We start from the raw sequence: 72,089 nt of genomic DNA, 5'->3' as shown, positions 1-72,089 counted from the left end.
AGACACTCCAGCCTGCTGTACTCCATTTCTGAGTCCAGTTCATTGTCCATCATTGTCTGCCTAAGGCATTTATTGATGGACTATCTTAAGCCTAGAGGTTGTCTTTGCGACTGCATATCACAGTCAGAAGATAGATATTTTTCATTCATTTGCTTTTGTTGCTTGTTTTGTTTATTATTTTACCATTTTATGACCTCTCTAATAATTAATTTCAATTGATGCGTTAAACAAGCTATGTGCTCATCAAATGTGTTTGCCACCATCGTGAAGGTCAAGAAGCACAGAGACCAAATGTAAGAGGAATTCCTAATAAATAGGGATTTATTCCATTTTGCAAATTATATTATGCTTGGTCCGGAATCTAGCTCTGAATATTGCAGCACTTCCAAAATCATATGCATACTTACATAAATCACTTTGACCTAACTATCCAAATAGGGGAAAACAAGTAAGTGAAGAATGATTCATTTAATACAATGCCTCTGCCTAGTTTACAGAGATTCAAGATGATAAAATTAGTACATCTATGCAAATTACTTTGTAACCATAAATGCTAAACAAATATGTGGTTATTATCCTTGATTAATGAGTCAAATAATGTGTCTAAAACTCTAGTGATTAGCTTATATAGGTTTACCTCTAAAAGATCTGGCATTGTTTCCATTAAGCTGTTAAACTGAGGCATATATAGTAAGACATCTCTAGCAGACATTTTACAGTTAGCCAAAGGACCATGAGCCAAGTGGACGATTTGGATATTTAAACAGCCACATTTAAATATGAGGTCTAAAGGTTTTTAATCAGGTTTTATTAACGTATTGCTATTACACTGGAAATGAAAACAAGATAACAGTGATATTTTTGTCTTTATCACAAGTTCAATATGTTTTTGATACAGAAAAGATGCCTCAGGTGAATTCATCTAGCTGCCCTTAACCTTTTATCAGCTCTGTGTATTTGAAGACATAAATGAAGGCCTATAGTGACAAGGAATATAGTTTAGAAGGTCAGTAGCATAAAACTAAGTGTTATCCTCTAACACACTTTCATATGTTGTATATTCTGTAAATTTTAAGAGGATCATGAAAATCATATTGTTCTGCCAATTGGCAGTAAACTAAATCAGGATTACGGACATATTTTTAAAAGAACTAGAAAGTCTTCCATTATGGAGTGGTGAGATTTTTTTTGATTGCCACAAAGCAACTTCAAATATGCAAACCAATTAACATGTATAAAATTAAATTAGTATGTATAAGACTCTAGTTAATAACTCAATAATTCTAATTTAATTACTATTAAATGATAGTTTTGACAATTCAATATATTTGGCTTGGTTTATGTTTTTTTTAATTGAAGTTATAATGGCTCTCTCCCTGCCACTAACTTAATAAAATGTGTATGTTCACACTGGATATCAACTGCCCATTAATATAAATAAATAAGTAAAACATTGCAAGACCTGAAGTGTGCTAACACATAAAGATCACAATGTTTCAATTGTGATCATAGCCCAAGGGATTGAATGCAGTCATCAGAAGAGGCCACTAGATCCTTCAATTTTTTCCTCTCTACTTTCCTCTCTCTTTCCCCTTCCCCCTCCCCAAGACAGCAAGCAATCTGATAATAGGTGACACAAATATAATCATATTAAACATATTTACATATTAGTCATGTTGTGAAAGAAGAATCAGAATAAAAGGGAAAAACCATGAGAAAGAAAAAAAAGTGAAAAACAGTGTGCTTTGATTTGCATTCAGACTCTGTAGTTCTTTCTCTGCACATGCATAACATTTTTCAACATGAATCTTTTGGAACTGTCTTAGATGATTGTATTTCTGAGAAAAGTTAAGTTTATCATAGTCATTCATTGAACAATGTTGCTGTTATAATGTACAATGATCTCCTGGTTCTGCTCACTTCACACAGCTTCAATTCATTTAAGCCTTTCAGGTTTTTCTGAAATCAGCCTGCTCATTATTTCTTATAGAAAAATATAGTATACCACTGCATTCATATATCAAAATTGGTTCAGCTATTCCCCAATTTATAATCATCCCTCCAATTTTCAATTCTTTCCGGTTCAATTTTTTAGGCAAAAACACTTGTTTACTCTATAGTAGATTTTTTTCTTTCCTTTTATTTAAATACCTTCCATCTTAAGGTTAATCCTAGCCTTCTCTTCAAGATACACATTCCCTATCACATTTTTCAATGCTGGCTTATGGCTTCTGCATACTTTTTTGCCACCTCTCTGTTATTTCAAGACCATTCTTACAACAACTTTTTTTTTCTCCTTTAGAAATTTACTCCACTTACACTCTCATATACAGTCTTCAATCTACTAAATCCTTCAACAATGCTCCAGTTTAACCTATCCTTCTAAATTTGTCCCTTGATCCTGCCTTCTCCCCCCAGCTATTCCTCTGTATCTATGTTTTCTGTTACTGTAGAATTCAGAAGAATAGTAATGTATATTCACTTCCTCCAATTCTTCATCACTTACTCACATTTCAACTCATTGAAATTTGGATTCTCCTCTACTTCTACTGAAATTGTTCCTTCAAAAATTAACAGGGACTTATTAATTTCTTAAATTCAATGAGATTTTCTCATTTCTCATTTATATTGACTTTAATGTATCCTTTCCTCCCATGTGATATCCTGGAAACTGCACTGCACTTTAAATCCCCAATATGACACTTCTTAATTGGATGAACTTGGAAAGTCAATTCTAAAGAGTTTCACTTCCCATGCCTATAAAATAGGGATAATTGTACTTAAAGATACATATCTTATGGTTTTTTTGTGAGGATACAATAAAAAATATGTATTGCTATTATTATTCTCTCTTTTCTTGGTTTCCATACTGTGGCTTTCTCTTCATCTATCAGACCAACTCTTCTGTTTTAAATCACCCTTTCCTAATCTTAATTGTAAATGTCTCCTAAGACTTGTCTTGACTTCCTCATCTATTTCTGCATAGTTTTACTTGGTGTTACTCCTGTGGATTTAATAATAAGCTCTGGTCTATGGGATCCTTAGCATCCTTTAACTCCATCACCTCTAAGAATTATCATTGGCATTTCAACATCATTCTGTCCACAATGAATTTATTGTCTTAATATTGGTTCATAGCTAAGCTCTGCTACTTGCTCTGCTACTTTTTATCTTTGTGGATTTGGATGAGAGAAAACCTATCTGCTATTCATTTTCTTTTTGATGTGTATGTTCACTAAGTTTATCCCTAACTTTAAAACATCTGATCTTAGCCTCCCCTCAATTTCATATTTCCCTTTTGTTCTTTTTCAATAGCCAGTCCTAAAGAATCAAAATCTCAGTCTCAACTCCCTCCCTCCCTCCATCTCTCTCTCTCTCTCTCTCTCTCTCTCTCTCTCTCTCTCTCTGTCTCTGTCTCTCTCTCTCTCTCTCTCTCTCTCTCTCTCTCTCTCTCTCTCTCTCTCTCCCTTCCTCCTTCCTTCCCTCCTTCCCTCCCTCCTTCCCTCCCTCCCCCTCTCATTTTATGGGTAAATTCTCTTCTTATATCCTATTAATTGTACCTCCACAACCTTTCTAACAACTGTCCCCTTACCCTCACTAATATAACCACCATCTCATCAACCTCTCACATGAACTATAATTACTCCCCTGCCTTATTTTCTGCCTCTAATTTATTCCCTTTTTATCCAGACTGATTATATCCTTCACAGAGCTTCCAAAATCATTTTCCTAATGAAAAAATTTGATCATGTAGCTCCTTTGCTCAAAAACCTTAAGTGGCTCCCTTCTGCTTATAGAATAGAATGCAAATTCTTGAGTTTGGCATTTAATGGTCATGATAGTCAGACTCTAACCTACTTTCCAGTTTTATTTCATATTACTATATTTCAGTATTTATTCCATGACTTTAACCTTCCTGATGTCTAGAATTTATTCTTTCTGCGTCTTTACATTTCAGATGCATTCATTTCTCTTAATGTTCAATTTAGGTGTCCCATCCTTTATAACTTCCCAGTACTCTCAGATGAAAGTTATCTCTATGCGTATAAAATTTTTATAGATACCTTTAAATGCATCATTCCTTTGTTTAGATGCCAATCATTGTATTTTGTATTTTTAGTGTTCAAAAAGACTTACTGTATTGGCAACCAAAAATGGGCTCCTTAGCACTTAGTCAACAAGTGCCCTTGACTAGTTTGGCTTTTTCCCCTGAACTGAATGCTGTTTGTATGTTGGACTGGAGTAAGCTTGTCAGCCCCTTCACCTTGCTTCCCTTGCTTAAGCTGATGGAAAGAACCTGTGCTTTCCTGGTCAACCCCTTCACCTTGCTTAAGCAGATTGAAAGAACCTGTGCTTTCCCCGGCGTACCTTACACCCCCGCAGAAGCTGGATGGTTAAAAGCAGCTCCTGTTGGAGCCAGAGGCTGCTATAGCTACAGCCACAGCCACAGCTGAAGCAGGAGCTGCCAGTAGCAGAGCTGACCTACGGGAGGAAGCTGAACAAAGACTTCAGGCCAGTGGGTAATCTTTTTACCATAGAGGGGGAAGCATGATTTTGCTTTATGCAATCATGCTTCTCTGTAGCCTCCTGGTTACTCTTTCAAGGCGTACTTATTGGGCCTGGAAGCTTTTGATCAATATATCAAAGTGGGGTTGCTGGTTCATGGGTTGGTTACTGTGGAGCCTAAATATATGTTTTGATTCTTCTGCCTTCTACTTTGAGAGTTTCTTATATCTGGCGGTTCCAAACCTTTCAGACATGTTTATGATCCTCTTTGAGATTATAAACTCTGCCCTCCTACTACACTTACTTATTACTTCTGTCATACTATCAGTCATATAGAGCTCATCTGGTCCATTTATCTTACTTGACAGATGTGGAAAGAGAGGCCTAGAGAGACTGTGATTTGACCACTCACACTAGTGAAGGACTTACTATCCAAAACCTCTGACTCCAAATCATTATTTTGTAAGTCCTCATTTTTCTCATATGTCAAATGAAGAAGTTAGATTAGATAATCTCTAAAGTCTTTTTGGACTTGGGCATTCTACAATTATATAATTTAACAATCTGTTTGGCTAGGTTTCATTATTTTTTTAAACTCTGTGACTTTTATTAATTTGTGTAGGTAGAATTTATTATATGTTGCACATGATACATTTATAAATAATGTTTGTTGAGTTTAATTAGAGATCATTTAATACAAACTTCTTTTTTAACTTGGGAGGAAAAAGAAGCCCCAAAATAGTAAAAGAACTTATTTAATTTATTATCAAAGATGTTGAACATCTTGTCTTTTAGTACCTGGAAAGGAATACTGTGTGTATCTTTTGGTTAACTTTGAGAATCATAGGCATTTGTATGCATTTTAAACTAGTCAACCAAACCAGGTTTAATAATTTTGTAAAGCTCACCTTTTATTTAGTCAACATATTTACAATGAACTAGCTATATAAGGTGGAAGGACTGTCTTTCACTATGGGCTATACTTCCTTTTTTATTTATAAACATTTGAGAATTAAAGAAAGATTGGAATAAGATAGAAAAAAAACCTAGAAAATGTGAGAAGTTATTTAATGTATAGCACAGGCACTACCTTACAGATATTGACCTTGGGGTTGTAATTTCCATCTGTTTGATGGATAGCATTGTAATTTAAAGATGGTGAATTTTTAAGGCCTCAGTGCTGTATCATTCCCTAACTTAGAGAAAACTCTAATTTCCTCTGGACTCAATTGATTTGTAGATGTTTTGACTTCACAAAGTGACTGAATTCAGATTTTCATCATCAATCCAAGTTGTTATCCTTGATGAAATGAGTGGCTATGAAAAGAGAGACTCTAATGTCAATTTTATAAGACTGGAAGCACTGTCACTTCTTGTTAAGCCCATGGAGATTTCCCTGAATCTCCTGTTTTCACTTGTCCCTTAAGTTTTTCCCTTTCTGGTTCTAGTGGTAGAGAAGAATAAGTTGGGTCCTTTTATCACAATAACAGCTGCAAAATTCTTTTTGTGGTGCCAAAGTATTGGAAATTGAGGGGATGCACTTTAATTAGGGTATGGCTGAACAAGCTGTGCTGTACAATTGAAATAGAAAAGTATTACTGCATAAGAAATGATAAGGGGAGATGGTTTCAGAAAAAAACTGAAAAACATTTGAACTGATGCAAAGTGAAGTGAGAAGAATGAAGAGAATGTACACAGCAACTTAGTAATGATGTGTAACTGTGAACGAATTAGCTATTCTGGTCAACACAGTTATCTAAGACATTTTTCAAAGACATCTCTCAAAAGAACTGAGGAAATCTGAGTGCAGATTAAAGCATATAGTTTTCAATTTGTCTTGTTTTTTTGGCAATGTGGCTAATATATAAATATATTTTGCATAAAATAATAGTTGTATCCGGGATGATATAGGTACTAATTTAAATAAAATACTCTAGATCCTAGAAGATAAGAAATTTGAGGGTATTTGGAGGTAAATCAATACTAGATTCAGAACTAGAAGAGATCTTAAAGGTCTTCTACTCCAACTCCCTGGTTTCATAGATGAAAAAAACCAGATGCAGAGAAGTAAAGCATTTTAGTTAAAATTACAAAGTAGTAAGTAGCTGATCTGTGTTTTTACCCAGGGCTTTTGATAACAACTTTGTATTATCAAGTTCATCAGTATAGAGTATAGGAAGTGTAGAGTAAAGAATTGACGTGTTCATTTTTTGAATTTCATAATGTATAAATGAGGCAGAGCTCACCACTTGAATTCTCCTATATCTCTTATTGTGAAATTATTTAATATCCAATGACTTTGCAGACAAAATTTTTGCTTCGTATTTGTACATAATAGGTAATAAAGAAGAATCAGAATCAATCAGTTTTTATAAGTGCAATAAGTAACTATAAATATAGTATTAATTTTATTACCTATGAGTCTCAGGGCATATCTTTATGAGTTTTATCAGAAAGTCAGGTTAGTTCTAACCTATCAGTTTAAATATATTTTGTATTTTCCATTGGATGGACTTCTAAAATGCCAGGAGTAGTAGAAAATAATTAAGGATATGAACAGGAGGGGTGGGGGGCAAGAATTACATTCTTAATTGCACATTTTCCTCATTCAAAGAGAAGAAAGTTTTACTAAAGTGCAAAAGTTCAAATGATTCTTGAGTTCCATACAACACATAAACTTAAATATTGACTGGAGGTTATAACCATGACATGACACTCCATATAAGTTTCAAGTAGTGCACTACTAGCAAGTACAACATCATCATCTAGACATGGTTTTTTTCATTTCTGCATGTTCACGTTGGCAAATGAGTTAACTCAACACATCAAAAAATGCCATTGATTTTAACTGTTGACATATACTCTATCTCACTTTTCTTACACTTCTACTGCTGCTGGCTAGATGACAGTGAGTAAAGGAGACACATGGAAGAAAGGAAAATGCAATGATAGGTCTTGTATGAAATTTCCCATTATAGTGATTTCTATTTATCATTCCAGTGATGGAACAGGAAAGAAAAAACATAATATTGGAGTTGAAATTGACATAAGTGACTATTTAGTACACTATTTTTCTTTTTGCTAAGTTAGTTTCCAAAGTGTATTCTTCAAATCTATATATGGAGAGTACACATGATCACAAATCTCACTATGATAAATTAGGTTCTGAAATCTCTTAAACATGCAATAAAGCAATATGAATAATAAGGCATTTTAGCAATAGGACTAACCAGAAAACCTTTATATCAACCCTCAAAAAATCTGCTTCTGCAATTTCCTTTTTCTTCATTCTGGATCTTTTCCAGTGGTTTGATTCAGAGGCTCTACTGTGATAGTTGTCATTGTTAGCATACTGTTAATATTCCTTTTAAGTCATGGGACTACTTAATTTCACAGCAAGTTCTCTTTCCAAAATGAATTGTCTCTGTGAAAGGGTCTTTAGTGTATTTCTATAGAAATTCATAACAGAAACTATAAAAATATAAAATTCAATTTCAAGATCTAATTTACATGTGGAAAATGAGAATTAATGGTTAAAATTTAATTGTTCTTTTTTCTACTGGAAATTGTACATAGTAAGTGTGAATAAATACTTAAGATTACAAAAGAAATATATATGAGTAGATGGTGTTGGAACTATGTGACATGACTTGAATGGTATTGGCTTTAAAGCATCTCTACCTCCTACCAATAATCTCTATGCTGTTTAGGATTAATTCTTTTTATCTATTTCTTCTCCCAAAATTTTTACTGGAAGGGCAGTTCTTTTTGTCCTTATTACCTGACATCTCACCAAAGGTTCGTTTAGTATATTACTAAGAGCAAACTTTAACAGGATAAGAGACGATGAGGAAATCACCAGGAATTGTGAGAGAACTCTGAAGATAGACTTTAGCCAGAAGACAGATTTACTTAGAAGAGTACAAGCAGCTCTTAAATCTCTATGTACAAATGTCTTAAATCTCCTTGTTGGAAACATTAGCTTCAGCTTTTGAAATGATGATATAAAATTGATCATTTAAGACTAACTTTATGTTAAGAAGATGCTATGAAAGTTTATAAAGGAATCCAACTCTCCCTCAGATACTCCCACACAGGTCTAAAAAATTCACTGGATCAAATAATGTTTAAAAAAATTCAGAAAGAAACTATAGTAAGCTAATTCCTTCAGCTTGACCTGAATGCAAAAAAAAGGACTGCACAGAGAAGACAACCAGAAATTTTCAGGTGCTAAAAAAAGGAGCTCAACATAAACTTAAGTAAACAGGCTGAAAGTCAGCTAGCCCTATAAACAAAGATGATATTGAAGGACCTGAAGCTACCAGCACTCAGACCACTGATAGCCTAAAGGGACCAGTGACCTTCTTTAAATAATAGTGCTGAGAGGTCAAGAAATCTTCAGTGATCATATCAGGATATCCCTCAGAAACTTGAAGCCTGCCAGTGTCTTGAGTCCATATCCTTGAGTCCAGGGGAGATGGAGGCCAGAAGGAATGATCCAAGAAATTGGGAAAAGCATCAAACACGGTTTGATTTCCCCATATTATAAGGTGGAGAATGGGAGGTGCCATACTCAGAGACAAAGTCCCAAATCAGAAACTGAGGATACGAATATGAGTAAACAAGTAGAAATATTCAGGCATACACAGACACACACACACAGACACAGACACACACACAGACACACACACACACACACACACACACACACACACACTTTGTCTCCATCTCACTCTCTCCCCCTCCCTACTCTGGGAGTTCTGTCACTCACAATTGAGTTCTGGGTCATAGATACAGGATAAACTGAGGAGATGAAATGCATATAGGGCTAGTATTCCTGACTGAATAACAGTGGCCAGTCTTAGGATATATAATCGAAAAAGGTTCAGGTTCAGAAGGATGTCACTGTTTGGCTGAGTCTTTAGGAACAGAGGAAGTAGAATCTCAGTTTTTGATTCCAACTGCACCTCAAGCCTGCAGAGGGATTACCAAAACAAGGATCCCAGACCAAAGAGAAGTCTATAGTTCAGTCACTCTGAACCAGCAGAGCTTTCCAGCTAGTTGATAGTAACTGAGTCTAACAGCAGACCACTGAAACTTACAAGGGCAAAAACTTAGTGGTCTGTTGCTGAGATTTAGACACAGGTCAAGAAACTGCATAGCTTCAAAAATGTATGTGGTTATAAACTTTTAAACTAGAGAAAGACAATGAATATTGATCTAAACATATTAAACCAAATGTCAGCAAATAGGCTGCTACAACAAACATATCAAATTATATTCTGTCTACAATTTGGATTATTTTCCAGGAATAAAAAAGTTAGTTAAGTATTAGGACATCAATAATTACAATTGATTGCACTGACAGAAATTAAAAACTCGTATGATAATATGAATACATGTAGAAAAACCCAACAGTTCTATGCTTCTATCACATAGCTATCAAATAGGTAAAGATGACCCAAAGAAAGAAAATGACACTTGTTAAAGGGGACTTGGGAAGACACGCACAGTAATACATTGTTGGCAGAGCTCAGAGTTGATTCATTCATTCTTGAAAGAGATTTGGATTCATACTTCAAAAAATGACTAAATTGTATTCTTATTGTCCTCACAATTTCAATCTAGGTCCAACTTCCACAAAGATAAAAAGGGATGGGTTGTTCCTCATGTGTATAAACACACATATATACATATATACACATGTATACATGTGTATGTACATGTGTACATATATAATGTTTATAAAATAACTTTTTTAGTAGTGAAAAAATAAACACAGTAGAAACAAAAGGCCAGAAAATGTGCCAAAATGAAGTCTGATCAGGAAAGCCAATGGAAAAAAGTGAGTCATTTTCCATTCTAAGCTAAATTAGAGAGACAGGAAGACAGATCTGCAGACAGTGGGTGGGGTCTGGCCAGTAGCAAAGTGAAGCAGACAAGGCAAGGAATGATGGCAGAACCGTTAGTATCAGTAGGGGTGAGCAGAACCTCAGCACACAGGGTTGGAAAAAAGACTGATAACCTAGGCAAACCAGAGGACCCCTGCAATACTACTGGACACATCAGGGTCTGTTTGGCAACTCTGTCATCATTCATTCAGTTCAGGCTGACAGTTCCAGGGCAGTTCAAGCAGTCTTGGTCTACTAACTTTGCCAGTTATTAAAAAAACATAGAACATACGAAATGTCTTATCATAAAAACAATATATCTAGAAAATAGTTTGAGTAGAGATGATTTAAGAATTATTTGATTACCTGAAAGACATGAAAAGAAATAAAAGAGAACCTAGATATCATATTTTAAGAAATCATGAAGAAAAACTGCTTTTGTGACTTAGAACCAAAGGATGAAATAAAAATTAAAAGAATCCTCTGTGCTGATACTCCCAAATGAAAACTATCAAGACAATTATAGCCAAAATCCAAAGCTCCACATTAAAGATAAAATGATGTAAGAAGCCAAAAAGAAAGAATTCAAATGGTATGGAGACAATGTTGACATCACTGAAGACCTAGAAGTGGTATTGTGAGGTCAAAATGTATGCACAGTTTATAGCCCTTTGGGCATAATTCCAAACTGCTCTATAGAATGGTTAGATTGGTTCACAATTCCACCAACAATGCATTAGTGTTTCAATTTTCCCACATCGCCAACAATTATCATTTTCCTATTTTGTCATATTAACCAGTCTGATAGGAGTGAGGTGATAATTCACAGTTGTTTTAATTTGCATTTTACTAATCAACAGTGATTTAGAACATTTTTTCATATGACAGTAGTTTTAATTTCTTCATCCAAAAACTGATTATTCATATCCTTTGAACATTTATCAGTTGGGAAATCATTTTTATTCTTTTAGATTTAACTCAGTTTGCAATATATTTTCTAAATGAGGCCTTTATCAGAGACATTGGCTATAAAAATTGTTCCCTAGCTTTCTGATTACCTTCTAATCTTGGTTGCATTGGCTTTCTCTGTGCAAAAACTTCAATTTAATGTAATCATAATCATTCATTGTGTATTTCATGATGTTCCCTATCTCTTGTTTGGTCATAAATGGTTCTGTTCTCCATAACTCAGAGAGGTAAAGTATTCCTTGCTCTCTGATTTTGCTTATTGCATTAGCCTTTATATCTAAGTCATATGTTCATTTTGACTTTATCTTGGAATATGATGTTAGATGGTAATTTATGTCTAGTTTCTGTGATACTGTTTTCAAGTTTTCCCAGCAGTATTTGTTAAACAGTGAGTTATTATGCCAGATGCTCTAGTCTTTGAGTTTGTCAAACTGTAGATTACTGTTTTCATTGACTATTGTGTCTTGAGTACATCTCATAAGTTTTGGTATGTTGTTTCATTATTGTCATTCTCTTGGTTGAAGTTATTGATTCAGTGATTTGTTGTTTGACCCACTCATTCTTTAGGATTAGATTATTTAGTTTCCAATTCAGTTTTAGTCTCTCTTTCCATGGCCCTTCATTACATGTATTTTTTTATTGTATCATAATCTGATAAGAGTGCATTTAATATTTCTACTTTTCTGCATTGGATTGGGGGGTTGTACACCATAATTCATGGTCACTTTTTTGTGTAGGTGTCATGTAGCACCAACAAAAAAGTTATGTTCCTTTCTATCCTCATTAAATTTTCTCCAGAAGGCTACCATAGCTAACTTTTCTAAAATTATAATCACCTCCTTAATTTTTTTCTTGTTTGTTTTGTGGTTAGATTTATCTAGTTTAGAGAGTGGGAGATTGAGGTTCTCCACTAGTATTTATTTGTTTTCTATTATTTTTCCTGTAATTCCCTTAACTTCTTTAAGAATCTGGATGTTATGTCAACTGGTGTATATTTGTTTAGTAATGATGATGATACCTTTTGATTCTTGCTTTTGCTTTACCTAAGGTCAGGATTGCAACCCCTGCTTTTTTTTTTACTTCAGCTGAAGCATAATGCATTTTACTCCAGCCTTTTACCTTTATTCTGTGTATATCTTTTTGCTTCAAATGTGTTTCAAGTAAATGATGTATTGTGGGATTATGGTTTTTAACCCATTCTGCTATCCATTTTAATCCATTCTGCTATCTGATTCTGTTTTATGGGAAAGATCCTATTCACATTCACAGTTATGAATACTATCTGTGTCTTTCTCTCCATCCTATTCTCCAACCCTATTTTCTCTCTCCTTTCTCCCTTTCCCTCCTCACTATATTTTTTCTTTTGACCACTGCAACTCAGTCTGCCCTCCCTTCTGCCTCCTTTTTCTCACCCCTGTCCCTTACTGCTTCTTCCCTCTCTTCTATCTATACCCTCCCCCCCCTTTCCCTTCCTAATTCCTATAGGTTATGTTATATACCTATCTGCATATACTTAACTGAGTATGATACTCCCTCTTTGAGCCAAGTCTAATGACAGTAAGGTTCAAACAATGCCCATCTCCCTTCTTTCTTTCCTCCTACTGTAATAGGTCTTTGTGCCTCTTCATGGGCTGTAATTTACCTTTTATTGCCTCCTCCTTTCCTCTTCTCCCAGTACAATCCTTCTTCACCACTTAATTAGATTTTTGATCATCACATCAAAGTCAATTTATACTTCTCCCCATGTCTATGTTTACCCCTTATGAGTATCTGTAACAATGCTGTTTGCTGCTACTGTGGCTGTGTAAGACCAACAACACCAGCACACAGGAAGACTCTAGCACAGGTCCTTTGATCTGTTTTTCTTTTTCTTTTTTTGTTTTTTTTTTGTTTGTTGGTTTTTGGCTTGGCAATTGGGGTTAAGTGACTTGCCCAAGGTCACACAGTACATGTGTCAAGTGTCTTAGGCTGGATTTGAACTCAGGTCCTTCTGACTCCAGGACCAGTGCTCTACTCACTGTGCCACCTAGCTGCCCCATTGATCTGCTTTTCTAAGGAAAACAACTTTAAGGGGATGATAACATTACCTTAATTAAACATAAATATTCCATTTACTTAGTTCAGGGGGAAAAGCCAGCTCTCTGAACTTCAGAGCAAATAAAACAGAAGTTACAGATGGAGACAATATAAACAGATCAACATTTCTGTCTAACCAAATCACAGTACATAATTAACAGAGAAGCACCAACATCTGAGTTTTTGGGTACCATGTTTCAACGGCTTACACAGATTCTCATCACCAGCACTCTTTCAATGAGTGTACCCCAAAAGGCAAAATGCCAATCTCAGATCTTACATATACTTTTGAGATTCAAGGGGAATCACAACCATGGAACTCAAGCCCACATAAACTAAATGCTCTTTCAGGGTCAAGGGACACCACAACCATACAATTCAAACATGTATCCACTAGGCATTCTGTTGACATAAGCAGGTCATCAACCACTCCAATTTCAATCAAAAATTCATTAGTGCTGAGAAGCACTTCCAAAACAAACATAACAAAAAGCTCACTTTGCTTGCCATTACATTTGAAAGGCAAGACTCATCAAAGGTACTTGATTACTTCAGCATTTCAAAAGAGAAAACAGTAAAATAAAATCCCACAATAATTATAACGGTGTCATAATAAAGATACAGTTCTGAGGACTTAAAAGTATCATTTTCCTTTGTAGGTACATAAACAGTTGGCTATTATGGAACAGCATGTTGGTTTTTTTTTTCTGTTTATCTTTTTTCTGTCTCTCTTGAGCTTGTATTTGAAGATCACATTTTCTGTTGAGCTCTGGTCTTTTCATCAGGAAAGTTTAGAAGTCTTTTATTTCATTGAATATCCACCTTTTCCCCTCAAAAATTATACTGAATTTTGCTAGGCTATTTGGATTTAACCCAAGTTCCTTTGCTTACAGAATATGGTATTCCAAGCCTTTTGTTCTTTTATTTTTTAAAATTTATTTATTCAATATTTTTAATTTTCAGCATTTATTTTCACAAGAGTTTGAATAACAAATTTTCTCCCATTTCTACCCTGACCCCATTTCAAAATGGCATATATTCTGGTTGCCCCATTCCCCAGGCAGCCCTCCTTTCTGTCAACCCACTCCCCCCCCCCCAAGTCCCTTTTCCTTTACTTTCTTGTAGGAAAAGATAGCTTTCTATGCCCCATTGTCTGTATAAATCATTTCGTAGTTGCATGCAAAAACGTTTTTTGAACATCTGTTTTTAAAACTTTGAGATTCAAATTCTCTCCCCTCTACCCTCCCCACACACCCTCCCCAAGAAGGCAAGCAATTCAACATAAGCCACATGGGCATCCACAATACTCACATTGTCAAAGACTAACTATATTTTGCTCCTTCCTATCCTATTCCCCTTCATTCAATTTTCTCCCTAGACCCTGTCCCTTTACAAAAGTGTTTGTTTTTGATTCCCTCCTCCCCCTATCTGCCCTCCCTTCTATTCCCCACCCCCTTTTTATCTCAGTGCCTGTGTTATTCCCTCCTCAGGCCAAATCTGATGAGAGCAAGATTCACTCATTCCCCCTCACCTGCCCCCTCTTCCTTTCCAATGAAAAGCTTTTCCTTGCCACTTTTATGTGAGACAATTTACCCCATTCTATCACTCCCTTTCTCTCTCCCTCAATATATTCTTCTCTCACCCCTTAATTTGATTTTATTTTTTAGATATCATCACTTCATATTCAACTCACCCTGTGTCATGTCTCTCTCTCTCTCTCTCTCTCTCTCTCTCTCTCTCTCTATATATATATATATATATATATATATATATATATATATATATATGAATGTTATATATGTACATATATATGTATGAATGTATGTTCCCTTCAGCTACCCTAATACTGACATTGCATGAATTAAACACATCATCTTTCCATGTAGGAATGTAAACAAAACAGTTCAACTTTAGTAAGTCCCTTGGGATTTCGCTTTTTTGTTTACCTTTTCATGCTTCTCTTGATTCTTGTGTTTGAAAGTCAAATTTTCTATTCAGCTCTGGTCTTTTCACTGAGAAAGCTTGAACGTTTTCTACTTTATTGAAAATCCATACTTTTCCTTAGAGCATGATTCTCAGTTTTTCTGTGTAGGTGATTCTTGGTTTGAATCCTAGCTCCATTGACCTTTGGAATCTCATATTCTATGCCCTTCAATCCCTTAATGTAGAAGCTGCTAGAACTTCTGTTATCCTGAATGTGTTTCCACAATACTCAAATTGTTTCTTTCTGGCTGCTTGCCATATTTTCTCCTTGATCTGGGAGCTCTGGAATTTGGTGACAATAATCCTAGGAGTTTTCTTTTTGGCATCTTTTTCAGGAGGCGATTGGTGCATTCTTTCAATTTCTATTTTACCCTCTGGCTCTTGAATACTAAGGCAGTTCTCCTTGATAATTTCTTGAAAGATTATATCTAGGCTCTTTTTTTGATCATGGCTGTCAGGTAGTTCAATAATTTTGGAATTATCTCTTCTGGATCTATTTTCAAGGTCAGTGGTTTTTCCAATGAGATATTTCTCATTGTCTTCTACTTTTTCATTCCTTTGGTTCTATTTTATATTATCTTGATTTCTCATAAATTCCCTAGCTTCCACTTGCTCCAATCTAATTTTTAAGGTAGTATATTCTTCAGTGGTCTTTTGGACCTCCTTTTCCATTTGGCTAATTCCTACTTTCAAGGAATTCTTTTCCTCATTGGCTTTTTGGAGCTCTTTTGCCATTTGAGTTAGCCTATTATTTAAAGTTTTATTTTCTTCGGTATTTTTTGGGTCTCCTTTAGCCAGTCATTGACTTGTTATTCATGGTTCTTGCATCACTCTCATTTCTCTTCCCAATTTTTCCTCTACTCCCTAAGTTGATATTCCAAATCCTTTTTGAGCTCTTCCATGGGCTGAGACCCATTCATGTTTTTCTTGGAGGCTTTTGATATAGGCTCTTTGGCTTTGTTGACTTCTTTTGGCCGTATGTTTTGGTTTTCTTTGTTACCAAAGAAAGACTCCAAAGTCTGAGATTGAATCTGAGTCCATTTTTGCTGCCTGGCCATGTTCCTGCCAACTATTTGATGCTTGAATTTTTCATTGGGGTATGGTGGCTTGTAGAGTAGGGAGTAATTTTTCCCAAGCTTGAGGGGCTGTGCTGTTGTTTTCAGAACTGTTTCTACTCACCAAGCTCTGTCACACCAGTGCTCTCCTCCCCCAGGATCCACCAACCTGGACTGCAACTCAGATATGAGCAGGCTCTTCACTCCTGCTCAGATCTGCCACTTAATTCCTCCTACCATGTGGGCCTGGGGCCAGAAGCAACTGCAGCTGTAGTTCTGTAGCTGCACCTCTTCCACTCTCCCTGGGGTGGTGGACAAACTGCAAACTTCTTTCACTCTGCCCCTGCAGTTTTTTTTCCACTAGCCTTCTCTGTCGTCTTTGGTGTTTGGGTGTTCAGAAGTCTGGTATCTGTCACAGCTCAATGATTCAGGGTGCTAGGGCCTTTTCTGCCTGGCTCCTGTTCTGGTTGGTCTGGGTGCTCCTCACTCTGGCCTCTGCTCCATCCTGCTCCCAGCTCAGAGTGATATACCTTACCCAGTGACCACCCAGGCTGTCCTGGGCTTTAGCCCTGCTTCCCTCTGCTATTTTGTGGGTGCTGCAGTTCTAGAATTTGTTCAGAGCCATTTTTATAGGTGTTTGGAGGGTCCTGGGGGAGAACTTTAGGCAAATCCCTGCTTTCCAGCCACCATCTTGGCTCAGCCCATTATACCAATTATTCTTAAATTATTTCTTCTGGATCCATTTTCTAGGTCTGTTGTTTTTTTCCAATGTCTTTTACTATTTCTAACACTTTTTTATTCCATTTATTTTGTAGTACTGTTCCTTGATGTCTCATAGATTCATTAGCCTCCTCTTGCCAAATTCTAATTTTTAATGAATTGTTTTCTTCACTTAACTTTTGTACCTCCTTTTCCACTTGGCCCATTTTACTTTTTAAGAAGTTTTTTCTCTTCAGTGAGTTTTTGTGCCTCCTTTTTCATTTGAACAATTCTATTTTGTAAGTAGTTGTTTTCTTTAATGTACTATCTTTTTTTGCATTTGTCAATTATATTTTTAAGCACTTGTTTTCTACAGTTATTTTTTGTACTTCCTTTTCCAAGCTATTGATTCTCTTTTATCTCACATGTCTTTTCCCAAATTTTTTTTTTCTTCTAACTCTCTTGTTTGACTTTAAAAATCCTTCTTGAGCCATTCCAAGAATGCTTTGGGGGGCTTGAAATCATTTCATATTCCCCTTTGGGGTTTCAGATGTGGGTATATTGAGAATTCTGTCCTCTTCTGTATTTGTAATTTGACCTTCCATGTCCCCATAGATCATTTATGATCATTGTCCATTTTGGCATTTTTGCTCATGACATTCGCCTATTTCCTGGCTTTGTAATTTTAGCTTTCCTGCTGGAACACAGGGGGCCCTTGTAATAACAATGCTACTACTGTGGTTATGTAAGACCAGCATGCCAGAACACAGGAGGCCTGATAGCACAGGTTCTTTGATCTGCCTTTCTAAGGAAAGTACCTTTAAGGGGTTTACAATCTCACTTTAATTAAGCATACATATGTCATTCACTTAGTTCAGGGGAAAAAGTCCGCACCCTGAACTTCAAAGAAAATACAAACAGAAATTATATAACCAGGGCAAAATAAAACAAATCAGCAGACAGGCTTCTAGCTGTCTGTCCAAGGCATTACATGCATAGTTACCAGGGAGAGAAGCACCAACATTTTACAACCTGGGTGGCTCCAATGGCTACCCAGAATCTTGTCTGGTCAAATCACATGCCATTCTTCCAGTGAGTGAGCACCAAACAAAATGCTAACCTCAGAATATATATACAACTCTACAGTGTCAGAGGGCATCACAATTATGCTACTCAAACCCTTGTGACTTAAGTCTTCCCATTACTTAAGCGGGTCATCAAAGACTCTTGATTGAAAGTAAGACCCAAATGCACTTTATTGCTTCAGTGCTGAGAAGCACTCCAAAAAAAAGACAACAAAAAGTCCCCCTTTACTTCCTTGATTCAAAGAAAGGCAAGACAAGGGCATTTGATTGCCTTAGTGCTGAGAAGCACTGCAGAAAAAAGACAATAAAAAGTCCCACTTTATTTCCCTTTATATCATTGACCTAAGCTTCTTGTGCTGGGAACCAGGGACCTGGTCACTGGCTTGGTTGGGGCCTCAGGTGCTGACAGCTGGAGGCTATAGGTGTCTGCCAGCTCACCTGGTACTAAGCAGGTGTCAGCAATACTGAAGCTCTTGGGGGTGGGGAAGGTCTGGCTCCTGGAGGATGCCTTCCCACCAGGGCTGCTTTCAAGTACCAGAAGGTTTGGCTGCTGGAGGATTCCTGCCCACCTTGAGTTGTGATTCCTGGCATTGTGATAAAGCAAGGGGACGTATGGCTGCTGGAGAATGTCCACCTGCCTGGAGTTTTGCTTGCTGGAGTTGTGATGAAAGATGGGGAGATTTGACTGCTGGAGTCTACCTGTCTGTGCTAAGGCACTTTGGAGGTCCTGGTGTTGGCACTTGCCTCTTCCACCACCCCTGGGGTTCAGGATTTTGAATTGGCTTCCTGAGGTGGGGCTTGCTGCTCACTTTCTGGGATGCTTCTCATTGTGTACTTCTCCCATTCCACCATAGTGAGGGGCACCTTTCCTGTTATTCTCCAAGCTTCCTGCTGTATAAGACTGCTGCTCCCTGTCTTTCAGCTGGCTTAGCTATGCTATGGTTATTCCTTGGATGATATTTTTTAGCTTTTTAGAGGTCAGTGAGCGAGAGTGAGGGTGGCTTGATGCTTAGTCTGCCATCTTGGTTCCTGGAAGTCGTTCTACAAAACTGTTTTTCAGATGATATGATGGTATCCTTACTAAACCCTAGAGAGTCATCTAATATAATTAGTTGAAAAAATTAACAATTTTAGCAATATTGCAGGATATAAAATAAAAACACACTGATCATCATTTTTATATATTATAAACCAAACAAAGTAGGAAGAGAAAGAGAAAATATATTTAAAATAAGAGCAGAAAATATTATATAACTTAGATTTTACTTCACAAAACACATACACCAGAACTACATAAAAACAATTACAAATGCTTTACAAAAATAAAATAAGAAATATTTACATAACTAAGAAAAAATACTTGGTTATACATAGGTCAAGTGAATATAATGAAAATCATAATACTATTTAAATTAATTTACTTATTCGGTACCTTATTAATCAAACGACCAAAGAATTACATGATAAAATTAGCAAAAATTATAACAAAATTAATCTGAAGGAAGTTCAAGAAGAGCAAAGGTATTGATGAAAAATGAAATGAAATGAAAAAAAAAATCTTTAGGAATCAGCCTAGCAGTACTAGACCACAATTTATGCTGCAAAGCAGTAATCCTCAAAAAAATTTTGTGTTACATAAGAAATATAATTATTGATCAATGGAATAAATTAAATACATGTTATATAGAAGCAAATAAGCACAGTAATCTTGGGTTTGCTAAACACAGATCACAGCTACTGTGGCAAGAACTTGGTATCCAACAAAAGTTGCTAGGAGACTGGATAGAAGTCGGCAGAAAATAGATGTAGATCAATATCTCACACTGCATAACAAGATGAGCTCCAAATGGGTATATGATTTGGATGTAAAGGGTAACATCATAAGGAAAGGCAGAGAAAAAACTTATCTATCTGATCTATTGTAGGAAAATTAATGTCCAATCAAGAGATAAAGAGTTTCAAAAGAGGTAAAAAGGATAATTTTAATTATATAATTTAAAAAAAGAATTGTTTGAGAAACTAAAACAAAAATATAAGAAAACTTAGGTGGAAACTGGGAGGAAAATATAGGAAATTTCTCTAATAAAAAGTCTAATTTCTATGCAAGGGACTGAGCCAAATTTATAAAATAAGAGCTATTCCCCAACTGATAAGTTTTGAAATGTTATGAACAGCTAGTCTTCAGAGGAAGAACTCAAAGGTATGAAGTCATATGAAAATGTTCCAAATCATTAATAATTAGAGAAATACAAGTTAAAAAACTCTCAGACATCATCTCACATTTATCAGGTTTGCTTACGTGACAGAAAAGCAAAATGACAATTGCTAGAGGGGATGTGGAAAAAAATAGGTACACTAATGCACTGTTGGTAGAGCTATGAACTGCTCTAAAAATTCTTGGGAAAAATTTGGAACTATTCCCAACAGCTGTAAAACTGTGGAGACCCTCTGATCCAACAACACCATTAATTTTGTATATGAGAGATCAAAGAAAAAAAGAAACAAAATGATATGTAACTTCTTTTTTGTTGTGCTGGCAATGATTTTGACTTTGAGAATATATCCATGAATTGGGGAAGGACTGAATGGGTTCTTTTATATACTTGTAATGCAATAATATTGTGATGTAAGAAATGAATAAGGGGATCATTTCAGAAAAGTCTGGGAAAACTTATATGAATCGATGAAAAGTGAAGTGAGCAGAAAGATGACAATATTACATATAATAATAGCAATATTTTAACAATAACAAACTATAAAAGACTTAGATCAACACAATATTTCATGATGATTACAAGAGAAAAAAAAATTAAAAAAAATTCTACCCACCTCCAGAGAGAACTCTGAGCAGATATTAAAACATATTTTGTTTTTTCCTATTTTTCTTCTTTTCTCATAACACAGGTACTGCTTCAATGTCTCACAATTTTTCATTTGTAAAAAATGTATCATATTTTTTGACTTCTCATGTAAAAAATTCTTCCTTTTAAGTTGCTCTTAATGTTTTTGTTCTATTCTGTTGAATTTAAATCCAGATTCATATTTCTAACAGTAATAGAATCTCTGAAAGGACATTGGATTTCACCTTGTCCAACTCATAACTAAAAAGAGGAGAGTTGTCTAATAATATCTCTATAATGGGGTCTTCCATCTCATCCCCAAGACTTCCAATTCTTTTCATTTAAAATTGTATTTAATAAACAACTACTAATTATAGAGATCTATGCTATGTACCGGCACAATAGAGGTAACCCTTTCCACCTTTGAATAGACTTCATTAATAGTAATTTTCCCCAAATACCCAGATTATATTTTCTCTCTCCAACTTCTTTTCATTGTTCCTAGTTCAAAACCCATCACACTAAGGGTCAAGAAGAAGAGAGAATTTTTACATATTTGAAGATGGTAATCATTAGTCCTCTCTATATGAAAAATCTCCCCCAAAAAGCAGGCTGATGTATTATAAAGGTAACTGAACTGAAATCTGAGTTCAGTTTGTGTCTCCTTCACTTTTTACCTGTGTGATGTTGACCAAAGCACTGAATGTCTCTGAAATTCAATTTTTCATCTTTAAAATAGGGAGGATAATGCTTACAGAAACTATCTCACAAATTTATTTGAAGAAAATATTTTACATTTTTAAGTACTAGATAAAGGGCTTTATTTCAGATTTTAAAGCAGAAATAGCACAAATGCAATAAAGTTATGCCCCTAAGCCTTAACTTAAAGACAAACTTGGTTTATTCTATGCCCATTAGTAGACAAAGGTCTGACAGTTTGCTTGTGGCAGGAGCTTATTCATTGCTTTCTTATTTTTACAAAAATAAAATGATGCAGTTAGAATTTTGTTAAAAACTGTCTTCTGGTCTACAGTCTCGTGTTGTCACATGCTAGTTGTGTAAAAGTCTTACGTTATCACATGCTAATTTCTTGACAACCTGTAAATGTAGGGATGGAATTTCTTTTACTTGCATTTTAATCTGGCCAAACTTCAAAATTTTACTTTAAATTGAAACAGTCCTATTCATAGTATTTAAAGCTGAAAGACATTAAAGATAATTTTCATTTTAGAATTGGGAAAAATGAGACCCAGGGAAAGTAATGACTTGCCTAAGACATATAAAAAGTTCACAACAGAACTGGATGGAATTTGAACCCTGGCCCTGAGTGCTAATTTCAAATATTTTTTTTTAATTTTATTTCTTTTTTTAAATTTTTCTTTTTAGTTTATAACATTCATTTCCATAGGTTTTGGGGGCTCAAAATTTCTCTCCCTCCCTCTCCTCCTCCCTTTGTCCCAAAACAGCATGTAGTCCAAAGTAGTTTCTATATGTACATTCACATTGAACTTATTTACATAATAGTCCAGTTGTAAAGAATTATAACCAATGGAATGAATCATGAGAATGGAGAAATGAAACCAAAAAAGAAGGAAAAAAAAAGAGAGAGCAAATAGTTTGCCTCCATCTGCATTCAGACTCCATAATTATTTCCCTGGATGGGCATAGCTTTTTCCAACATGCATTTTTTGGGTCTGCCTTTGAACCTTGCATTGATGAGAGGAGTCAAGTCTATCAGTTAGTCCTCACAGATACTGTATGTCTGTAATTCTGCTCCCCTCACTCAGCATCAGTTCATGTAAGTCATTTCATGTTGTAATGAAGTCTGTCTACTCCTCACTTCTTACAGCACAATAGTATTGTATTACATTCTTATACCACAATTTGTTTAGCCATTCCCCAATTGACGGGCATCCTTGATTTTCGATTATTTGCCATCACAAAAAGAATAACTATAAATACTTTTTCTACATATGAGTCCCTTTCGCACTTGTCTTATCTCTTTGGGATAAAGCCCTAGAAGTGATATTGCTGGGTCAAAGGGTATGCTCATTCATTTTTTTTTCAAAATGTATCCTTTTCTCCAAGATTATAATGACTACTTTTTTTTTCATCTAGTTTCTGTATTTCATGGTTTCAAGTAGCCTCGCCATCCTGGTTGCCCCTTGTATGTTCCTTAACTTGTCAATGTCCTTCCTTAATTAGTATATATCCATAAGTGAATACAGTATCTCAGTTGTCATCCAACTAGGGAAGTTTTGTCCTAATTATATTTTAAGGTAATGATGCAATGATAAACATTTTCTACTAGTCAGAGATATAAATGCTATTTTTTTAAATAAAAATTTTTCTATTTAAAGGACTCCCTTTCTTTCACACACACAGTCATTTTCACAGAAACTATTCTCTGGCAATATGCAGAAAAACTAAGACCATTAAGGAATATTTATTTGGTTAAATTTGTGTACAATCAACAAGGAAGTTTGATTCACTTCTTAGACACATAGGTTAATGATTATCTGTGAAACAGGATATAACTGTTGCACAAAGCAAACCATACAATTAACATTCAGACTGACTATTCATATATTAGTTTGAAGGAAATTATTAATTATTTTGAGATTGTTAAGGTTTACTATCCTTTTCTTTACAAGCCCTGTATATAGAACACTAATGGAAAAAAAAATCCTATCAGTGAAAAATTTAAATGTATGACACTTTTCAAAATTTATTCATACTGAATTACTATAAGATATAATGAGTTAATATTTGCTATACGCAGGAATTCAATATACATACAAAATCACTTTGTCTTTAATGTCTACTGTATCTCCAAGGCACCAAGAAATGTTCACGTACCATTTCAGAATGCCATAGAGCTCGCATTCAATCCCCTTTAATGTTGATATACAATTGGTAGGTTATAAATAATCCCATTGGGTGGGAAGAAGGTAGAGGGAAACACATTTTCAAATTGCACATCGAACAGAAGCAACAGAAATAATGTACTTAAGTTTTTGCTTATACAACAACATGGTAACTTGCAGTCATCAGAAGAGGTACATTCCATTAGTAGACAAATGCACTGACAGTCTGACTGTTGCAGGAATCTATTAATTGCTCTCCTGTCAATGCAAATTTAAAAAAAATACAGTTATAAAAGACTTGTGTGATAGCAGCAAAACATGTTAATTTTTGACAGGTTGAAAATGTAGACGTGGAAATCCTTTTGCTTCCAGTTGAATCTGGACATGATTCAAATTTTAAAAAGCAACTCAAATTTTAAATACTTTGACAAATATCTGCTTCCCCAGAGTATTTTGAAAAAGCTCTAAAGATGATATAATGGATAGAAGAGGCTAATACTATGTGTCCATGGAAGTGTGTACTGTACCAAGATGCTACAGAAATCTCTGCATGAGATTTTTTTTATCATTTTACTATATATATATATATATATATATATATATATATATATATATATATATGTATATGTATATATATATACATGTATATACATACATACATATACACACATATATATTTTTTTTCAAAAATTGAATTCCTTGTTTTGGATGATCCAATTTTAGTCTACTATAATTAAATAATTCTAAAATATTTCAGCATCATTGGTGATGACAAAAAGTTGAAGATTTTGTTTCAATCTTTTACATTTCTCATGAAATCATTGATAATGTAAAGCTGTTGAATCATTTTGGGACTCTTACTTTAATAAAGAGAATCTCTGATGATAATGTTTAACTATGTCATAATATAAAATGCACACCACATTATTCAATAAGAAAGATGTACCTGATTTTCTTTAAATGGAAGTTTTGACAATTTATTCAAAAGTACTATCAAAAACCAAATTTCAAAAGTAAAGGGGGGAAAGGATGAGAAAAGATCATGATGCTGGAGATTCGTCCACTAAAACTATTACAATTGAATCATTCTGTTTCCTTTCTTCCATGGGGATTATAATGGCTACATACTATGTAAGCATGTGAAACTAATAATAGCATCTATCCTCATAATCATGCCATTAAAGCAGAAGATGACAGCAGGAGCAGGAGGAGAAACAATGCTACACATAAATCACTCTGACCTAGAAGAATGAGAAAATTGAGAAGAAATTCTGTGCAAAACTAACCAGTAACAATCACAAGACAATCAACAAAAGTTAGTAAGGCATGGATAGGGCACATACACATATGTGAATGCATATACAGAAGCATAATTCCCCATTGAGTGTTATTAAATTAATGGGCAGTTAAGGAAAGAAAAATATTTTAATTATAAAGATTGACATAAAAAGACAATAAATGCTTTCTAACATTAATTAGTTGTAGCAAAGTTGAGCTATGTGGTTACAAAGAAATAGGAGGAATTTAGTTGCTCCAGTATTCTAGAGGTCAAGAAATTAAGGTTCCATGTTAAATTATTGTAAGAGTGGACATTTTTTTTGGGAAAGGTTCTGTGCCAGTATCTACATAATACAACAAAAGTAAAGATCACAGATTTGATTTTTGTATAAACTCAACAGCTTATTTCTTTTAAATGACCACAAATTAAATTTATAATCCTAATCAGCCATCTGCATTCCCTTTAATATCTACTTTGACTAATTTTCAATGAATTTCTTAGCTACTAGAATTGTTATTTTATTTAAGAAGGTTGATGTGGGTGCTTCAGAGAGATATGGGGTATCTCAAAATTTCCCCTTACCCTTCCAGGTGTCTGAAACAGAATGTTTGAAAAATAATTACCCATTATTACAACTATTGAAGAGCAATTACAAATTTCAAGAAAAAAATAATTTAAAATACTAGTAGGTTAGAAAACAGAAATACTGAGAAATAAGAATGAGAAGTATGGTATTAGAATCTTTTTAATTTCAATATTCTCTTTCCCCCAGGAAAAAAAAAAACACATTGTGATTTTAAACATTCTGGGTAGTGTATGTTGTTGAATCCAATATTTCCAATAATTAATTGAATTTAAAAATATAAGAACAAATTTGACAATATGTAGGATAAAGATCCATAGTATTTTCTAAAATATTCTAATAATGTAAAGACTACAAAAAGATTAAAATCTTTAAAAGTAAAATACATAGTATCTATTGTATGCTATTGTTCAATTCCAGCCAGACATATTTTTAGCCTAGTTGGAGATTGTTCAAGTAGGAGATATTCTACTCATAAATGACACCACAGGTATATTTATTCACCAGAATATGTGTTAGTTATTTAAACCCTTTAAAACTCTATTCCCTGTTTCACATTATGACATTGCTGGTTAGGTCATGTTATCAGGAAGTTCATCTAGATTTCAGTTACCACTAACAATGAAATTCCCAGTTTAGAAGATACAATCCATTTGCTATTTTTAATTATTATAAATTAAAAGAACTGTGCTACCCAAATGGGAAATTTTGCTTTCCAAGTTCCACAATGAGTTATTCAGCCAGTAATCTGCTCTTCTTCAACAAAGAACTTTTTGTTCCTATAGAGTACTTCATTGTGTCAGAATTTCCTGTTACTCCTCTGTAAATAGAAATTATTTGATTAATAAAAAAGCTAAAGAACCACAAAATTATAAAAGTTATCACACAACATGTGATGCTCCTTATTTATCCTGATGCTTTGCACCAAGATTTAGAATGATGAATCCTTTGTTTTCCTCAAGTTGCTTCTGGATACTTTGTTGGTATTTGACACTTAGTAGAATTTATACTAGTCACTAATTCTAAACAACTACTTACTAATTCTCAACATTTAAAGCTTGGTTAAAATTCCTCTATTTTATCTAGCTTCCACAATTGCATTTATCTCTGTATATTACAATGCCATTTTTTTTCTCTGTGACATTGGGAGGTTTTAAGGGAACCAATATAAAAAATTTATCCCATGTACCTTAAAGTTTCTCATTGCAAAAATGGAAATTAAGCTCTTTCAAACCTGCAAGGTTCTTGAAATCCCATGGAATTCCTTGGTTTTATGCTTAGAGGCAGTAGGAGGTGAAGCAACTTCCTATACATAGATGATATAGTCCCAATATGTTTTATTTTTCTCACCTTAACAAAAGAAAAGGATCACTGTTAGAGTAGATTGTGATGTGCTTGAGAACAATATAGAAACATATACCTAGATAAATGTGAACTTATAACTGGATACATTTTTTTCTCTCTTTATGGTCAGCAAATATATAAATATTCCCTCATTAGAATCGAAAATTTGGCCTCTTAGATGTGTAAATCCTATATATCTATGAGCTGATGTAATAGTAATTAAGGTGGGTCTTTTTGCTTTTCTTCTCTTAAGTGCCTTTAATGATTCTCACCTTTGAATGGCTCATATCAAGTGGGATCTTTTTGTCTTGGAGTATTTCTCAGCACTGAGACAATTGGGAGTCGTTGATTTGTATATTATGTCATGCTGGGGATGGAGAACTTTCCCAGAACCAGCCTGGGAGAAGTCAGAGCCCTCAGGGCTCCAAACTAGATATAATTGAGGAGAGCTTGGCATTTGATTTTTGAGGGAACACTCATGTAAGGAGTGTCAAGCCTCTGGGCAAGCTGCAAACTAACCCCCGGCATTGCAACCCAGATTTTGGCACTGGTAACTATGTATTGTGATTTGAATCAGACAAGGTCTGTCTGTTGATGTTTGTAATTTCTGTGTGTATTTGCCTTGAAGTACAGGGAGCTGATCGTTTCCCCCTGAACTGTGAATGATATTTGTATGTTTGATTAAACTGAGGTTGTTAACCCTTTAAAGTTACTTTCCTTGTTAAAGCAGACCAAAGAACCTGTGTTGGCAGCTTTCTGGGTGCTGGTTGTTGGTGGATTTTACACCCCTACAGCAGCTGATAGCAAGATTGTTGAAACAGCTGACCAGACTATATAAAGTTAGCTTACAAATGACAGAAACTAATTCCAATGAAGAGAACTGCATGGTGAATTGGATTTTTTCTTATTTTTTAATTTGAAAAAGACAAAAAACCCCTTTCTCTAGTAGTAGTTGAAAAAGAATTAAAATGTTTACTAGGTCTGCATCATGAAGGACATTGAAATACACAATACATTTGCACCTTGTGCCAAAACAAGCAATTCAATATAGAAAGCAAAAACAAATTATAGGACATTATATTAGTGGTATTTAAGATATTGTATCTTTTCTTTTCAAAATACCAGTTCACCATATCTCTGTTGTTCACTAAAATCCTACCTTGACACTAAATAAATTTTCGCATATATGGCAATCTCCTAATTCTCTTCTTGCCTGAAATTTTACCATCATCCTGCTTTTATCTAGGCATTAACAACATATGATACATCTAGGGGAAAGTATCATACTTTTATCAGTCTACACATAATATTTGCTAGTGTGAAAATTTTGAAAAGGTGAGGGTTTGTTTTTGTTTTTTTGGTGGGTGGACTTCTGGGAATCAAGATGGCAGAGTAAGATGTGTGTGTGTGTGTGTGTGTGTGTGTGCATGAGAGAGAGAGAGAGAGGTGGGGCACAGGGTGAGTTGAATATGAAGGAATGATATTTACAAAAATAAAATAAAATTAAGGGATGAGAGTGGAATATATTGAGAGAGAGAGAAAGAGAGAGATAGAATGGAGTAAAATTATCTCACATAAAAGTGCCAAGAAAAAGTAGTACTGTTGGGAGGGAAGAGGAGACATGTGAGGGGGAATGAGTGAATCTTGTTCTTATCAGATTTGAGCCAAGGAGGGAATAACATACACACTCAATTGTGTATCTTACCCCACAGGAAAGAAGGAGGAAAGAGACAAACAGGGGACACAATAGAAGGAAGAGCAGATAGGGGGAGGAGGTAATCAAAAGCAAACACTTTTAAAAAGGGACAGGGTCAAGGGAGAAAATTGGATACGGGGGATAGGATAGGAAGGAGCAAAATATAGTTAGTCTTTCACAACATGAGTATTGTGGAAGGGTTTTGCATAATGATACACATGTGGTCTATGTTGAATTTCGTGCCTTCTTAGGGAGGGTGGTTGGGGAGGGAAGAGGGGAGAGAATTTTGATCTCAAAGTTTTAAAAGTAGATGTTCAAAAAGAAATTTTTGCATGCAAGTAGGAAATAAGATAGACTGGCAATGGGACATAAACATCTCTTTTGCCCTACAATAAAACAAGGGTACAGGGAATGTTGGGGGGGGGAGTGGGGTGACAGACAGGAGTGCTGACTGGGGAATGGGGCAATCAGAATATATGCCATCTTGTGGTGGGCATGAAGGTAGAAATGGGGAGAAAATTTGTATTTCAAACTCTTGTAAAAATTAACTTTGAAAACTAAAAATATTAGATAAATACATAATAAAAAAATTCAGTGATCACCTGAAGAAAGAGATCCCAAAATAAAAATTCAAAGGAACATTATGGCCAAATTTCAAAAGTATGAATTTTAAAAATACTGCAGATGGCCAGAAAGAAACAATTCAAATACAAGGGTGTCACAATCAGGATCACACATGACCTAGCACCTGCAAGACTAAAGGATTGGAGGTCATAGAACATGAAAATCTAGAGGTTAAAAGAGCTAGGAATACAACAAAAGCCTCCAAAAAAACCATGAACTAGTCTCAGGCCATGGAAGAGCTCAAAAAGGATTTGGAAAAGCAAGTTAGAGAAGTAGAAGAAAAATTGGGAAGAGAAATGAGAAGGTTGTGAGAAAACTATGAAAAACAAGTCAATGACTTGCTAAAGGAGACCCAAAGAAATACTGAAAAATATACTGAAGAAAACAACACCCTAAAAAATAGACTAACTGAAATGGCAAAAGAGCTCCAAAAAGCCAACAAGGAGAAGAATGCCTTGAAAAGCAGAATTAGGGGGTGGAGCCAAGATGGCCACATGAAAGCAGTGTCTTACCGGAGCTCTCTCACAAGGTCTGTCAGACTCGTATAAAAAAGTGAATTTGAGCAGAATTGAGAGAGTTAGAAACCGCGAGCAGTCTGCATGGGGCAAATCTCCAAGCCGGGAGAGTCTGAAAGGCTGAAGGCATAAACCTGTAGGCTCAGAGAGTACTCGGATCGGAGCTACTCCAGACCAAAGCGGAATCAGCTGGCCGGGAAATCCCCGCGGGAGACAGGCTGGGAGAAAGCTGGGCACCCGAAACTGGAGGAGATCCCCAGGACTCCCAACACAGGACAGCAGACTGTGGAAGCAAGGAGAGGCAGCGCAATGCCACCAGCCAGGAAATACCAACTCCTGAAGCTTGCAGCACAGAAACTCGGCTTCTTGAACTTCCAGGAGACATAATGGCCAGGTAAATAGCTACAATCCCTCTCCTTCCCACCCAGAGAATTCCTCGGGGGAAAAAAAAAAGAACACAGGAACTGAGCAGAAAGAAGTGGGGCTTCAGTGGTCAAATAGTAGAAGTTCATCAGTCCCAGAGGGGCAGAGTTGGCAGGGGTCAGCACCAGGAGCCCAGACGTAATCTTGCTCCCCAAGGGGAAGTGCCAGACATCAGCACAAACAACGAACAGCTGAGACCATTGCTGAAAAGCAACACTACTGGAGAGCACCCACAGGGAGCGAGAAGCCAGGGAGACAGACCCCTCTCCCACACCTCAGGAAACTGAAGGATATAATTCTAGACTCACAAACCCGAAAATAAGAAACCTGGGACAGAGAACCCTGAGGCTCAAAGGTAGAAAATCATTGTAAAGCCAGGAAAAGGCAAACCAACAAACGAAGGAGAACACAAAAAAACCGAGGACAATAGATTCTTTTTATGGAGACAGGCAGGATCAAAATACCAATATGGAAGTAGACAGCAATGACACTGTAGATACATCGGATACCTCAAAAGGTAATATGAACTGGTCTCCAGCCCAAAAAGCATTGCTGGAAGAGCTAAAGGAGGATTTTAAAAACCAAATTAGGGAGGTAAAAGAAAACACGGAAAAAATGGAAAAGTCCCTAAAGAATAAGATTGGCAAAATGACTACAGAGATTCAGAATCTAGACAGAGAAAATGACACCCTGAGAGGCAAAATCAACCAATTGGAAAAGCAGACTCAAAAGCAAAATGAAAACACTAACTCATTAAAAATTAGAGTTCAGTAAGTGGAAGCTAATGAATCTATGAGGAACCAAGAAGTAGTAAAACAAAATGTACAGAATGAAAAAAATAGAAAAAAAATGTGAAATACCTGATAGGGAAAACAACTGACCTGGAAAATAGATCCAGGAGAGACAATTTAAGAGTTATTGGACTAACGGAAATCTATGATGAAAAAAAGAACCTTGACAGTATCTTCGAAGAAATTATCAAAAACTACTGCCCAGAGGTGCTAGAACCAGAAGGCAAAATAGTCATTGAAAGAATTCACCGATCACCCCCTGAAAGACATCCCAAACTGAAATCACCAAGAAATATTATAGCCAAATTTCAGAACTCTAAACTCAAGGTGAAAATACTGCAAGCAGCCAAAAAGAAGCAATTCAAATATCGTGGAACTACAGTCAGGATCACACAGGATCTCTCAGCTTCCACGTTAAAAGACAGGAGAAATTGGAATATAATATTCTGAAGGGCAAAACATCTGGGACTACAACCAAGGATCAACTACCCAGCAAAACTAAGCATAATTTTTCAGGCAAGGTGATAGACATTCAATGAAATAAGGGAATTCCAGACCTTCCTGATAAAAAGGCCAGAACTCAATGGAAAATTTGATCTCCAAATACAAAATTCAAGAGAGACATAAAAAGGTAACCTGGGGGGAAAACCCTCACAAAGCTTATTAACCAATAAAGGCAGGTTGTCTGTATCTTTATGTGGGAGTATATCATCATATGTATGTTTTATATCTATATCTATCTATATCTATATCTATATCTATATCTATATATATATATATATATATATATGTCAGTCTTCAGAATTGTACAGATATTATGACAATTGAAAGGGATACACAGAGATTGTGAGTGCCTGTATAAACTAACTGATGTAAAGATAAAAAACATAAGTAATAGATGTAAAGGGAGGGCTATGAGAAAAGAGGTAAGGAGGAAGTAGAAAAGGGTAAATTACCCCACATGAAGAGGCACAAAAACATATTATAGTAGAGAGAAAGAAGGGAGAGAGAAGAGCAATATTTGAGCATCACTGTCATCTGATTTGGTTCAAGAAGGGAATAACATACCCTGAGAAGTTTAGAAATCTAACTTGACTTACGGGAAGTAGGAGGCGAAGGGGGGAAAAAAGGAGGGGAAGTCAGAAGGGAGGGGAGAAGTAGCAGGTGGGAAATGGTAAGATAAGGGAGGGGAATAAAGAGGGAGGGTAAGCTGAGGAAGGCGGCAGTCAAAAGCAAAACTTTGTTGAGGAGAAAAGGGGAAAGGGAGAAATAAAAGCATAAACGGGGGAAATAGGATGGAGAAAAAGAGACAGGTAGAAATCATAACTCTGAACATGAACGGGATGAACACTCTCATAAAACAGAAATAGATAGCAGAATGGATTAAAAACCATAATCCTACAATGTGATGTTTACAAGAAACACGTTTGAAACAGGGGGATACACACAGGTTAAAGGTAAAAGGGTAGAGTAAAATATATTGTGCCTCAGCTAAAGTAAAAAAGGAAGGGGTAGCAATCGTAATCGCAGAAAAAGCAAAGGTAAAGATGGATTTAATTAAAAGAGATAAGGAAGGACATTATATCCTGCTAAAAGGAACCATAAACAATGAAGCAATATCATTATTTAACATATATGCACCCAGTGGTAAGGCATACAAATTCTTAGAGGAGCGGTTAAGGGAGTTACAGGGAGAAATAGACAGCAAAACTATAATATTGGGAGACCTCAACCTCCCCCTTTCTGAACTTGATAAATCTAACCTCAAAATAAATAAGAAAAAAGTTAAGGAGGTAAACAGAATTTTAGAAAAGGCACATATGATAGACCTCTGGAGAAAACTGAGTGGGAATAAAAAAGAATATACTTTCTTCTTATCAGTACATGGCACATACTCAAAAATTGACCATAAAAACTTCACAATCCACTGCAGAAAGGCAGAAGCAGTTGAAGCATCCTTTTTAGATCATGATGCAATAAGAATCATTTTTAATAAAGAACCATGGAAAATAAGCTAAAAACTAATTGGAAACTAAATAATCTAATTCTAAAGAATGAGTGGGCCAAAGAACAAATCAGAGAAACTATCAATAACTTCTTTCAAGAGAATGAAGATAATGAAACAACATACCAAAACTTACGGGATGCAGCAAAAGCAGTTCTTAGGGGAAGTTTTATATCCCCAAATGCTTACATGAATAAAATAGGGGAAAAGGCGATAAATGATCTGGGCATACAGCTGAAAAAGCTAGAAAAAGAGCAAATTGAAAATCCCCAATTAAATACCAAATTAGAAATTCTGAGAATGAAAGGAGATATTAATTAAATTGAAACCAAGAAGCCTATTGAATTAATAAATAAAACAAGAAGCTGATTTTATGAAAAAACAAATAAAACTGATAAACCTTTGGTCAATTTAATTAAAAAAAAGAAAGAGGAAAATAAAATTACCAGTATCAAAAATGAAAAGGGTGAGCTCACCTCTAATGAAGAGGAAATCAAAACAATAATTAGGAATTATTTTGCCCAATTGTATGCCCATAAATTTGACAACCTTAGAGATATGGATGAATATCTACAAAAACATAAACTGCCCAGGTTAACAGAAAAGGAAGTAAAATTTCTAAATAACACCAACTCAGAAAAAGAAATTGAGCATGCCATCAATGACCTCCCAGGAAAAAATCTCCAGGCCAGATGGTTTTACATGTGAATTCTATCAAACATTTAAAGAACTAATTCCAATTCTTTGTAGACTATTTGGGAAAACAGGTGAAGAAGGAGTCCTACCAAATTCTTTTTATGACACAAATATAGTACTAATACCCAAACCAGGTAGAGTCAAAACAGAGAAAGAAAATTATAGACCAATTTCCATAATGTATATTGATGCAAAAATTTTAAATAAAATATGAGCAAAAAGACTGCAGCAACTCATCACAAGAATAATACACTACGACCAGGTAGGATTTATTCCAGGAATGCAAGGCTGGTTCAATATTAGGAAAACTATTAGCATAATTGACCATATCTACAGCAAAACTAGCAAAAGCTATATGATCGTCTCAATAGATGCAGAAAAAGCCTTTGACAAAGTACAACACCCATTCCTATTAAAAACACTAGAAAGCATAGGAATAAATGGAACCTTCCTTAAAATTATAAATAGCATCTACCTAAAACCATCAACAAGCATTATTTGTAATGGGGATAAGGTAGATGCATTCCCTATAAGATCAGGGGTGAAACAAGGATGTCCCTTATCACCCCTACTATTCAATTTGGTACTAGAAACATTAGCTGTAGCAATAAGAAAAGAAAAAGAAATTGAAGGAATTAGATTAGGAAAGGAAGAAACTAAATTATCACTTTTTGCAGATGATATGATGATTTATTTAGAGAATCCTAGAGAATCAAGTAAAAAACTACTTGAAATAATAAACAACTTTAGCAAAGTTGCAGGATATAAAATAAACCCACATAAATTCTCAGCATTTCTGTACATTACTGACAAAGCCCAACAACAAGAGATAGAAAGAGAAATTCCATTCAAAGTTATTGTAGACACTATAAAATATTTGGGAGTCTATTTGCCAAGACAAACCCAGGGCCTATATGAACATAACCTTGAAACACTTTTCATGCAAATAAAGTCAGATCTGAAAAAATGGAAAAATATCAGTTGCTCATGGTTAGGCTGAGCTAATATAATAAAAATGTTAATTTTACCTAAATTAATCTATCTATTCAGTGCCATACCAATCAAACTACCAAAAAATTATTTTACTGAGCTGGACAAAATTATAACAAAATTCATCTGGAAAAACAAGAGGTCTAGAATATCTAGGATATTAATGAAAAGACATGCTAGAGAAGGTGGCCTAACCATACCAGATATTAAACTGTACTACAGAGCAGCAGTCATCAAAACTACCTGGTACTGGCTAAGAAACAGAGGTGTGGATCCGTGGAATAGGATAGGAATACAAGATGGAGAAGTCAACAACTATAGCAATCTACTCTTTGATAAACCCAAAGATGTCAGCTTCTGGGCTAATAATTCACTATTTCACAAAAACTGTTGGGAAAGTTGGAAAATGGTAAGGCAGAAACTGGGCATAGACCAATATCTTACACCATATACCAAAATAAGTTCAAAATGGGTTCATGATTTAGGAGTAAAGGATGATACTATAAGTAATTAGGGAGAGCAAGTAATAGTTTACTTATCAGATTTATGGAAAAGAAAAGAATTCAGGACCCAACAAGAGATAGAGAGCATTACAAAATGCAAAATGGAGAATTTTGATTATGTTAAATTGAAAAGTTTTTGTACAAAAAAAGCCAATGCAACAAAAATAAGGAGGGAAGCAGAAAATTGGGTGAAAATCTCTACAATTAGTATCTCTGATAAAGGCTTCATTTCTAAAATATACAGGGAACTGAGCCAAATATATAGGAATACAAGCCATTCCCCAATTGAGAAATGGTCAACTGATATGAACAGGCAGTTTTCAGAGGAAGAAATTCAAGCTATCTATAGGCATATGAAAAAAATGCTCTAAATCACTGCTAATTAGAGGATTGCAAATCAAAACAACTCTTAGATACCACATCTCTCCTGTCAGATTGGCTAAAATAATAAAACAGGAAAATGATAAATGCTGTAAAGGATGTGGGAAAATTGGAATATTGATACATTGCTGGCAGAGTTGGGAACTGATCCAGCCATTTTGGAGAGCAATTTGGAACTATGCCCAAAGCGTATAAAAATGTTCATACCTTTTGACCCAGCAATACCACTTCTAGGGTTGTATCCCAAAGAAATCACAGAAGTGACCCATATGTAGAAGGATATTTATAGCAGCTCTTTTTGTGGGAGTCAAGAATTGCAAATCAAAGGGATGCAAATCAATTGGGGAATGGCTGAACAAGCTGTGGTATATGAAGGTAATGGAATACTATTGTGCCATAAGAAATGGGGATGATACGGACTTCATAACAATGTGGAAAAACCTACACGACATTATGCTGAGTGAGTGGAGCAGAGCCAGGAGAACACTGTACACAACCACAGATATATGGACTCCGTGAGGACCAACCCTGATAGACTTCACTCCTCTCAGGCACAACACCAAAGGATTCATGATGGGGAATGCTATCTACATCCAGAGAAAGAACTGTGCAGTTTGAATGCAGATTGAGGCACACTTCATTTTCACCTTTTTTGCTTCTCTTTTGTTTTTGTTTTTGTGGATTTTTTGGTTCTGTTTCTTCTTTCTCATTATTCATTCCATTTGTCTTAATTCTTCTCCGCAACTTGACTAGTGTATATATCAATTCAATACGAAGTCATTTGTAGTAGTTATATGAGATTCCATGCCATCTTGGGGAGGAAGGGGGGAGGGTGGCGGGAGGGAGGTGAGAAAATCTGTAACTCAAAATTATGTAGAACCGTCTGTTGTACCCTAAAAATAAAAATAAATAAAAAGAAAATAAAAAAAAGAAAAGCAGAATTAGCCAAATGGAAAAAGAGGTCCAAAAGACCACTGAAGAAAATACTACCTTAAAAATTAGATTGGAGCAAGTGGAAACTAGTGAATTTATGAGAAATCAGGATATTATAAAACAGTACCAAAGGAAGGAAAATGTGGAAGACAATATGAAATATCTTATTGGAAAAACCACTCTCCTGGAAAATAGATCCAGGAGAGATAATTTAAAAATCACAGGACTACCTGAAAGACATGATCCAAAAAGGAGCCTAGATATCATCTTTCAAGAAATTATCAAGGAGAACTGTCCTGATATTCTAGAGCCACAGGGCAAAATAGAAATAGAAAGAATCCACCAATCTCCTCCTCAAATAGATCCAAAAAAGAAATCTCTTAGGAATATTGTCACCAAATTCCAGAGCTTCCAGATCAAGGAGAAAACACAGCAAGCAGCCAGAAAGAAACAATTTGAGTATTGTGGAAAAACAATCAGAATAACCAAAGATCTCGTAGGTTCTACATTAAGAGATTGAAAGGCTTGGAATACGATATTCCAGAGGTCAGTGCAGGTAGGATTAAAACCATGAATCACCTACCCAGCAAAACTGAGTATCATGCTCCAAGGCAAAATACAGATTTTCAACAAAATAGAGGACTTTCAAGCTTTCTCAGTGAAAAGACTAGAGCTGAATAGAAAATTTGACTTTCAAACACAGAATCAAGAGAAGCATGAAAAGGTAATCAAGAAAAAGAACAAGAAAAAGAAATTACAAGGGACTTACTAAAGTTGAAATCTTTTTTTTACATTCCTACATGGAAAGATGATGTGTATGATTCATGAGACCTCAATATTAGGGTAGCTGAAGGGAATATGCATGTATATATACATATACATATATAATGTATACATATGTATATGTGAGTGTTTATGTATGTATTTATGTATATGTATATATAAATATATATATATATATATATATAGAGAGAGAGAGAGAGAGCTAGAGAGAGTGGGCACAGGGTGAGTTGAAGATGAAGGGAAGATATCTAAAAGAAATGAAATCAAATTAAGGGATGAGAGAGGAATATATTGAGAAAGGAAGAAAGGGAGAGATAGAATGGGTAACTTATCTCTCGTAAAAGTGGCAAGAAAAAGCAATTCTGTAGGAAGAGAAGAGAAGGCAGTTGAGTGGGAAGGAGTGAATCTTGCTTTCATCAGATTTGGCCTGAAGAGGGAATACAACACATACTCAATTGGGTAACTTACCCCACAGGAAAGAAGGAGGAAGAAGATGAAAAAGGGGGGTGGGATTTTAGAAGGGAGGGCAGATGGGGGTGGAGTTAATCAAAAACAGACACTTTTGAAAAGGGCCAGGGACAAGGGAGAAAATTCAATAAAGGTGGATAGGTTAGGAAGAAGCAAAATATAGTCTTTCACAACATGAGTATTGTGGAAGGTTTATACATAATGATACACATGTGGCCCGTGTTGAATTGCTTGACTTCTTAGGGAGGGTTGGTGGGTAGGAAGAGGGGAGAGAATTTGGAACTCAAAGTTCCAAATTATATGTTCAAAAAGAAAACATCTACTTCTGCTTCATTGACTACATTATAGACATTATAGACTTTGACTATGTGGATCTTAACAAAGTGTGGCAAGTCCACAAACAGATGGGAGTACCAGATCGTCTTACTTATCTCTCAGGCCACTTATATGTGGGTCAAGAAGAAAGAGTTAGAACTGGACATGGGACAACTGATTGGCTTAAGAAAGAAAAGAAAGTATGATAAGGCTGCATTTAATCATGTTAAGTATTTAACTTAAATACAGAGAACATCCTGTGAAACACCAGACTGGAGAAATGTGCTGGTAAGCAAAATGGGCTCTTAGCACTTATTTCAACCAAGTGTCCTTGAAGAGTTTGGCTTCTGTTTCCTTTGAGTAATTCAGTGTATTTCATTGAGCCTTACTAGGTGCTAAGTCCCAGGCCTAAACCCCTATTAGGTGTAAAACCTATGTGGGTGTGGATTGGTAACTAAGGTGGGGCCCAAAGTGGGGCTAACTCAGGGGAGGGCCTACTTTACACATAAGTGTGCCATGTCTGGGACAGCAGAGGTTTTTAGACCACGTGTGTTTAATTTGCCTCTTTGCGAGGATTCTAGGTCACATGGGTGAGTCTCTGTGACAAGGGTGAGTTGCATGTGTGACTCACCCCTCATACTGAAAAAGATATAAAACCAGGGGTTGGGGGGGCGGAGCCAAGATGGCAGCTGGTAAGCACGGACTAGAGTGAGCTCCGTACCTGAGTCCCTCCAAAAACCTATAAAAATGTCTCTGAACCAATTCTAGAACGGCAGAACCCACAGAACAGCAGAGGGAAGCAGGGCTCCAGCCCAGGACAGCCTGGATCGTCTCTGGGTGAGGTCTATTCCACACGGAGCTGGGAGCTGGGAACGGAGTGGAGCAGAGCCCAGCCTGAGCGGCGTGGACAATCCAGACCAGAAGCCGGGCGGAGGGGGCCCTAGCGCCCTGAATATGTGAGCTATGGCAGTTACCAGACCCCTCGACCCACAAACACCAAAGACTGCGGAGAAGGTTAGTGGGAAAAGCTGCGGGAGTGGAAGGAGTTCACGGTTCGGCTTCCAGCCCCAGGGGCAGCGGAGGTGGGGCAGCTACAGCTGTTGTTACTTCCGGCTCCAGGCCCACCTGGTGGGAGGAATTAAGTGGCGATCAGAGCAGGAGTGCAACAGCCTGCTGAAGATCTAAGACCAGTCTGGACTGGGGGTCCTTGGGGAAGGAGGAGTGCGGCTCTGACAGAGCTGGCACCTCCCCCCCAAACGTAGAACATAGAACTCGTTAGTCTACAAGCAGTCATAGCCCACTGAAAAACTCAAGGGTCAAGTTAGTGGGTTCGGAATATGGCCAGGCAGCAAAAACGCACCCAGACTCAGTCTCAGACTTTGGATTCTTTCTTTGGTGACAAAGAAGACCAAAACATACAGCCTAAAGAAGACAACAAAGTCATAGAGCCTACAACCAAAGCCTCCAAGAAAAACATGAACTGGCCCCAGGCCATAGAAGAACTCAAAAAGGATTTGGAAAAGCAAGTTAGAGAAGTAGAGGAAAAATTGGGAAGAGAAATGAGAAGGATGCGAGAAAACCATGAAAAACAAGTCAATGACTTGCTAAAGGAGACCCAAAAAAATACTGAAAAATACACTGAAGAAAACAACACCTTAAAAAATAGACTAACTCAAATGGCAAAAGAGCTCCAAAAAGCCAGTGAGGAGAAGAATGCCTTGAAAGGCAGAATTAGACAAATGGAAAAGGAGGTCCAAAAGACCACTGAAGAAAATACTACTTTAAAAATTAGACTGGAGCAAGTGGAAGCTAGTGACTTTATGAGAAATCAGGATATTATAAAACAGAACCAGAGGAATGAAAAAATGGAAGACAATGTGAAATATCTCCTTGGAAAAACCACTGACCTGGAAAATAGATCCAGGAGAGATAATTTAAAAATTATTGGACTACCTGAAAGCCATGATCAAAAAAAGAGCCTAGACACCATCTTTCAGGAAATTATCAAGGAGAACTGTCCTGATATTCTAGAGCCACAGGGCAAAATAGAAATTGAAAGAATCCATCGATCGTCTCCTCAAATAGATCCCAAAAAGAAATCTCCTAGGAATATTGTTGCCAAATTCCAGAGCTCCCAGATCAAGGAGAAAATACTGCAAGCAGCCAGAAAGAAACAATTTGAGTATTGTGGAAACCCAATCAGAATAACCCAAGATCTGGCAGCTTCTACATTAAGAGATCGAAGGGCTTGGAATGCGATATTCCGGAGGTCAATGGAGCTAGGATTAAAACCTAGAATCACCTACCCAGCAAAACTGAGTATCATGTTCCAAGGCAAAATATGGATTTTCAATAAAATAGAGGACTTTCAAGCTTTCTCAGTGAAAAGACCAGAACTGAATAGAAAATTTGACTTTCAAACACCAGAATCAAGAGAAGCATGAAAAGGTAATCAAGAAACGGAAATTGCAAGGGACTTACTAAAGTTGAACTGTTTTGTTTACATTCTTACATGGAAAGATGATGAGTATGATTCATGAGACCTCAGCATTAGGGTAGTTGAAGGGAATATGCATATATATATATATATGTATATGTATATATGTATATGTATATGTTTATGTATATATATAAGTGAATGTGTATGTATGTATATATCTATGTGTATATGTATGTATGTGTATGTATGTGTATATATATATGTGTGTTTATATGTATGTATGTATATATATATATATATATATATATATATATATATATATGTAAAAGAGAGAGAGCAGACACAGGGTGAGTTGAGGATGAAGGGAAGATAGCTAAAAGAAATAAAATGAAATTAAGGGATGAGAGAGTAACATACTGAGAGAGGGAGATAGGGAGAGATAGAATGGGGTGGATTATCTCGCATAAAGGTGGCAAGAGGAAGCAGTTCTATGGGAGGAGGGGAGAGGGCAGGTGAGGGGGGAATGAGTGAACCTTGCTCTCATCAGATTTGGCCTGAGGGGGAATACCATACATACTCAGTTGGGTATCTTACCCCACAGGGAAGAAGAGGGAGGAAGATAAAAAAAAAATAAAAGGCAGGGGGATGATGGAGTGGAGGGCAGATGGGGGTGGAGGTAATCAAAACAAACACTTTGGAAAGGGGACAGGGTCAAGGGAGAAAATTCAATAAAGCGGGATGGGTTGGGAAGGAGCAAAATGTAGTTAGCCTTTCACAACATGAGTATTGTGGAAGGGTTATACATAATAATACATGTGTGGCTTAGGTTGAATTGCTCAACTTCTTAGGGAGGGTGGGTGGGAAGGGAAGAGGGAAGGGAATTTGGAAGTCAAAGTTTTAAAATCAGATGTTCAAAAACAAAAAAAGATTTTGTATGCAACTAAAAAATAAGATACACAGGCAATGGGGCGTAGAAATTTATCTTGCCCTACAAGAAAGGAAGGGAAAAGGGGATGAGAGGGAGGGGGGTGATAGAGGGGAGGGCTGACTGGGGAACAGGGCAACCAGAATATAAGCCATCTTGGAGTGGGGGGGGAGGGTAGAAATGGGAAGAAAATTTGTAATTCAAAATGTTGTGAAAATCAATGCTGAAAACCAAATATGTTAAATAAATAAACTGAAAAAAAAAAAACAGGGGTTGGCTTTCTCTTTTTTGGAGCTATTTCCCCCAGCAGTGGTGGCATGGGAGACTCTGGGCCAGGCCTCGTTATAGGCTCCCAGGTTGAACCTAGATGTTGGTAACTATGAATCTGTATTTGGTCTGTCTGTGGATGTTTGTAATTTGTTTAGGGCTCTCACTCCTGGTGGTGCTGATGTGGAGACTCTGGGCAGCTGTAGCTAGGAGCCCTCCAGCTTGTAACCCAGATGCTGATACTTTGTTAAACTCTGGTAAGTATGTATTGGGATTTGAATCAGATGTCTGTCGATGTTTGTAATTTGTTTGTATTTTGTTCTGAAGTTCAGGGTGGTGGTTTTTTCCCCTGAACTAAGTGAATGATATTTGTTTGCTGAATTAAAGTAAGCTTGTCAACCCCTTCACGTAGCTCTCCTTGCTAAAGCAGATCAAAAGAACCTGTGCTTTTGCAGTGTGTTGGCAGCTTTCTGGGTGCTGGTTGTTGGTGGATCTTACACCCCCACAGAAGCTGTGAGCTGGTTTGTTGAAGCAACAAATCAAAATCTAGAATTAAAGTTCTAAGAGAAATATCAATAATTGTATGCAGATGATATAATACTGTGATATAATGATATAACAATAATATGCAGATGATATCACTCTGATGACATAAAGTGAAGAAGTAATAACCCTGATGACTTGAAAGGGGAGAGTATAAAACTGGTTTGAAGCTTAGCATTTAAAAAAAAAAGAGGATTTCTTGGTGACTTTGAACAATTATTGAAGATTCTGTTAAATTTACGCATTCTATGAATATAAATCTATTGAATGTCTAGTATAGGCCCTCTGCTCTGCTAGGCATCTTTCAGTGCAGAAGAATAAACTACCTTCAAAATACTTAACATTGTGATTGGTGAGACAAGCTAACACAAATGAATGACTGAGAGAACAATAGAATATTGAATATAATCTATTACTAAATTGGTGTAAACATGATAATGAAAGTGAAAAAATGTCTACTTACATTAAAATAAGGAGAAGTTACCTGGTAGATTGCCAGATGGAGTTGAATTTGAAGGAAAGGTATTGCTGATGGAGGATGGAGTTGGGAGGAATCATGGGAGCAAGGAGGTCGTAATGTGGATTAGTAAAATAGGAAAATGAATTCAGTTAAAGTAGAGATTTCCAGATGGGTAGTAGTGGAAAAAAGGGATATAAGTGATCTGGGTATGATTATGAAGGGCCTGTCAGAAGACTTGAAATCCCTTTTTCATCTGTAGTAGAATTATTTAGACCCTAGAACATTGAGAAGACAGGAACCCAGTTATGTGTGGATTCAGTAACGGAGTTTTAGGAGGAAGGAGTAGAGGGCAGAAGGAGTTTTAAGAGGCTTTCTGTAAAGCTTAAAAATAAATAAAGGGGTGATTTGAGAACTAAACCATACATGAGTGGGAGCAGGAGCAGATACACAGTTGACATGCCAGGTACAGTGGTGATCCTCAGGCCTCTCAGTCCAGGACAGGAGTCTGTTGGAGCTACATAGGACAGAAGTGCAGAGCCAGTGGCCACAGAAGCAGCCACTCTTCAGGCTTTCAGCCAACAGTCTAAAGGTTTGAAACCAGCCTTCTTACTTCTGGGAGCAATTATGACCAGGTAAAATGTCTCTCATCTCTCTCTTTTTCACCCAGAGAACACTGCCCTGGGAGAAACCCTGAAAGAGAGGAGCCAGAAATAGGGCTTCAGTAAACATTTTGCTCAGGAGGCTGAGAAAATTGGCCTCTCTTGTGGTGGCAAAAGGAGATTAGTGCAGAAAGAGAGGTGTCCCAGCAGGCCCCACCTTAGCAGACCAGTGGGAGTTCCTGATCCCCAGGGAAGGGAGCCAGCAAGCCTCAACACCAGAACCACAGAAGTGCCTTTGCACAGTCAGGGGAAGTGGCAGACACCAGCACAGACAACTGCTGAGACCAGCCATGCCACAGTGCAGCCCTAGGGGAAGAGGAAACTTCCAGCAACCAGACCACCCCTCACCTACACCTCACATCAGGAGGTCTAGTGTAACCCAGAAGAACTCCGAAAGACATCCACCTGGCTCAACGTTCATGCACCAGCCAGCTTCAGCTTAGCACCAGGTGAGCTCCAGAATAATATAGTGGGTAGCTGACAAAACTAGAGGCCACAGCACACAAAGCCATTAACGAGGTTCACATTTCCCAACTTGGGAAGCTTGGGAGAGAGCCTCCCAAACCTCAAAAGCAGAGATCCACTTAAAAGCCAGGAAAAAGACAACCATCATGAAGAAGCAATACAGAAAGCCAAGGACTACTGATTAGTATTATGAAGACAGGAAGGACCAAAATACCAATTCAGAAGAGGACAACATTGACACTATACCCACAACTGAAACCTGAAAAGGGAATGTGAATGGGTCTCCAGACCAAAAAGCATTCATGGAAGAGCTCAAGTAGGATTTCAAAAACCAAATTAGAAAGGTAAAAGGGAAAAACTGGAAGAAAAAAAAGAAAATCACCGACAAGAACGAATCTTTGAAAAGCAAAATTGGTGAAATGGTTAAGGTGGTTCAGAATATAAATGGAGAAAATGTCTTTTGAAAAATAAAATTAACTAAATGGAAAAAGTGGTAAAGAAACTAAATGAAGAAAATGATTCATTAATAATTAGAATTCGCCAAGTAAAAACTAATGAATCTATGAGGCATCAAGAATCACTCAAACAAAATCTAAAGAATGAAACAGTAGAAGAAAATATGAAATATCTGATTGGAAAAACAACTGTCATGGAAAATAGATTGAGGAGAGCCAGTCTAAGAATTATTGGTCTACTGGAAATCCATGAAGAAAATAAGAGCCTGGACAATATCATCCAAGAATTCATCAAAGAAAAGTGCCCAAAAATCCTAGAACCAGAGGGTAAAATAGTCATTGAAAGAATCCACTGATAACTCCCCCATAGAGAGTCCAAATTGAAAACTCCAAGGAATATTGTAGTCAAATTCCAGAATTATCAGGTCAAGGAGAAAATACTGTAAGCAGCCAGAAAGAAACAATTCAAACATCATGGAAGTACAGTCAGGATCACACAAGTCTTTGCAACTTCTATATTAAAAGATAGGAGTAATTGGAAATGATATTTTGGAAGGCAAAGGAGCTTGGATTACAAGCAAGGATAAACTTCCCAGCAAAACTGAACATAAATTCTCAAGCAAGGAGATGGATATTTGATGAAATATGGGAATTCCAGACCTTCCTGATGAAAAAGCCAGAGCTCAATGGAAAATTCAAACTTCAAATACAAAACACGAAAAAGACATGAAAAGGTAAACAGAGGGAAAAAACACCTTGTTATTCAATAATGCAAATTGCTTTCATACTTATATCAGACTACATTGTTTGATATATGTTACATATATTACAATTTGAACTACCAAAATAATTTTACAGAACTGGATAAAACAATAATAAAATTCATCTGAGGAGCAAGAGATCTAGTATATCTAGGGAATTAATGAAAAGAAATGCTAGGGAATGGTGGCCTAGCCATACCAGTTGTTAAACTGTATTATAAAGCAGCAGTCATCAAAAATACCTGGTACTGGCTAAGAAACAGAGTGGTGAATCAGTGGAATACGTTGGATAAACAAAACACAGTAGTCAACAACTATAGCAATCTACTCTTTGATAAACCCAAAGAATCTAGCTTCTGGGCTAAGAATTAACTATTTCACAAAAACTGCTGGGAAAATTGGAAAATGGTAGGGCAGAAACTGGGCACAGATGAATATCATACACTGTATACCAAAATAAAGTCAAAATGGATTAATGATTTAGGAATAAAGGCTGATACTATAAGCAATTTGGGAGAGCAAGGAATAGTTTGCCTATCAGATTTATGGGAAAAGAAAGAATTCATGACACAATAAGAGATAGAGAGCATTACAAAATGCAAAATGGATAATTTTGATTATGTTAAATTGAAAAGTTTTTGTAAAAATTGTCCAGTGCAACAAAGATTAGGAGGGAAGCAGAAAATTGGGAGAAAATCTTTACAACTAGTGTCTCTGACAAAAAGTTTCATCTCTAAAATATACAGGGAATTGAGCCAAATTTATAGGCATATGAGTCATCCCGCAAGTGAGAAAATGTAGAGGGATATGATCAGGCAATTTTCAGTGGAAGAAATTAAAGATATCTACATGCACATGGAAAAAAATGCTCTAAATCACTACTGTTGAGAGAAATACAAATAAAAACAGCTCTTAGGTAACACATTTCTCCTGTGGGATTGGCTAAAATGACAAAACAGGAAAATGATAAATGCTGGAGAGGACCTGGGAAAATTTCAACATTGATACATTGCTGGTGGAGTTGTGAGATGATCCAGCCATTTTGGAGAGTAATTTGGCACTATGCTCAAATGGCTATAAAAATATGCATGCCCTTTGACCCAGCAATACGACTTCTAGGGCTGTATCCCAAACAGATTATACAAATGGTAAAAAGGATCTGTATGTACAAAAATATTTTTAGCAGATATTATTGTAGAAGAAAATAATTGAAAATCAAGGGGATGCCCATCAACTGGGGAATGACTGAACCAGTTGTGGTGTATAAATGTAATGGAATACTATTGTGCTATCAGAAATGAGGAGCAGATGGACTTCATTATAACCTGAAAGACTTATATGAACTGATGCTCAGTGAGGAAGCAGCACGAGGAGAACACTATATATGATTACAGACACAATATCTGTAAGGACTAAATTTGATATACTTGACTCTTCTAATCAATGCAAGATTCAAAGGTAGCTCCCAAAGACTCATGATGGAAAAAAAGCTACGCACATTCAGAGAAAGACTTATGGTGTCTGAGTTCAGATTGAGGCAAAACATTTGCTCTCTTTTTTGGTTTCATTTCTTCTTTCTCTTTATTCATCCCATTGGTTATAGTTCCTAGTTACAACTTGACTATTATGTAAATAAGTTTAATGTGAAGGTATATGCAGAATTTATATCAGATTAATGTCATTTAGGGGAAAAGTGTGGTGGAGAGGAAGGAAGAGAAAATTTGGAACTCAAAAACTGTGAAACTGAGTGCTGTGAACTAAAATTAAAAAATTAAAAAATAAATTAAATGTTTCATACTTGAAATGATTTTTATCAGAAAAGAATTGTCATGAAGCATTTTGTTTATTCAATTCATGAGTTCTTACTAAAGTTCCTGGTGTCATTAAGGAAGACTAGAGATGAGATATCATCACAAGATGATCTGGTAACCCAAGGATTTTCAAAAGTTGAAGCCTTTGTCTATATATACAGATCTTTACAAAGAATAAGATACACATGCTCACTTTATCTCCCTACCAGACTACCTTAGACCAAAGAAATTATAATATGGACCAAAGTTGCAAAAACAAGAGAAATGGTTAAAAATGGGCTAGAAAATATGTTGCAGGGGAAGTCTGGAAATCCTGGATATTTGTGGGTATAAAAATGTGGCATAAAATTCCACAACAACAACAAAATATATTAATCAACTAAATGTCTACCAGGCATTGTGCTAGCTGATGAAGATAGAAAGACATAAAGTAACATAGTCTTGAGGCTATATTCAATAAAATAGGTGGTTACCAAACTTCAAATTCTTTCATATTTATAAATTTTTGTGTATAAATAAAAAGAATTCTGGATTTACTTAGGAAAACTATTTTTGACTAAGATTTCAAGCATAACAGTGAAATAATTTAATATTTATTGAACTCAAATGACATGTGGGATATAAATAAGATGAATTTACATACAAAGAAAGTTAATGAGTTCAAGTAAAGAAAATCAAGAATAAACAAGATAGATCTTCAAGTACTATAAAAAGTGAAAATTTCAGAATATATATTAAAATGCAAAAGAAAAACCTTGCAAATATTTACAACACCCTGCAAAACTAGGTGTTACCTAGAAAAATAAGTTTTAATTGAAGAGAGGACTTTAATATATTCTTCATTAAAAAGAAAAGATTGAATCTGGGAAAAATCTTTGACATCTTGGAGTAAAATGGGATAAAACAAATATGAAAAATTAGGAAGGACTAAAGAATGTAGCACAGACAAGGGTCCCTACAGAATCCCAATACTGATATGAATAACAGGTGGAGTCTTAAATAAAAAAAAAAAAAACAACTAGGTTTGAATTTGGTTTTCTTTGGTTGGATTTAATAGATAAAATAAAAGAAAAAGGAAAATTAAACACTAGGGGGAAATGTGGGAAAAGGTAGAACAGCTTATTTTTTTCTCATAATTAGGATATAACAAATACCGACATCTCAAAATTGTTCCATTTACCTTAGCTGGTTTTATCAACTACTTGCTTCTTTCTTGAATACATATCTTCAAATTCTACTCCGCAGTTTTCCTTTGTTTCTCCTAATGCTTTTATGTTGTCCTAGTTATCCTTGATCCTTTCCACCCTGAAATGGAATCTAGACCAGTTTTCTTCCATTTTTTACATATTTCATCTGCAAATTAAATATCAGTAATATTAATTAAGGTGGTATTCTTTTACTGTTTTCACTTTTAGAGTGCTAAAGCAAACAAGTGCCTTCAATTAAGTCTTACTAGGTGTAAAATCCTAGGCCCACACCCTTTTGCTGATTAGGTGTTAAGCCTTCCAGCCCTAAGAAAGGTATATAAATTCAGAGATTAGCATTTTGTTTGGGCTCTCACTCAGTGGAAGAGTGTTGATGTGGAGACTCTGGGTTTTCACTGGAACTCCCCAGCTTGAAAACCCGGATGTTGTGGCTTCTCTGGTAACTATGTATATTATGATTTGGTTAGACAGAAATGTTGATCTGTTTTATATTGTCTCTATTCATAAATTCTTTTTGTGTTTTCTCTGAAGTTCAGGGTGCTGGCTTCCCCCCCTGAACTAAGTGAAAGATATATGTATGCATGATTGAAGTGGGATTGTAAACCCCTTAAAGTTGCTTTCCTTAGAAAAGCAGATCAAAGGACCTATGTTGGCAGTCCTTCTGTGTGCTGGTAGTGTTGATCTTACCCAGCCACAGAAGCCACTAGTAATGTTGTTACAACATCTCATATATTCCAGTAGTCTAATACCATTCAATGCACATGAATTTCTTTACCTTTTGATTTTTCTCATCTTTCTTTCTTTGCCTTTTCCTCCCATTGCTGTCAAAAGTAGAATATAAAGTATACAAATATAAAGGACTGGATTATGACAGAAGCATGCAGTTCATTAATATCATTCCCAGTTTGGCAGAAGATACCCACACAGATATATACAAAGATTATCTAGAAGAAACTTAACATCAACAAAGAAAGAGAAAGGGACAGAAAGAGCTGGAAATGGGAAGAGATTAGAAAAGAATTGGGGCTAAAAACACTTTAGGGAAAAGAACTTAATTGTTAGAATCAATCATCAAGATATCTTGTTTGGTTGAGTATAGGAAAGAGAGAGTGAAATGAGATCCTTTCAATAATGGATTGCAAATGTTGATACCATTCTTTATCTTTTCCCACTGAGTATTTTTTTTCTTTTTTTAAAAATATTTTAGACTCAAACACAAGAACAAAAGTACACAATAGAGAAAAGAACCAAACATATCATAAACTTAAATACTGGAACTTAAATACAGAGTAAAAAGGGGGGAAAGCATGTTAAGTGAACAGCACAACATATGTTACATATGTAAAAATTTTCATTTCAAGAAAGCCTGTATGATAAATACTATTCAATAATATATTATTTAATAAAATATATTGTGTTGAGAGCTATCCATCTTTTCTTTGCTTCTTTGTAAGTATTCTTTCATTCTCTGCTGTGCACATTTTTACTTTTTTTTTCCATTGCACCCCAAAGCCACAATTAAATGATGATATATTTCTCTATAGCTATAGATATATAGATACACATATACATACAGATAAAGACATATGCTTTCTCAAACAAATTCTATTCCTGATCTTTGTTTGTATGTTTGTGCACACCTCTTGCTTCCTACCCCTCCTACCACCTCTACTTTACTCCTGCCTGCTACCTTGCCTTCCTATTACTTGCCTATCCCACTCCAAGGATCCCTCCCTTATCCTTCCATTCCCACAAATCTAAACATACTTCTATTGTCCCCTATAACCTATCCCTTCACAGTGCCCTCTAGAGATCCCTCTATTCCCCCCCCCCCCGCCCATCAATTAACTGTTTTGTTTCTTCTGAACATAGAGGACTTTTATACTCTTTTAAATATATATGAATTGTTCCCTCTTAAACCCATTCCCAATGAAAGTAGGTTACTAGAACTACCAGCCCTCCTCCCCCATCTAATTCTTCTATATCAATTCTTCTTCTTGCTCTTTATTTGTACAAAAATAATTACTCTTTTTAGCAGTTCCTAAATGGTTTTACTTTTGAAAGTAATATGATACTCAGGTTTACCCCAAACTTTCTTGTGAGCTTGGCAATTATTAATAAGACATATACTTTGCATTTTGCATATATAAAAAGTAAATAGTGGGGGGCGGAGACAAGATGGAGGCTGGTAAGCACAGACTAGAGTGAGCTCCGTACCCGAGTCCCTCCAAAAACCTATAAAAAATGGCGCTGAACCAATTCTAGAATGGCAGAACCCACAGAACAGCAGAGGGAAGCAGGGCTCCAGCCCAGGACAGCCTGGATCGTCTCTGGGTGAGGAATATTCCACACGGAGCTGGGAGCTGGGAACGGAGTGGAGCAGAGCTCAGCCTGAGTGGCGTGGATGATCCAGACCAGAAGCCGGGCGGAGGGGGCCCTAGCGCCCTGAATATGTGAGCTGCGGCAGTTACCAGACCCCCCTCGACCCACAAACACCAAAGACTGCGGAGAAGGTTAGTGGGAAAAGCTGCGGGAGTGGAAGGAGTTCACGGTTCGGCTTCCAGCCCCAGGGGCAGCGGAGGTGGGGCAGCTACAGCTGTTGTTACTTCCGGCTCCAGGCCCACCTGGTGGGAGGAATTAAGTGGCGGATCAGAGCAGGAGTGCAACAGCCTGCTGAAGATCTAAGCCCAGTCTGGACTGGGGGTCCTTGGGGAAGGAGGAGTGCGGCTCTGACAGAGCTGGCACCTCCCCCCCAAATGTAGAACACAGAACTCATTAGTCTACAAGCAGTCATACCCCACTGAAAAACTCAAGGGTCAAGTTAGTGGGTTCGGAATATGGCCAGGCAGTGAAAATGCACCCAGACTCAGTCTCAGACTTTGGATTCTTTCTTTGGTGACAAAGAAGACCAAAACATACAGCCTAAAGAAGACAACAAAGTCATAGAGCCTACAACCAAAGCCTCCAAGAAAAACATGAACTGGCCCCAGGCCATAGAAGAACTCAAAAAGGATTTGGAAAAGCAAGTTAGAGAAGTAGAGGAAAAATTGGGAAGAGAAATGAGAAAGATGCGAGAAAACCATGAAAAACAAGTCAATGACTTGCTAAAGGAGACCCAAAAAATACTGAAAAATACACTGAAGAAAACAACACCTTAAAAAACAGACTAACCCAAACGGCAAAAGAGCTCCAAAAAGCCAGTGAGGAGAAGAATGCCTTGAAAGGCAGAATTAGCCAAATGGAAAAGGAGGTCCAAAAGACCACTGAAGAAAATACTACTTTAAAAATTAGATTGGAGCAAGTGGAAGCTAGTGACTTTATGAGAAATCAGGATATTATAAAACAGAACCAGAGGAATGAAAAAATGGAAGACAATGTGAAATATCTCCTTGGAAAAACCATTGACCTGGAAAATAGATCCAGGAGAGATAATTTAAAAATTATTGGACTACCTGAAAGCCATGATCAAAAAAAGAGCCTAGATACCATCTTTCAGGAAATTATCAAGGAGAACTGCCCTGATATTCTAGAGCCACAGGGCAAAATAGAAATTGAAAGAATCCATCGATCACCTCCTCAAATAGATCCCAAAAAGAAATCTCCTAGGAATATTGTTGCCAAATTCCAGAGCTCCCAGATCAAGGAGAAAATACTGCAAGCAGCAAGAAAGAAACAATTTGAGTATTGTGGAAACCCAATCAGAATAACCCAAGATCTGGCAGCTTCTACATTAAGAGATCGAAGGGCTTGGAATGCGATATTCCGGAGGTCAATGGAGCTCGGATTAAAACCTAGAATCACCTACCCAGCAAAACTGAGTATCATGTTCCAAGGCAAAATATGGAGTTTCAATAAAATAGAGGACTTTCAAGCTTTCTCAGTGAAAAGACCAGAACTGAATAGAAAATTTGACTTTCAAACACAAGAATCAAGAGAAGCATGAAAAGGTAATCAAGAAACGGAAATTGCAAGGGAGTTACTAAAGTTGAACTGTTTTGTTTACATTCCTACATGGGAAGATGATGTGTATGATTCATGAGACCTCAGTATTAGGGTAGTTGAAGGGAATATCCATATATATATATATATATATATATATATATATATATATATATATATATATATATATATATATATAAGTGAATGTGTGTATATATATCTATGTGTATATGTATGTGTGTGTGTGTATATATATATATATATATATATATATATATATATATATATACACATATGTGTGTGTGTGTAAAAGAGAGAGAGCAGACACAGGGTGAGTTGAAGATGAAGGGAAGATATCTAAAAGAAATAAAATGAAATTAAGGGATGAGAGAGTAACATACTGAGAGAGGGAGATAGGGAGAGATAGAATGGGGTGGATTATCTCGCATAAAGGTGGCAAGAGGAAGCAGTTCTATGGGAGGAGGGGAGAGGGCAGGTGAGGGGGGAATGAGTGAACCTTGCTCTCATCAGATTTGGCCTGAGGGGGAATACCATACATACTCAGTTGGGTATCTTACCCCACAGGAAAGAAGAGGGAGGAAGATAAAAAAAAAATAAAAGGTGGGGGGATGATGGAGGGGATGAGGTAAGGCAGATGGGGGTGGAGGTAATCAAAAGAAACACTTTGGAAAGGGGACAGGGTCAAGGGAGAAAATTTAATAAAGCGGGATGGGTTGGGAAGGAGCAAAATGTAGTTAGCCTTTCACAACATGAGTATTGTGGAAGGGTTATACATAATAATACATGTGTGGCCTAGGTTGAATTGCTCAACTTCTTAGAGAGGGTGGGTGGGAAGGGAAGAGGGAAGAGAATTTGGAACTCAATGTTTTAAAATCAGATGTTCAAAAACAAAAAAAGTTTTTGTATGCAACTAAAAAATAAGATACACAGGCAATGGGGCATAGAAATTTATCTTGCCCTACAAGAAAGGAAGGGAAAAGGGGATGAGAGGGGAGGGCTGACTGGGGAACAGGGCAACCAGAATATAAGCCATCTTGGAGTGGGGTGGGAGGGTAGAAATGGGGAGAAAATTTGTAATTCAAAATGTTGTGAAAATCAATGCTGAAAACCAAATATGTTAAATAAATAAATTGCATTTAAAAAAAAAAAGTAAATAGTCTGTCCTTATTGAATCCTTTATAGTCACTCTGGGGTATGTACCTTATGTTTCTCTTGGCTCTTGAATGTTAAATCTTCTATTAAGTCCAGGTGTTTTTTTTTACTGGCTTGAAAGTCTGACAGTTGATCAACTGTCCATTTTTTCATTCAGGAATCTGCTTAATTTTGCTGGGTACGATATTTTCAGCTAGAGCCCCAGTTATTTTGCTCTTCAATATATAGTGTTTCAAGACCTATAGTCCTTCAGTGGTTCCACTGCTAGATCTTGTATGATCCTAATTGTGGCACCATGATATTTAAATTGATTTTTTCTTGTTGCTTTTGTTGACCTGTTGGATAAACACTTGTCCTTAGAGATTCTCTCCTGTCCTTTTGCTCTCCACACCTGTCAGACTGAAAACCAAGAGACCCATAAGTCTTTAGTGTTGGAAACAATAGAGAGAATTCTGTTTCTAAAGGATTAAATGTACTTCTCTGAGCTTTCAGTGATATCAGAATGTAAGTCAGAGGAGACTGGTTCTAATCAGAGCTGTGACCTCCCCACTTAGTTCTTTGTAAAGAGAAATCAAAAGAAAAGTGTGGTTCAAAAGGAGGATGTGATAAACAAAAGAACAAAATTAATCCCATACATATCTTGTTTCTAAATAGTTATTTCCATGTTTTCTCCCTTTATTAAGCAACTTCAGAGCAGGAACTATATTTTTCATTAATCTGTTTACTTTTCTTTGTATCCCTAGAACCTATCACAAAGCAGGGCAAGTAGTATATATTTAATAAATGCTTAGCAATTGCCTGACTGATAATTGAAAATGTGGCTAGGATAGTCATCTATCCATAAAATGGAGAAGATTAGTAGAATAAATTGGTGAATAGAATACAACAATATGTTATTTACAACAAACGTACTTGAAACTTGAAGATTCTAACTGTTAAAATGAAGGATCGCAACAAAATATGTTATGATTTAGAAAAATCAGGAAAAAAGTGAGATTGGTAATTATAATCTCAGGCAAAAGAAATGTAGAAAAAATACATGGGCAAAAGACAAAAGCAGTGAAACTTCATTACGCTTAAAGATACGATAGAAATTAATTAGCATAACTAAAACATATTATATAACATAAGTATATAAAGAAAAAGCTAATAAATTCAGGCAGGGAGCAATATCTAAGATTACAATAGATAGAAACCTTAATGTTCTCATTTAGAGGTAGAGAAATCTAACATAAAGCAAGAAAATATAAGGTAAGTCCTTTAATATTTTTGAGCTATAGATGATAGATAATTACCAATAATACACACATATGTACATATAAATATATATATATATATATATATATATACATGCATGTATGTATATGTTTACATATACATTTGTATGGACACATACATAGATATACATGTATATACACTATGATGAACATAGAACGTTTAGGAATATTGACCATAGATAAGACATATAAAACTGACAAATAATGCAAAAATATCAAAATCATATTTAAATAATAACAATGGAATATAAACTACAATCAATAAAGTGAATTTCATGAAATAATTGAATCTTAAAATGTAGACAAAATATTTGCTAATATTTATATCAATAATAAATCATAATACAACACAAAACTTCAACATAGCAAGATGACAGCTGGAAAGCAGGGACTTGCATGAGATCCTCCCCAGGTCCCTCCAAAAACCTATAAAAATGGCTCTTAACAAATTCTAGAACTACAGAACCCACAAAATAGCAGAAGGAAGCAGGGCTCCAGCCCAGGACATCCTGGATGGTCCCTAGGTAAGGTCTATGGCACTGAACTAGGCACTGGGAGTGAAGTGGAGCAGAACCCAGCATGAGCCTCCTCAACCAACCAGACTGGGAGCCAGGGGGAACAGGGCCTAGTGCCCTGAAGCAGTGAGCTGTAGCAATTAAAAGACTTCTCAAAACACAAACACAAAGGCAACAGAGAAGAACTGCAGAACCCACAAAAGAGCAGAGGGAAGCAGGACTCCAGCCCAGGACAGCCTGGATGGTCACTGGGTGAGGTCTATCACATGCAGAGCTGGGAGCAGAGATGAGCAGAGACTAGCATGGGCAGGGGCAGGACCAACCAGACCGGGAGCCTGGCAGAACTGGCCCTAGCACCCCAAATCAGTGAGCTGTGCCAGTTACCAGACTTCTCAACCCACAAACACCAAAGACAACAGAGAAGGTTAGTGGGAAAAGCTACAGAGTGAAAGGAGTTTGCAGTTGGGTCACTGCCCCAGGGGCAGCGGGGATGGTGCAGAATTACAGCTGCAGTTACTTCTGGCCCCAGGCCCCCATGGTAGGAGGAATTAAGTGGCAAATCACAGCTTGAGTGCAGAGCCTGCTTAAGATCTCAGTCCTGTTGGCACTGGCAGTTGTTGGGGGAGGAGGAACACTGGTGTGGCAGAGATGGCTGAACAGAAATAACTCTGAAAACAACAGTGCAACCTCAAGCTTGGAACAAAGTACTCTCTATTCTACAAGCAGTGATACCCCGACAAAAATCTCAAGGATGAAGTAGTTGGCTGGGAACATGGCCAGACAGCAAAAAATGAACTCAGATGCAGACACAGACTCTGGAATTTTTCTTTGGTGACAAAGAAGACTAAAACATACTGCCAAGAGAAGTCAAGAAAGTCAAAGAGCCTACATCAAAAGCCTCCAAGGAAAACATGAACTGGTCTCAGGCCATGTAAAAGGTCAAAAAGGATTTGGAAAAGCAAGTTAGAGAAGCAGAGGAAAAATTAGGAAGAGAAATGAGGATGATGCAAGAAAACCATGAAAAAGAAGTCAATGACTTGCTAAAGGAGACCCCAGAAAATACTGAAGAAAACAATACCTTTAAAAACAGACTAACTCACATGGCAAAAGAGCTCCAAAAAGTCAATGAGAAGAAGAATGCCTTGAAAGGCAGAATGAGCCAAATGGAAAAAGAGGTCCAAAAGACCACTGAAGAAAATACTACCTTGAAAATTATATTGCAGCAAGTGAAAGCTAGTGACTTTATGAGAAATCAAGATATTATCAAACAGAACCAAAGGAATGAAAAAGTGGAAGACAATGTGAATTATCTCATTGGAAAAACCACTGACCTGGAAGATAGATCCAGGAGAGGTAATTGAAAAATTATTGGATGACCTGAAAGCCATGGTCAAAAAAAGAGCCTAGATATCATCTTTCAAGAAATTATCAAGGAGAACTGCCCTGGTATTCTAGAGCCAGAGGGTAAAATAGAAACTGAAGGAATCCACAGATCACCTCCTCAAAAAGATGTGAAAACAAACACTCCTAGGAATATTGTTGCCAAATTCCAGAATTCCCAGGTCAAGAAGAAAATACTTCAAGCAGCCAGAAAGAAACAATTTGATTATTGTGGAAACACAATCAGGATGAAACAAGATCTAGCAGCTTCTACATTAAGGGATCGAAGGGCTTGGAATACGATATTCCAGGGGTCAATGGAGCTAGGATTAAAACCAAAAATCACCTGCCCAGAAAAAACTGAGTATCATGTTCCAAGGCCAAATATGGATTTTCAATAAAATAGAGGACTTTCAAGGTTTCTCAGTGAAAAGACCAGAGCTGAATAGAAAAATTGACTTTCAAATACAAGAATCAAGAGAAGCATGGAAAGGTAAACAAGAAAGAGAAATCATAATGGACTTATTAAATTCAACTGTTTTGTTTACATTCCTACATGGAAAGATGTGTTTAATTCATGCCATCTCAGTATTAGGGTAGCTGAAGTGAATATACATATATGTGTATATATATAGACAGAGGGCACAGGGTGAGTTAAATATGAAGGGATGATATCTATAAAAAAATCAAATTAAGGGATGAGAGAGGAATATATTTAGAGAGGGAGAAAGGGAGAAATAGAATGGGATAAATTATCTCACATAAAAGTGCCAAAAAAAAGCAGTTCTGTAGGAAGGGTAGAGGGGGCAGGTGAGGGCTAATTAGTGAATCTTGCTCTCATCAGATTTGACCTGAGGACAAAATAACATACACACTCAGTTGGGTATCTTACCCCATGGGAAAGGAGGAAGAAGATAAAAAGGGTGGATGATGGAAGTGAAGGCAGATGGGGGATGAAGTAATCAAAAACAAACACTTTTTAAAAGGGACAAGGTCAAGGGAGAAAATTGTATAAAGGGGATAGGTTAGGAAGGAGCAAAACATAGTTAGTCTTTCACAACATGAGTGTTGTGGAAGGGTTTTACATAACGATACACATGTGGCCTATGTTGAATTACTTGCCTTCTAAGGGAAGGTGGGTGGGGAGGGAAGAGGGGAAGGAATTTGGAACTCAATGTTTTAAAAACAGATATTCAATAAAAGTTTTTGCATGCAACTAGAAAATAAAATACAGAAGCAATGGGGCACAGAAATTTATCTTGCCCTACAAGAAAGTAGAGTAAAGGGAATGGGAGGGGAGTGGGGTGACAGAAGGGACAGCTGACTGGGGAACTGGACAATGAAAATACATGCCACCTTGTAGTGGGCAGGAGGGTAGAAATGGGGAGAAAATTTGTAATTCAAACTCTTGTGGAAATCAATGCTGAAAACTAAATATATTAAATAAATTAAATAAATAAATTCAAAAAAAAACTTTAACATATAAGACAACAATGAAGAGACAACAAAATTTTGAGGAAGCAGTAAAACATCAGTTAGAAGAATATTTATATTTCTAGATACATTTATGCTTTTGGGACTCATTTTTAAATTAAGTTACTTGATTGATGTATTAATTAATTTAATTTTCAACATTCACTTTTATAAGGTTTTGAGTTTGAAATTTCACTCTCTCCTTTCCCTCCCCACTTCCCAAGATGGCATTCAATTTGATATAGGCTCAACATGTACAATCATAGAGCTAAGTATATCAAAGTTGATCACTAAACTTTATGATGTGTATGATGTTCTCCTGGTACTGCTCATTTCATTCAACATCAGTTCATGTAAGACTTTCCAGATTTTTCAGAAATTCACTTGATCATCATTTCTTATTGCACAATAGCATTCCAGTACATTCATATATCACAACTTGTTCAACCAGTTTTATAGCCCTTTGGGAATAGTTCTAAAATTCTCTCCAGGAAGTTTGAATCAGTTTACTACTCTGCCGCTAAGGCATTTTCCAATATTTCCACATCTCCTGAAACATTTACCGTTTTCTTGTTTTGTCATATTAGCCAATCTAATAGGTATGAGGTGCTACCTCAGAGTTGTTTTAATTTGCATTTCTTTAATGATGATTAACTTAGAGCATTTTTTCATATGATAATAATTTTAATTTCTTCATAAAAAATGCCTGTTCATATCCTTTGATCATTCATCTTTTGGGAAATTACTTGCATTCTTATAAATTTGACTCAGTCCTCTATACATTTTTAAAAAGAGGTCTTTATCAGAGACATTGGCTGTAAAATTGTTTCCTCCTCCTAATCCTGGTTGCATCAACTTTGTGCAAAGAAAATTATTTAATGTAATTAAACTCATCCACTTTGAATTTCAAAATGTTTGGTATTTCTTGTTTGGTCCTAAATACTTCCATTCTCCATAAATACGAAAAGGAAACTACTCCTTGCTCTCCTAATTTGTTTATGGTATCAATTTCTGCCTAAATCATGTACCCATTTTGATCTTATCTTGGTATACAGTGTAAGATATTGGTCTATGCCTACTTTCTGCCAGTTTTCCCCATGTTTTTTGTTAAATAGTGAGATTTTATGCAAGAAGCTGGAGTCTTTTGGATTATCAAACAGTAGATTATTATCATCACTTACTACTGTCTTGTATACCTAACCTATTGTAGCAACAATTTGGCTAGCAGTGTTGTGGCGTGTAAGACCCAACAAGACCAGCAACAAAAGCTGCCAGCACAGGTTCTTTTTATCTGCTTTACTAAACTATAAATGGAATTTCTCTATCTATCTCTTGCTATTTGGCATTGTTAGTAATATATACAAATGCTGATGGTTTATGTGGTTTTGTGTTACATCCTCCAACTTAAAGTTATTCATTATTTAAAATAATTTTTTACTTGATTTACTAGTATTCTCTAAGTATACCTTCATATCATCTGCAAAAATGTGACAGCTTTCTTTCTTCATTGGTTATTCTAATTTGTTCAATTTCTTTTTCTTCTCTTATTGCTAAAGCTAACATTTTCTAGAGCCATATTGAATAACAGTGGTAATAATGGTTATCCCTGTTTAACCTCTGATCTTTTTGGAAATTCTTCTAGTTTATCCCCATTTACATATAATGGTTGGTGATGATTTTAGACAGATGCTACATAGCATTTTAGTGATTATTCCTTAATAATAGGTGTTATATTTTGTCAAAAGCTTTTTCTGCATCTTCTGTGATAGTCATATGACTTCTGTACATTTTGTTATTGATGTGGTCAGTTAGGTTGATACCTTTCTTAGTATTGAAACAGCCCTGCACTGCTGGTATAAATCCCACCTGATTATTGTGTGTTATCCTCATGATAAATTGCTGTAATCCGTTTGTTACTATTTCATTTGAAATTTTTACACCAATATTCATTAGTGAAATTGGCCCATAATTGTCTTTGTTCTGACACTTCTGGGTTTAGGTATCAATAACATATTTATATCAAAAAATAATTTGCCAGGATTCCTTCTTCACCTATTTACTATATGTATATATATAGTATTAGAATTAACTGTTCTTTAAATGTTTGGTAGAATTCATTTGTAAATCTGTCTGGCCTTGGATAATTTTTCTTAGGGAATTCATTGATACCTTCTTAATGTTGTTTTTTTTTTTCTGAAATGGGGTTATTTAAGTATTTTATTTCCTCATCTGTCAATCCCAGAAATTTTTATTTTTGTGAATATGCATTCATTTAACTTCGATTGTCAGATTTATTGGACTATAGTTGGGCCAAATATCTCCTAATTTTTGTTTTAATTCACTCCTCATTGATTGTGAATTAACCCATTTAATTTTTGATATTGGTAATCTGCTTTTTAATCAAATTAACCAACTTTTTGTATTTTATTGTTTTTTTCATAAGAACAACACTTAGTTTTATAAATTTGTTCAATAGCTGTCTTCATTTCATTTTTTATCTCTCCTTTGACTTTCAAAATTTCTAGTTTGATACTTAATTGGGTTATTTTTTAATTTGTTCTTTTTCTAGGTATTTTTTAGTTGCATTCCCAATTCATTGAGTTCCTATTTCTCTATTTTAGCCATCTCAGCATTTACTGACACAAAATTTCCCCTAAGAACTACTTTGGCATCCCATAAGTTTTCTCATTATTGTCATTCTCTTTGATGAAGATATAAATTGTTCCTGTGACTTGTTCATGCTACTCAGTCTTTAGGATCAGATTATTGAGTTTACAATTAGTTTTACTCTCTCTTTCCATGGCCCTTCATTGCATGTAATTTTTATCACATCATGATCTGAAAAAAAGATGCCTCCCATATTTCTGCCATTCTGCATTTTTTGTGAGGTTTTGATATCCTAGTACATGGTGCATTTTAGTGTAGGTGCCATGTACTGCTGAGAAAAATGCATATTCCTTTCTAGCCTCATCTAATTTTCTCCACAAGTCTACTATATCTAAATTTTCTAAAATTCTATTCACCTCCTTAATTTTTTTCTTGTTTACTTTGAGGTTAGATTTATCTATTTCTGAGAGGGGGAAGTTGAGTATAGTTTTGTTGTTTACTTCTTCCTATGTGTTGATGTAAAAAGCTTGTCTTATTGAATAACATGTTTCTTTTTTCCTTTCTGTTTATCTTTTTGTGCCTTTCTTGAGTCTTGTATTTGAAGATCAAAGTATCTATTGAGCTCTGGTCTTTTCATCAGAAAAGTTTAGAAGTTCCCTATGTTATTGGATGTCCATTTCATCCCTTGAAATATTATACTCAGTTATGCTTGGTATTGATCCTTGATTATAATCCAAGCTCCTTTGCCTTCCAGAATATCATATTAAAAGTCCTACAATCCTTTAATGTAGAAGTTGATAGGTCCTGTGTAATCCTGATTGTGGCTCTATAATATTTAAACTGTTTCTTTCTGGCTTCTTGCAGTATTTTCTGCAATTTTACTACAATATTCCTTGACATTTTCATTTTGGGACCTCTTTCAGGAGATGATTGCTGACGTCTTTCAATGACCATTTTGCCCTATGGTAAGGCAGTTTTCCTTGATAGCTTCTTGAAGATGCTATCCAGGTTCTTTATTTTGATGATGGCTGTCAGGTAGACCAATAATTCTTAAATTATGTCTCCTAGATCTATTTTCCAGGCCATTTTGTTTCCAATGAAGTATTTTGCATTTTATTATATATTTCTTTCATTCTCTTGGTTATCTTTGGCTATTTCTTAATGTCTCATAGAGTCATTAGCTTCCATTTGCCCAATTCTAATTTTTTTAATGAATTGTTTCCTTCAGTTAGTTTTTGTACCTCCTGTTACCATAAAAATCATATGTATTCAATGTTCTTTCCTGCTTCTTTCTCAATTTGTATTTGCCTATTTCATGGCTTTTCAAGTTGAACTCTCCTGCTGGAGCACAGGGAGCACTGACCCAAGCTTTTTGTGCTAGGGGCCTGAGGCCTAGTCCCTGGCTTTGTGTGCTGAGGCCTCAGGTGCCGATAGCTGGGGCTTCTAAGGGTCTGCAAGCTTATGTGGTAATGAACTGGGTCCTAGTGGTGATGACTGGCATTCACTGAGGCCAGATGGGGTTTTCTGCATTTTACTATGGCTGTGCAATCCCAGGCTGCCCAACTGGGACTGAATGGGAACACAAGGAGATCTGGCCACTGGAGGACACTCATCCACCTGGGGCTGGGCTGCATCACATTGAGGTCTGCTGCTGGGGGACACCTGTGTGCCTGGGGATGCACCAGCATCCTATTTGGAGTTGCTGATTACCCTTGTCATACTAAGGCACCTTAGTTTGCCTATTCCCTGGCTTTTAATATTTCTGACTCCTGCTGGAGCAGTGTCCCAAGCTTCTTTTCTTAGGGTTTGGGTACTTGGTCACTGACTTTGTGTGCTGGGGCCTCAGGTACTGGAAGCTGTAGGGTGTTGGTATCTGGAAGCTGAGCTGGTGCTGAGGTGGTGTCTTGGATCTGCTGAGGCCAGGTGGGGTTTTTCTGTGTTACAAAGAAGCACATGGAGGTTTGGCACCTAGAGGATGCCTGCCTATCTAGCACTGTGCTGGCACATATGGTGGTTCTCTGAGATGGAGTCTGCTGATTCCTCTGGCTACACTAAAGCACATGAGGAGTCCTGGTATTGGTATTTCTTTGCTCCACTACTGTGGGGTACAGAATCTCCCACTGGTTTGCTGAGGTGAAGCTTGTTGCTGGCTTGCAGTGATGCTTCCTTTCCTGGAATCTGCTCCCCTTTTACCCAAGCAAAATAGAACTTTCCTGCTGGTTCTCCAAGTTTTCTGGGCTAAAGGAATGTTCCACCTCATCTTTCTGTTGGCTGTGCTCTCCCATATTTTTTTTCCTAGAATGCTATTTTTTTTTTCTTTACAGAGACGAATATGGGAGAGTGACAGCAATTTACTACTTACTCTGCCATCTTGGTTTCCAGACTCTAGATACTTTTATTAAAAAAAAATAATTGATCAATGAAATGGGCATGTAAATTATAAAAAAAAAAAAAACACAAAAAGGAAGGAAAAGAACAAAACAAAAAAAGTAAAATGAGTCATTGAAATCAACACAGCCCTTCATAACCTGGCCCCTCCTTACCTGATGATCTTTTTAAAACTTTGTTCTGCTCCATGAACTCTCATTCAGTGACACTGGCTTCCTTTCTGTTCCTTTCATACAAGATGATGTAGTTGCTTCCACTCATTATCTCCCATGCCCAGAACTCTCTTCTTCCTCATCTCTACCTTCTGGGCTCCTTGCCTTTCTTCAGGTGTCATCTAAAGTACCAACTTCTGAAAGAAGTCTTACTTAATTTCAGTGCCTTTACTCTGAGATTATCTCTGATTTGTCACATATACATATATAATATGTGTATACATGCTTTATATATGTATATATATATATGTATATATACATATTTTCACATATACACATTTATATGCATATATAGTTTATACATAGTTGTTTTTATGCTGTCATTCCCCTAATTGACTGTGAGCTCCTTGAGAACAGGGATTTTTTTATTTTGCCTTTTTTTTTTTGGACCTCCAGGAATTAGCACAGATTTAGCACATTGTTGGTGCTAAATAAATACTTCCTGTTGATTCAACAATTCAGAGAACAATAAACCTGACAATGTAATTTACTTGGGGAAGAACTCCATGTTTGATAAAAGTTGTGAGAAAAACAGAAAAGCAGTGTGGCAAAAAATGGGGTTAGATTTACATTTTACACCATGTGCCACAATAAATTTAAAATTGTTATATAATCTGAATATTACAGGTTATACCAGAAGAATGAAAAGGAAGGAAGGAAGAAGGAGAAGACTAAATAAAGTACATTTCACAACTATGAATAGGGAGCTGAATTCCTGACTAAAGATGGTGATTGTAAAAGACAAACTAGATCAATCAGGTTTTTCACACTGTTTTACTATTAACCAAATTAAATCAAGTAGGAAAAAGAGGGAAAACAGATATCTGGTAACTAACTAAATATAGGTATGTGTGAGTGTGTGTGTGTCTGTGTGTACACATTTATGTTTCATGTGAATATCCATGTATGTCAAATATAAATATGGATATACATATGTATGTATATATCAAATATCTCTGATCAATGTCTATTACTGAAAACACATAAGCAACCAACAGAAATACATGAGCCACAAAGTAGTGTTCCAATATAATTGTGTCATACAAGTTATAAATACTCATCCAGTCTTGAGATGAGTTTGATCAATGAAGGCTAGAAGATCCACAAAAAGATTTACAGTGGCAGTATGGTATAGTAGAGAGCACACTACTCTTGGAATCAAGAGTGACCTAGATTCCAGTTCAACTTTACTCCAAGATCATTATAGGAACTCAACAAGTCCCTTAACTCACTAAAGCCTCAGTTTCCTCATCAATAAAATAAATAGATTAGATTTAAATAATATTTAATATTTAATAATGATATTTAAGTGATCTTTTTTTTTTACTCCAACTCTCTTTGATTTCAGGGGAGATATCTAGAATGTAGCTCATATACATAATCCATTAAGATTTATAAAGTGATTACTCACAACAAACCTTTGAATTAGCTGTTACAAACTTCTATCAATACTTCAGGAAGACAAAAGACAAAATATGATAACATTCCACAGCATGGTATAATGGGAATATCTCTGGACCTGGAATCAGAGAACTTGAGTTCAATTCAAATCTGTGATATTTTGTATTTGTGAACCTTGGACAACCAACTTCATGTCATTGAGTCTTTCTTCATTTGTAAAATGTGATAGCAATACTTATAAAGTGGAAGAAAGCAAAGTATTGCATAAATGGCAGTAATTTAATCAAATTAAATGCACCAAATACTTAGATAAGTTTTTATGTCTTTAATTGTTTAAAAAAATTGTTTAAAAAAAGATAGAGAGGAAAATGGTGTTAACTAAGAACTAGTTTATCTTCATTAGAGATAGACATTCTATTTAGAAAAAAAGACACATACTCCATCTATTTTAGAATATATACATATATATAATATCTAATTTTCTTCAGATTTCATTTACATGGCACATGAGTGTGAAATCATTGAGGTTTCTTCTGTGTTTCTGTGTTGTTGGTTGTTGTTGTTGATAGTTGTAGTATGTATTTTAGTAGCCATGAGGCACACAGGCAATAAAATAGCTCTAATTGGCACTCTTCATTACTTGCCCTTCATAAGCTGTCATCCCTCCTGGGAACCAGGCTATTGTAAGCTGGAATCATCATCACTTCAGAAACACAGGGGTGGACACAGTGCCAGCAAATCCCAGTTTGTTAGCAGATTGGACTAATTGCTAAGATTTACATATTAAATTTAAACTGCAGGACGAGAGGATATATTTGTCAATCTCCCTACAGGAAGTCTCCCTGTCATTGAAATAAAAACATAGTTTATAGGCTTCTAAAGATAATGAAAAATGAGAAAATCATTGAGTGAAATGCAAAAGTGAGAGTGACTCTGTGCACTTCACTCTGATTCTCAAGGCTGTCAAAATGTTTGCCTAGTCTCTGGTGTATTTCCTTAATTAGAGAAGCAAATATGTCAGAGTAGCCAGATCCATTTTTTCTTCCTAAAGAGCCTTCTTTGTCCTGTAATTTATAAGCATTTTTCCCCAATGTTTTTTTTTAATTCTAACTTTGTTCAACTGTGTTTTAAACAATATCTACCTTTGCTATTAATTATACTGAAGTCCCTTTACCTGTTGCTTCCTGAATTTGAAATATTGATGCATTTTAAATTTTCTATAAAATCATAATTTACAGTTTAGAATAAGAGATTTCAATTTTATGTATTCATTCAGTTAAGTATAAAATTTTACTAATATAATAAATTAGAAATAAAAATCTCATGAAAAATGATATTCATATCTTTTTTTCTTAATCAACTTCCTTTCTCCCTGCTTTTTCTTTAAATCACTATCATTGTGTTTTAATGATTTATGTATAGATTTAGTGACAGATTAATATTGTGTAAAATAATTTTTCTGAGCTCTGTCTGTCACTTGGAATATTTTTTATGAGCCATTATTGAAATCATTTCTTTAAATATTAAATGAAATGAAATCTTCCTAGCACTAAACACCTTTGAAAGCTTACAAGCAAGTACTGGCCCCAGATATCACCTAAGAAGAGGAAAACATGAATTCTCTCACAACTTTTGTTTGCTCTGCTAAAGGAAAATTTCTAAAAAAAAAAAAAAATTTAGGTGGGTCAAACAAAATCTCTTCTGTTTCAAAATTAAACAAAATATTTGCATGACTAAGAACTTTTAGAATGAGCAAGTAAATCAGATTAACCATGTGACTTTGTTGATGAATATGTGTGCTGCAGGTATGCCAGCATGACCTAAATTCAAGGATAGGTTTTCCAGCTATTTCTAACTGACTGGAAGCAGCAGATCTAGTTCTTTGAGAATCAGGAATGAACATGTGTTTAATTTTCAGACTAATTTATCACGAGGTCAAAAATGGGGTATGTAACTGGGAACATTGTCAGGGGTTGTGTTGTTGTTGTTGGGTAACTAGCGACTCAATTGGGTCCTTCATTTTGAGAAAAAAAAAATCTCCTATTGAGTTTCCTTAGGCTACTAATTGTAAATGCATTTAGTTTTTTTAAATGTTTTGTTGAAGCTCTTTTTTTATACGTTTCACTTTCCAATATCTTTCCACCTTGCTTCCTCTCTTCCCACAGACTCATCCGCAGTAATGAAGTTCACCATATGACTATATTTCCTTATCTTAACATTGTGTAGGTAGTCAGAAGTTGTGAAGAAATCCATGGAACAAACAAAATAACCAATTAAGACAATATAATGTGCTTTGCACTAAGTAAAATGATTTCAGAATTAAAAGAACCTTCGTGCTTATTTAGATGATCATAGGAAAAGAAGGGATCTCAGAAATCATTGGCCAGGGAACTTAATCAAGGTAACTAAGGGATAATCTTAGGAATTTTAATCTGTGCATGATTGACAGACTTCTCATAAGTGATTTTCTCTTTATAGAACCACCTGGCAGTACAGGTTTTGGAAGAGGGAAGAAGGACAACTTTGGTGCTTGTCACATCGCATTGCTGAGATTTTAGCTCTGATTGGAAAAGGAAAGTTGTTTCTTTGGGAAAGGTAATATCTAGTTGGGGGGATACTAATTAGGCCCTGTGCAATGAGGTCACACACTTTCCTTAGGTAAAAAGATTATACAGTAAGAAAGTTTCTTCCCACATGGTTGTATCTTTCTAAGCACAAGGGGAAGAATTAGCAATACTGAGAATCTCATCTGCTGTATACCTGATAATAGTCATTCAGCCTTTACATAAGACCTCCAGTGATCAGAAACATACCATTTCAGGGGGCAATTCCTTTCATTTTGAGGAAGAGCTAATCATTAGGGTGGTTTCCATTATATAGAAGCCAAATCCGCATGGAACTTTAATCCCTCTACACATAATCTTGCTTTTGGGAGATACAATAACATCCCTGGTCCTTCTTTCACCCAACTTCATTTAGAATATTTGAAAATAACTTGAGAATAATGCCTTACATCTTTTCTAGTTTCTTCAATAGATCCTTCCATAGAAGAAAGTTAGCACAGTGGTTAGAGTACTAAGCTTATAAGTCAGAAAGACCTGAATTAAAATCCTGCCTCAGATATTTTCCATCTGTACAACCCTGGAAAAGTCACTTAAAATTCTCAGTTTTTGTTTTCTCATCTGTAAAATCAGAGTAATAATATTGCCTATTAAGATAGGAGATATTCTTCCTCTGCTTGTGGAACAAATCAAATGAGAAAACATAGGTAAAGCACGTTGCAAACCTTGAAGCAATATATGAATGTTGGCTGTTGGTGGTGGTGGTGTTGTCATTGTTGCTATTGACAATCATGATGTTTGTTGTTATCTGTATTCACTTTTTAACCTGTTCTTTCTCTAATATAGCTGTGGCTGTTGTTCAACGTCTGTCCCAAAGTGCAAAATTGAACATTGTCTGACTGTACATTGGGAAGAACATTGGCTCTAGGGTCAGAAGACCTGGTTTCAAATTTCACCTCCTATCCTTATTACCTTTGTGACTATGAATACATCACATTACTCCCATGGTCCTCACTTTCATTATCTGTAAATGGAACATATGGCTTCTGGGGCCCCTTTTAGCCTTGGATATATGATTCTATGGATGATGGTCTTACCAAGGCAGATTATAATAAAACTCTCATTTATTTGTTCCAGAAATTTTATTTTATTAATGCAGGTTAATATATGTTCATATAAAATATTAGCCAACTACGCTTCCCTCATATAGTACCTGTATTTATATTATGGACACAAGAGAGAAGTTATGAATTCATATTTATATATTCAATCCATAATTATAGCCTGTTAAGGTGTTTTGGGAGCTTGATATTCATCTACCATTTAAACTTTATCTGCCCTCACCAATGTTATATCATCTTCAATTTTAGTAAATCTTGCTTTCTATGCCTTCATATAGGAAATTGATAAAATTGTTGAGCTACACATGATGAAAGCTAGATCTCATGACATTCCACTCTAGACCCATTTAAAAATTGACATGGATCCACTAATCTTATTCTTTAGATCTAGTCATTCAAGCAGTTCTGAATCTACTTACATATACTATCATCATGTTGGCTGATTACATACTTATTTGTTACAATGGAGAGCTTTTCTCTGAGGTAGAAAGAATTTATACAGAGAGGAAACAGAGATAGAAAAAAAGAGAGAGAAAGGAAATTAATGTCAATGGAACATTTTTTTAAAATACAGAAAAGACCACAAAGAAATTAACAATGGTGCAGAGATAAGAAACATGTTGTTGGTATTAGCATGATAAATTTAATGTGTTTTAAAAGTGAACAATGATAGAGATTTCCAAAGCATTTGTTTTGAAAAAAATTCAGAAAAGAGCATAAGAAAATGCAGAATGTGACAGAAGTAAGCTAAACAATATTTGTATTATCATTTAAATTTAATATAGTCATAAAAATAAATAATCATAATGATCATTGTAATAGAAATGCATGTTTACATACCCAGTTTTGTTTTCTGTTAATTTTATTTTGAAGTGTTCATGTTGGTCAGGTCACCCTTATCTATTTTGCCCATAAGTATATGAAGAGTAATTTTATCATTTGCTTTGTTGAAATCCAGCTGTTCTATCTACTATTTTCCTGGATCTACTAACATACTCGCTGTATTAAAAAAGAAAATGATATTGGTGTGTCATAATATATCTCTAATGAAGATAAACTAGTTCTTAGTTAACACCATTTTCCTCTCTAAATGTTCACAAACTCAATCTTTAATAAGATGTTCAAGAATGTTGCCAGGAATGTTGGATGCAGTGGTATATATTTTAATATACATATCCACCATCTTCTCTTTTTGACAATCATGACATTTACCCATGCTGAATCCTTTGGCACATCTCATTCTCTCCATAGTTTCCAAATGATCAAATACAGACATTTAACAGTCATATGCAACAATTCTTCCAGTAACCAGAGATACAATTTCTGTAGGCCTAGAGACACTGAGGACAATAAGATTCCTTCTTACTATATCTTTACTTATCTTGAGTTTAAGCTACTTTTTTTTATTTTTTATTTTATTTTTTTAATTTATTTATTTAACATATTTAGTTTTCAGCATTGACTTTTCAGAAGAATTTGAATTACAAATTTACTTTCCATTTCTACCCTCGCCCCCCACTCCAAGATGACGTATATTCTGGTTGCCCTGTTCCCCATTCAGCCCTCCCTTCTGTCACCCCACTCTCCTTCCATCCCCTTTTCCCTTCCTTTCTTGTAGGGCAAGATAAATTTCTACACCCTATTGCCTGTGTATCTTATTTTCTAGTTGCATGCAAAAACTTTTTTTTTGGTTTTTGAACATCTGTTTTTAAAACTTTGAGTTCCAAATTCTCTCCCCTCTTCCCTTCCCACCCACCCTCCCTAAGAAGTCAAGCAATTCAACATAGGCCACACGTGTATCATTATGTATAACCCTTCCACAGTACTCATGTTGTGAAAGACTAACTATATTTTTCTCCTTCCCAACCCATCGCCCTTTATTGAATTTTCTCCCTTGACCCTGTCCCCTTTACAAAGTGTTTGTTTTTATTTACCTCCACCCCCATCTGCCCTCCCCTCCATCACCCCCCCTTTTTTATCTTCTTCCCTCTTCTTTCCTGTGGGGTAAGATACCCAATTGAGTATGTATTGTATTCCCTCCTCAAGTCAAATCTGTGGAGGAGCAAGATTCACTCATTCCTCCCTCACTTGCCTTCTCTTCTCTTCCTACAGAACTACTTTTTCTTGCCACTTTTATGCTAGATAGTTTACCCCATTCTATCCCTCCCTATCTCCCTCTCTCAATATATGCCTCTCTCATCCCTTAATTTGATTTTATTTCTTTTAGATATCTTCCTTTCATCTTCAACTCACCCTGTGTCCACTCTCTCTCTCTCTCTCTCTCTCTCTCTCTCTCTCTCTCTCTCTCATTCTTTCTCTCTTTACATATATATATATATGTATGTATATATATATATATGTAATTACACACACATACATATATACATACATGCACATTCACTTATATATATGTATACATAAACATATATATATACATATATATAGGCATATTTCTTTCAGCTACTAGGATATTGAGGTCTCATGAATCATACTTGTCATCTTACTATGTAGGAATGTAAACAAAACAGTTCAACTTTAGTAAGTCCCTTATGATTTCTCTTTCTTGTTTACCTTTTCATGGTTCTCTTGATTGTTGTGTTGGAAAGTCAAATTTTCTATTCGGTTCTGGTCTTTTCACTGAGAAAGCTTGAAAGTCCTCTATTTTATTGAAAATCCATATTTTGCCTTGGAGCATGATACTCAGTTTTGCTGGGTAGGTGATTCTAGGTTTTAATCCTAGCTCCATTGACCTCCGGAATATCGTATTCCAAGTCCTTTGATCTCTTGATGTAGAAGCTGCAAGATCTTGGGTTATTCTGATTATGTTTCCACAATACTCAAATTGTTTCTTTCTGCCTGATTGCCATATTTTCTCCTTGATCTGGGAGCTCTGGAATTTGGCGACAATATTCCTAGGAGATTTCTTTTGGGGATCTATTTGAGGAGGCGATTGGTGGATTCTTTCAATTTTTGTTTTGTCCTGCGGCTCTAGAATATCAGGGCAGCTATCCTTGATAATTTTTGAAAAGATGATATCTAGGCTCTTTTTTTGATCATGGCTTTCAGGTAGTCCAATAATTTTTAAATTCTCTCTCCTGGATCTATTTTCCAGGTCAGTGGTTTTTCCAATGAGATATTTCATATTGTTCTTCAATTTTTTCATTCCTTTTGTTCTGTTTTATAATATCTTGATTTCTCATAAAGTCACAAGCTTCCACTTGCTCCAATCTAATTTTTAAGTTAGTATTTTCTTCATTGGTCCGTTGGACCTCCTTTTCCATTTGGCTAATTCTGCCTTTCAAGGTATTCTTCTCCTCATTGGCTTTTTGGAGCTCTTTTGCCATTTGAGTTAGTCTATTTTTTAAGGTGTTGTTTTCTTCAGTGTATTTTTCAGTATTTTTTGGGGTCTCCTTTAGCAAGTCATTGACTTCTCTTTCATGGTTTTCTTGCATCCTTCTCATTTCTCTTCCCAATTTTTTGTCTACTTCTCTAACTTGCTTTTCCCAAACCTTTTTGAGCTCTTTCATGCCCAGGGACCAGTTCATGTTTTTCTTGGAGGCTTTTGGTGTAGGCTCTTGCACTTTGTTGACTTCTTTATGCTGTATGGTTTGGTCTTCTTTGTCATCAAAGAAAGAATCCAAAGTCTGAGACTGAATCTAGGTGTGTTTTTGCTGCCTGGCCATATTCCCAACCAACTAACTTGACCCTTGAGTTTTTCAGCAGGGTATGACTGCTTGTAGAGTAAAGAGCT

The sequence above is a fragment of the Trichosurus vulpecula genome, chromosome 4 (genome assembly GCF_011100635.1).
Source record: "Trichosurus vulpecula isolate mTriVul1 chromosome 4, mTriVul1.pri, whole genome shotgun sequence".
In the NCBI taxonomy this organism is placed as follows: Eukaryota; Metazoa; Chordata; class Mammalia; order Diprotodontia; family Phalangeridae; genus Trichosurus; species Trichosurus vulpecula.
This window is presented reverse-complemented; position numbering follows the sequence as displayed.